General features: G+C 43.3%; 1 pseudogene; it reads right to left on the bottom strand.

The window, feature by feature from the left end:
- Positions 1-25,918: 25,918 nt before the first annotated feature.
- LOC144694725 (tubulin polyglutamylase complex subunit 1-like) lies at positions 25,919-26,484 on the bottom strand (annotated as a pseudogene).
- Positions 26,485-66,019: the final 39,535 nt, after the last annotated feature.

Genomic DNA, 66,019 nt, shown 5'->3' with positions numbered 1-66,019 from the left:
TCCTCCTCCATCCTCACAACTGCCACCCAACCCCCACTCCATCTATCCTAAGTACCATATTCTTTCATAATTTTAAACACCTTTTCCATATCCATTTTCTGGATTATTCTAATGAAGAATCCCCATTTTTTTCAAGCCCTTTTATATTTGTATTTCCTCACAACAGGTTGTAGCCCAGTAGAACTGTGTTTTACCCTCTTTGAAAGCCTCAATATCCTTTTAGAGTGTGGAGCCCAATAGTGCTCACAATATTCCAACTGAAGTTTTACGGATATGGACAGGGTTATCATTACCTCTTGAGTTTATACTCTATATCCCTTGTGATAAAACAATATTTCTTTATTGTTAAATAATTAACGGTAACTCCAATTTTGATGTCAACTAAAAATTTAGACTCTAGCCTATCACTGATAGAGGCAGTGGACAGAAGTTCCTCTACAGTTGAATCCTATGGGGAACTGCCAGCTTTCTGGAAAAACTACTATTAATTTCTACTGTTTTCTCCTTTTCAACCAACTATAATCCAGTTAGTTTGCTATCTTACTCCTGATTTTTGTCTGATGATGTCCCATTGGCTGTGTTGTCAAAGGCTTTCCTAAAGTTCATTTACTCCACACTGTTAATTGTCCATCTACTAATGTCACCAGAAGAGATATGTGGCCCTAGGTTTTAAAAGAAAAAAATGTCCACCTCATAATAGGTGCATGTTGACTATTATCCTCCTGATAAATCAATTTTTATGAAATAAATTTGATCAGCTAAATGGTCTTCCTGAATTATACCTGGTTTGTAAAGTTGCAAGTTATATCATACCAATAAGCAATTACTTTAGCCTGTTATGGAATCGTACCTAAAATCAATAAAAAGAATCAGTGGGCAGTTTCTAGCTTGAGTCAGAAACAAAACGTAATTTTAAAAAAATTCTCTGCAGAGACAATGCATTTCCATTAAACTGACTGATTCAAATGTTATTAAATCTAGCCACTTTTGTAACCTAGGTGTCTCTCAGAACTTCCATCTTGAAGGAGTGGTTTTTTTTTGGTGCATGGATCATATACTACATTTGTAATTTCTTAATAAGAGGATAACTGCTTGTTCATAAAGGGCTGTATTCCAAATGGTTGCCAAACCTATCTAGAGAATTGAATATAAGTTAATATCTCTAACTCATTTTTCCTAAGTTAATGTATTTAAAACTATTTTGAAGATGCCAAATTACCCAACACCGTACTTGAAGGGTGTGCAGATGCTGCTCAACCTTGCTCTGGTCATGAGCTAGTAACCTAACATGTTGATGCGCAGAACAATCACTGAGCAGAAGTTCAAAGAGCCAGAATGAGTGAGCAAAGTAAATGACCAATGTTGATAATACAAAACATCACCTGGTCTGTATAATGAAGAATAGAAAAATGGTGACAAGATGCACAGCAGTATCTAAATCTCAAAGTATGACTAATGTGCTCAATACTTATCAAATTTTGCTATTCAAATTTATTTAGTTAAAATCCACCAATCCAATTATTGTCTTACATTTGATTGCCATATTTTCTGCCCTAGCAAGAATCTCACTGTTTGGTGTCAAGAAGGGCTTTGTGCTCATTCTTGTTCATAACCCTGACATTGGTCAATCTTATGTCAGGTTTCTATTTCTGTGGGAGTGCCACAACCAGTATATGCACTGCTGCCAAGTCACTCAGCTTCTGTGGGGAGGGGAAACAACTGTGGCTGATTGCACTAAGTAAGGCAGGTCTTCCACTTTTAAAAGCCTCTTTCATTGTCTTGGACATGGTGGATGCCAGGAATGCATTGCCATTCTTGATGGACAATGTTGTTAAGGCTTCAATGGCATGATATCCATTGGAAAATGTATTGGAGGCCATGAGTGTTTAGTTTGGCTACATCTATCCTATGAGTGGATGTACTCACACCCATTATCACTTTTAATGGAAAATTCTAAAATTCTAGAAAGCCAGGGGAACAGCTTCCTGACCCATCTCTTCACCCCAACTATCTCACATTTGCTGTAAGATTAGACATTAATCATGTATAGTCAAAAGACTGAACCAATCAGAAAGCTCCAGTAGGACAGATTGAACAGCTTGACATCGTGGATGTAAAATAATTTATTAGATAGCTACATAACCAGTGTATTCCTAAACTATAACGAACCTAACCAACTGGGGTTTAGCTTATATGTGATTTGTTTTAGTATTTTAATGTAATAATGTATCTTTTAAACTGCAAAATGTTGTATTTTATCATAATTCTAATACCACTCAAGAATTAACCTGTAGGTTAAGTTAATCCCAACTCCTGTTCTCCACTGTACCTTCATCTGCCCCCTCCTATCTCATCTATAGTACCAAGCGTAAGAAGATCATAAATTTCTTTGCTTTCAAAATCAAGACTTTTTTTATCAACTGCCTCAGCTTCCTCCATTACTTTCCTCTGTTTTTATTTTCTATCATCAGCTCATCTCTAATCTACAGCTCTCTGAAAGTGATTTTTCTGCCTCTTGGCAGGCACTGAGTAATGGCAGGTTGGGAATAGTATCACTGCATTTCTTATCCCAGGTCAATGACAGATGTTAGGCACCATGTCTATGTGAATACCCCAATGCTAATTGAGTTAGTTTAATGCTAATGTTACTTTAAAGCCCACAAGGAAATTAGACTTTTCTGAGTGCCAGCTGTGGAGTCTGATGCCTTCCAGGAGGAGCAGGAGACCTACTCTTGGCTTAAACCCTCCTGGAGGCCTCTGCTGGTCAGTGATGGCCTCACCTTCATCCCTGCTCTCCTCCCCTCATTGACGAAGGATCTTTTTAAAATGGACGCATTGCCAGTGGAGGTGGAACATCTGCTAGCAGCTTAGTCAGATAATAGGCTCAATTGCAGGCATCCCAGTTGGGGGACCTCAAACACAAAAATGGGTCTAAATCTATCTTTATGCAAATATGTCCCCCCCCTTGTGTTTACTTTGGGCCTGGGAACTTAGTTCTGTTGGCATCACAGACTAACATCCATATTCCACAATATTAACAACGTGAAAATGACCAGGTTATCTGTTTTTTGTGATGTTGATTGAGGGATAAATATTGTCCAGGACCAATAACTCCCATGCTCTTCTTCGAAGAAGTGCCAGGGGATCTTTTACATCCACCTGAGCAGAGAGTCTCAGTTTAGCATCTCATCCAAAGACAACACCTTCGACATTGCAGTGCTCCCTCAGTATGGCACTGGAGAGTTTTATGCGCTCAAGCCCCGGGCCAAAATTTTCTTGCCCCGTTGGCGTCGGGCGTCATGGTGGGTGGGGTGGGGCCAATATGACGAAAAGGAAATACTTAAGCACATGCTGTGGGCGGGTGGGGGGGTAGGTAGGGGAGGGGGAGGCTGACGGAAGTGGCCACGCACTTGGATAAGCTTGTCAAAAGTGAGCATTCTTCTGCAGCTGAGATTGTTCAGTTGCAGCTCCATTGACATGCTTGGAGTCGAGCCTCTGAAGCTTTTCTGCCCACTCAAGCAACTCAAAAGCATGAAAGTGCCACCAAATGCTCCAGAACTTTCCACCCCTCGAGTGCAGACTGCAAATTAATGCACGTTTTGGGGGCAGCAGAGCAATTGGCCAGCTGGGCAATCCCTTTGCGATAGGTGGCCATGGCGCAGTCACTGGTGGAGGTGCTCCTTGCAATGTCTTTATTAAGGTTTAAGAACATAAGGAATAGGAGCAGGAATAGGTCATTCAAACCCTCGAACCTGCCCAGCCATTCAATAAGATCATGGCTAATCTGCCCCAGGCCTCAACCCCTCTTTCGTGTCAGTTCCTCATAGCCCTCAACTCCCCGATATTTCAAAAACCTATCTACCTCCTCTTTAAATACTTTCAGTAATCTAGCCTCCACAATTGTCTGATGTAGAGAATTCCAGTCATTCACTATCCTCTGAGAGATGAAATTCCTTTGCATCTCAGTTTTAAATGAGTGTCCCCTTATTCTGTAACTATGTTCCCTAGTTTGAGGTTCCCCCACTAGTGGAAACATCTTCTTAACATCTACCCTATCAAGCCCCCTCAGAATCTTGTGCGTTTCAATCAGATCACCCCTCATTCTTCTAAACTCTAATGAATAAAGGCCTAACATGTTTAGCCATTCTTGATAAGTCAACTCCTTCATCCCAGGAATCAGCCTAGTGAATCTCTTTTGAACTGCCCCCAATGTCAGTATATCCTTTCTTAAATGCGGGGACCAAAACTGTACACAGTACTCCAGCCTCATCAACACCCTGTACAGCTGTAACAAGACTTCCCTATTTTTAAACTCCAACCCCCTAGCCATACAGGCCAATATTCCATTTGCCTTCTTAATTACTTGCTGCACCTGCATGCCTATTCTCTGTGTTTCATGCATGAGAACACCCAGATCCCTCTGTGCTGTACTTTTTTGGAGTCTCTCTCCATTTAAATAATACTCTGCATTTTGATTTTTCATACCAAAGTGCATGACTTCACATTTTTCTACATTAAACTCCATCTGCCAAGTTTTTGCTCCCTCACTCAACCTATCTATATCCCCTTGCGGATTCCTTATGTCCCAATCACAACATACCCTCCCACCTATTTTTGTAACATCAGCAAATTTGGATACATTACACTCTGCCCCCTCCTCCAAGTCATTAATATAGTTAGTAAATAATTCAGGCCCTAGGACTGATCCTTGTGGTATTCCAATAGTTACGTCTCTCTAACCTGAAAAATACCCATTAACCCAGACTCTCTGTTTTCTGTTAACCAATCCTCAATCCATGCTAATACATTACCCCCAATATCGTGAGCTCCTATCTTGTGCAATAACCTTTTAAGTGGCACCTTATCAAATGCCTTCAGGAAATCCAAATACACTACATCTACCAGTTCCCCTTTATCAACTCTGGTTGTTATATCCTCAAAGAACTCTGGCAAATTTGTCAAACATGATTTCCCTTTCACAAAGCCATGTTGACTCTGTTTGATTGCGTTAAGCTTTTCTAAATGTCCTGCTATTTCTTCCTTAATAATGGTCTCTAGCATTTTCCCAATGGTAGATGTTAGGCTGACTGGCCTATAGTTTCCTGCTTTTTGTCTGCCTCCCTTTTTGAACAGGGGAGTCATATTAGTGGTTTTCCAATCTGCTGGGACCCTCCTGGAATCCAGTGGGTTCTGGAATATTTTGACCAATGCCTCCATTATCTCTGCAGCCACTTCCTTTAAAACCCTTGGATGCAGGCCATCAGGTCCTGGCGACTTGTCTGACTTTAGTCCCATTAGTTTGTCAAATACTTTGTCCCTTGTCATAGAGACTGTTACAAGATCTTTCCTTCCATTAGCTCCTTGCTTATCTGATATCTTTGGGATGTTTATAGTGTCCTTTACCATGAAGACCGATGCAAAATATTGGTTTAAATTATCTGCCAGTTCCCTGTTCCCCATTATCAATTCTCCAGTCGCATCCTCCAAGGGTCCCACGCTCACTTTAGCCACTCTCTTTCTTTTTATATACCCATTGAAGCTCTTGCTTTTTGTTTTTATATTTCTTGCCAATTTACTTTCAAAATCAATTTTCTCCCTCTTTATTAGCTTTTTAGTCATCTGGTTCCTAAAAAATTCCCAATCCTCTGGCCTACCACTAGTTTTTGCAGCTTTGTATGCCTTAGTTTTTGATTGGACACTCTCCTTGACCACCTTTGTTAACCACGGGTGGTTCATCCTTCTCATCGAGTCCTTTTTGATTGGGATAAATTTGCTGAGCATTATGAAATATCTGCTTAAATGTCTGACACTGCTTATCCACTGACCTTCCCCTTGGTTTATTTTCCCAGCCCACTTTAAACAACGCTTTCTTCATACCTCTGTAATTGCCCTTAAGTTGAAGTCGTAAGTTTGGACCAAGATCCATCCTGGTTCAAGCGAACAGTGCAGCCTTGTAGTGCAGGTTAAGAAAATGCCAGCGCCTGAGCTGAGAGCACAGCATGCAGTCCAGTGGGTGAAGCTGCAGCCAACTTGTCAAGAGGGTTGAGGTGGAGGTGGGTGGGGACCCGGACAGCCAATGAGCGCATTATACACTGGCCATCCAAGTGTTGGCCAGCACTCTCCTGCATGCGTGAAAGGGCCTTCAGACTTAACCAAGAGAGGTTCTTAGGACACCCACGTGTCTCTCTCTTTGATCCTGCAGGAGAATATCAAGGGCATGAAGCCTGGTGATTTAGTGGTATGCCTCATGGCTTACAGAGAGCAGAGAAGAAGAGGAAGAGTGCAGCATAGGTGCCTGGCTCGGCAAATGGAGGAGCACCTCCCTCAAGATGAAAGCGCATGCAGCTGAAGATCCACAGCGAGCCGTTGCTCGTAGGCACCTAGCTAGACTCAGGATCTATAGACGACCCCTGTGACTCCTGTAGATGACTGAGAACCAGTATTGCCGAAGGCTCCATATGTCTAGGTAACTGGTCGGTCACATATGCCACTTGCTGCAGGATTTGGCACCACGAAGACATGGAGGGCATCCACTGCCAGTGGCCATGAAAGTAATCGCAGTGCTCAATTTTTATGCCAGTGGCTCCTTCCAGGGTTTCACAGGTGACCTGTGGGGGACCTTGCAAGACTCCACGCACAAGTGTATCCAGGAGGTTACGGATGCCATTTTTGTGAAGGCACATTACTTTGTGCATTTCGACTGGGATCAGGAAAGCCAGGAAGAAAAAGCGTTGGGAGTTGCGTAGATCTCTGGTTTTCCACAGGTGCAGAGTGCCATCGACTGCACTCATGTGGTGCTTAGATCTCCGTGACAACAAGCTGTCAACTACATCAACTGCAAGGGCTTCAGCTTGCTGAATTTTGAGCTGATGTGTACTTCCACAAACACATCCTACAGGTCTGCCACGATTCCCAGTGAGTGTCCACGACTCTTACATCCTTAGCAGGTCTCAGATCCCTGACATCTTCCAGAGTCCAGAGAGACTGTAGTGTTGGCTCCTCGGGGACAAGGGCTACCCGCAGAGGATGTGGCTGATGCTGACCATCTGGCGGCCTGCAGCAGAGCGACGGTATAATGAGGCTCATGCAGCAACTCAGACTTTGGTGGAACAAATGATAGGCATTTTGAAAATGAGGTTCCAGTGCCTCGACAGGTCCGGCAGGGCACTGGAGTACAGCCCCCAGAGGGTGTCGCACATCATTGTCACTTGCTGCGCTCTGCACAACCTGACGCTGCAACAGGGGGAGTTCCTGGCTGAGGAGGAGATGGAGGAGCTGTATGTATCCTTTGATGAGGAGGGCGATGAAGGGGATGACGATGATAAGGTCCTTGAAGGTCAGGATGCCGGCGATGAGGTTATTGCACTGGCCAGATGAGGCAGGTGCGCTCAGGAGGCCCTCATAGCTGCAAGATTTGTGGAGGATGATGAGATGCAGTGAGGACAGGTTTCGGCCCTCCAGAGGACGGCCACCAGGTCATCACAGACAGGGTGTCACAGTCAGCAGGCTGCTCCCACCTCCACTGTGGATGTCAGGGGAGAACCAAGATGTAGCAGCAGGGTTAGGAAAGTTAAGAATATGTAGTTGCATAGCCTCGGCAAAAGTGTTAATCACTTGTACTTACTGTTCACTATTGTAAGATTGTCTCCCTGCTTATGGCTCCTTGTTCTGATGAGCAGTGTTTGTATCACTCAGATGTGAAACTTTGGTTCCTGCACAAGATAAAGGCAGGTGTCTCAGTCCAGGGCCTCTTCCCTGTGCAGTGTGTAACCTTCAGACCAAAGTGATGGTCCAGCCTCACACTCCCTGGACACGTTACTGATGCCTGCACCTCGACAGTGCTTGTCATTGCTGCCAGAATGTCGCGGGCAGGGGTCACAGAGTTCCGTCACTCTCTTTGTGTGCTCTCAGCACCTTTAAGGTGGGGCTGGCCCCCATCTCTTCAGCATCTGTGACCAGTGACGCTGTGCTCCTGAAGGGCTCAGGTGCTGAAGGCTGACAAAGGATCAGGAGCGTTTAAAGCTTCACGGCTGCATCTCTATGATATGAGCCTGATCACAGAGCGCAAGTGAGCTGTTCTCAGCCAGACAGGAGCCGGACATTCACAGAGGCAATGTGAAGATCTATGGAACATCCTCACTGCATGTAGTCACTGAATCTAGCTACTATTAGGGCCTCAACTGCATCACCATGATATGAGCCTGAGCACGGAGGTTATGTGCACCGCCATCAGCCACACAGGAGTCAAACGTTCACAGAAGGCAGCCTGCTGACTGCTATACCCTGTCTGTGATGATCTTGGCGGGTGTCTTCTGGAGGGCTGAGACCCGGAGGGCCCCGGTCTGCTTTTGGGGTCCTGCTATGTGGCAGTGGTACCCTCCTCAGCCTGTGGAGCTGAATTTGCTTGGGTCACGGGAAGAGGGGATTTGGATGGGTCATATTACCCTGGGGCCATCCACCCAGGTGACTCTGGGAGTGTCTGGCCCATCCGAATCCCCTCTCCCTGTAACCCCAGCAAATCCAGCTCCACAGGCCGAGGAGGGTGCCACTGCCACAAAGCAGGACCCCAAAAGCAGGCCGGGGACTTCCAGGTCTTGGCTTCAATTAGAGTGTCATCAGATTCTTCTTCTGAGGTGTCTTCGGGGCTTGAGTCGAGGACCTGGCTCATGGGCCCCCTTGGCTGTTTCCCAGATGTGCCTGCGAAAGCAAGGAGAGATAATTATTGCATGACAGGGGACTGTGGAACAGGGGAACACACTCACATGGTTGTCTGATGTATGTCGCACTGCTGGCTCTTCACTGGGTTGAGCACCGCCGACCTCACCGTCAGCACAAGACTGTCCAGATCATCGCCAGCCAGCTGGATGACTCGATTTTCAAAGTCTGTGAGGTCCTTGATATCAGTCATTCCTCCATCAGTCTGTGACCTCTTCCTTTTGATGTGCCAGCTTTCTCTGCATGAAGACAGATGGAGCAAGTGTAAGCAGGACGCTTGCCAGGCCAGATGAGAAGGATGCCTGGCATGTGTGGGTAATGAGTGGTGCCATGGATGGCATGAGGGCATGTTCCGCAGGCAGATGAAGGTGTGTGTGAGAGAATGAATGGTGATGTCCCTTGAACTGGCAGTGATTGAGATCCCTGTGGATGTTTGATGGGTTTAAGCGTGTGAGTTGAGAGTGACTTACCCTGGCGGAACGAAAGAGATCATTCATTCTCTTTCAGTATTGGCTGGCTGTCCTCTTTTGCAGGGCATTGGCACTGACAACCTCTGCCACCCCCTGCCATGCTGGATTGATGACCTTGCTTGCTGGTCTTCGCCCCGGGCTGGGGTAGAGGACTTCACGGCAGGCCTCCACTGTGTCCAGTAATCGCCCGAGGGAGGCATTGCTAAATTTGGGCAGCATGTTTCCTCCCTTTGCGGGTCATGGCTTTGCAGTGGCTTCTGATCCCTTAGACAGTGCTAGCTCTATGCAGGGGCAGCCTTTAAATAGGGTGCCGGATTACTGAAGGCCTGAGGTGATGGCGGGCAGGCAAATCAGAGGTCACCCCGTTAGCGGGTTTACGTTATAAATGAGGTGGAATGCACTGGGAATGGGATGATATGGTGTGTAAACCCACTATTGCGGCTGGCAGGCCCTTTTTCTGGCTCACTACTGCACTTTGTGCAAATCTGGGATGATTCCACCCCTAGAGTGGGACCTGAACCCAGAAACATGTGGCTCAGAGGTAAGAGTGCTGCCATCTGCGCCTCAGCTGATATACACAAGTTCATGTGTAATTCAAAAAGAGGATATAGATTCTGTGGCGCTTGTCCAATCTCCTAACCTAACTTTGGTGGAAACTTTGGAAAAACTGTGAAAATGGCAATTTAACCTTGGGGAAATATAGCCATCAAGCAATGCAAAAACTAAAACCACTGTCTGTCTAAGGAATTACACTAGGGGGTGCCAATGAACTATATTTGAATTACGTTTTGTTTCAGACACATGATGAGACTACTTGTATTTTTGAAAAACTTCCAAAATACGTACTTGAGAGATACAATGAGAACACTTTCATTCATATTATATACAATGACTGTACACTTATTGTTGTTGGTGGATATCCCTCGATTTGTGTATAATGTCTACTCAGGGTCATGAATTTCTGCCATGGGTCTTCATATGACTGAGCAGGCTGATTCTCGATCCACAGATCTTTCGGCACATGAGGCAGAACATCCTGTGAGGTAGTGAGATGCAGAGTGCAGGATTTGCTTCAACCAATCAACACTCTAGTATCGCTAAAACTTGGCCCACAGGTTAGCAAGGCCATAACAAAGCAAATCAAGCTCTAGGCTTTATTTCTAGAAGGATAGGATTGAAAAGTGAGTTATGGTAAACTTGTATTGAACCTTGCTTAGACCACACTTGGAGTACAGAATGCAGTTCTGGCCGACTAATTATAAAAAGAATATAGAGGCACTTGGAAAGGGTACAGAGGAGATTAACAAGGATGATACCAGAAATGCATGGGTATGCACATCAGGAAAGGGTTGACAGTCTGTCTCTCTTCTCTGTTGTAAAAAGAACACAGGCGCAACCTAATAGGTCTTAAAAAGTGATGAAACATTTTGACGGAGTGGATGCAGAGAGAATGGCCATAATATTGCTGTCGGTGGGCAGGGGCGGGCCCGACATGCTGACATGCAAAATGACGCGCGGTGACGTTGGGAGTGCTTCCCGAAATCATCGCACGTTATTTAGATATTTCGTTCAGCAGGCGCGCGTCTGAGGCAGCTGTGCACCCGCCGAACTGTCATTGGCCTATTAAGGTCATTAACAGACCAATTAAACTTGTTAGCAACACTGCCCGTCCAACCTTAAGGTTGGCGGGCAGATGAAGAGCTCAGGTGGCCTTCCGTTTTTCAGGACACCTCATCCACGGGCAGAATGAGGTTTCCTGAATGTTTAATAAAATAATTAAATAAATTTTCCGGGATGCAGAAACATGTCCCAGCTCATGTGATACTGTCACATGAGGGGACATGTTTAAATAATTTTTTAGATCCTTTATTCAAGATTTTCATTACCAACTTAATCTCCCTGAGGAAGCTCGGTGCCTCAGGGAGATTGCGGTGCTCTTCTGAGCACATGCGCGGCGTAAAATGGTGTAAAATGGCGGTGCACAGCCGATCGTGGGTGGCGATCGTCTCCATGCCCGCCCCTGCTCACTCCCGCCCAGCCCACCCGACATAGGTAAGATGCAGCCTAATATTTCCTCTTGTGAGAAAGAGCATAACTAGAGCCGGTAACATAAGATAGTCACCAAAAAATCCAATAGGGAATTCAGAAGAAACTCCTTCATCCAAAGCATGGGAAGAATGTGGAACTCGCTACCTCAGAGTGGTTGAAGCAGATAGTATAGCTGCAGTTAAGGGGAAACTAGGCAAGCACTTCAAAGAAGAAGGGATTAAATGGTTCTGATCGTAGACTTAGGTAAGAAAATGTGGGTGGGAGCTTGAATGGAGCATAAACACTGACATGGATTGGTTTGGCTAAAAGGCCTGTTTCTATGCCACATATGCTATCTAATCCTATGTAGTTGTGGTAATATGAGGTGCCCTGTCCCTTTAAGAGAATGCAAGTGTACTGATCATATGACAGCACTGACGAATCACTGTACAGTACAGGCAACTGAGAACTGTAAATCTAGTTCTGGAGGTTTTTGAGTGAGCCCTGCCCTATGTCTCAATAAAGCATCATTGTTTGTTCTCACATCAGTCTCTCCCCATTATTGATTGCAACCAGCAATTGAGGAGAACGTAGGAAGGTGTGCAGTTACAGTTCGGTTGGCCAACAAACTCATTTACTCAAGAAATAAAAATGGCGACGAGGATAAAGAACAAAAGAAAATAAATTTCAAGACAGGTGAAAAAAGCATTGGAAAGAGCATCTGTACTTACCTTGTGAAATAGGCGACAGCTGTCAATTGGAGCAGAAAGCAGTGCTGCAGTTTAAAATTTAAAAAAACCCTGTAGAATCACAATCGCGGAGATCCCGCCAAAACTCAAAAAGAGCGTGAAACCCAGCAGAGAAAAGCCGACAGTTGCAGAGACAGACTTAATAAAAGACAGTGACTGCTCTTAAAGTGGCAATACATTTAAAAGGGTAAATATATGAAAAATGGCTGTGGACAGAAAATTATGAGATCCCAGAGAGAGAGGGCGACTCTGTGGTAATCCAATCACTTAAATTCATCATTACCTGGAAGTGCAGTCCCCTTTCAGCCATTCACAATGCCGCAGTTCTGGAGTGTCGATCAATTCGACCCCATTTCAGATGCCTGGTCTCATAATATCGAATGCCTAGCGTTCTTTTTTACCGCTAACGGCATCACGGGGGAGGAGGAGAAGAGGGCGATTCTTTTGTTCTCACATGGGAGCAAAACGTATGGACTGATCCGCAGCCTTAAATCACCTAGCTCCCCAGGCTCATAGGCTTTTGACGAGTTAATAAAAATTGTACAGAGCCACCCGAGACCAAAGCCCTCAGTTACTATGCAGCCCTTCAAGTTCAGTTCAAGGAACAGGCTTCCGGAGGAGAAAATAGCTGACTATGTAGTCACTTTAAAGGCATTAACTGAGCATTGCAAATTCGGAACGAACATAAGTGATATGTTGAGAGACTGGTTGATATACGGGATTGGAGATGATACTATCCAAAGGCGATTGCTAGCTGAACCTAGTCCAGACTTCAAAAAAGCATTAGAATTAGCTATCACGATGGAGAGTGCTGTTGGAAATTCCAAAGTTATAAAAGTTACACAAAATGGCGCCGGCCATCTGGTCAAGCGGGCCAATCTGACAACAAAAGGCGCGAAAACTTTAGACTCCATGGAAAGATGAAAAATGTTCTCTAGCTCCAGACCATTGAAAAACAATGGTACTGCAGTGAAAACCTGCAAAATAAATGAGAGAAATACATCCAGGCCTCCAGTCAGCGAACGACAACTCAAACAAGCTGAGGCTTTTTCTGTCACCGTTATGGCTACATAATGCGGCACTGCAGAGAAAGGTTAAAACAACACTATAAAGGCAGAAGGAAAAGTTGTGAAATATGCCTCTTGGAAGAGCCAGAAGGAATAGAATCAGACATCCATTCATTTTATAACCTCAAAGTGGGTAGAACTGAGCCAATCCAAGTAGTCATTACAGTTAACAGACAACCCACTGAGATGAAAGTGGATATGGGAGCCGTCAATATCTGTCATTGGAGAGCATGCATTTAGATATCTGAGTAAAGGAACCCATCCTTTGAAGTTAGAAGTTTCGGACACAAAGCTGAGGACATACACGGGTGAAGAAATAAATGCGAAAGGGGTATGTCAAGTCAAGGTGCAGTATGAGGAACAGCCTGCAAAATTACCCTTATTTGTAATGTCAGGCAGGGGACCAAGTGTCCTCGGAAGGAACTGGCTGGGAGAGATAAATCTTGAGGGCCCGCTGAGTTCCCAATTCAAAACCATTGTATTGCCGCAAGAAAAAATGAGTACGCAAAGACTCAATGGGAGAAGCTCTTGGAAGTGTTACACCAGGACAGAGTTCAAGCTGAAATCAGCATCCTTTGAAAGAAAAAGGAAGATCTATTAAAGGACTTTTGTGCGCTACAAAATTCAATCAGCTCTCAATTTGTGCCACGAAAAAGATATGAAGAAGAAAAGGAAGAGTTAAGCCTGTCTCTGGCCGAGTTAATGAATAATTAGCTGAGGAGGGGAAACGAGATGCGATTCTCCAGGAAACTATTAATGAGAATAGGAAAAAATTGGAAGAGCTGAAGCAGCAGCTTTGTAAAAGCCCTGAAGTTTTAAAGCTAGAAGGCCCTGAATTCTCAGAAGAGCTGTTGGAAAACCCAACTACAGAGCTCATTCACGCTCGCACCCAAGCCTAGTTCAGTGAACAGCAAAATTAAAGAGAAGACAGGGATAGGGTCAGTGCTTCCAAGAAAAGGACACACAGGAAGAAAAAGAGAAAGTATTGACATTGCTCGGAAAGAAAAACAAAAATAATTTTTTTTCCCTTTTCCTCTTTCTCCTCACACGTCATGTGGCTCATCGCTGTATTGCCTTGTGCTTGTTGCCCTTTATCTGTTTCAGCTTGGAGGGGAGGGGCAGCAAGAGTGAACGTGACTGTACCCAGAAGATGGTGAAATCATCCACTGAGGGACATAGTGGGCAACTGCCCCTGAAAAGGAAGTCTCGGAAACACCAAACGAGGTTGTTGGGCTACAATGTTCAACCTGTCATAGAAGGTCTCCTGAGAGACTTGACCTGTAAATAGTTATTGTGTAAATAGTTATTGTGTAAATAGTTAATGTGTTTTCAGCTTGTTAGCTGTATTTTTAAATATAGGGGGAGGGATGTGGTAAAGTGAGGTACACTCTCCCTTTAAGAGAATGCAAACGGACTGATCATGCGACAGCACTGCACAGCGCAGGCAACTGGGAACTATAAGTCTAGTTCTGGAGGTTTCTGAGTGAGCACGTATGATCTGGTGCTCTGCCCTATCTTTCAATAAACCATCACTGTTTATTCTTACATCAGTCTCTCCCCATTATTGATCGCAAGCAGCATAGGAAGGCGTGCAGTTAGAGTTCGGTTGGCCAACGAACTCATTTACCCAAGACATAAAAGTAATCCTAGTATCTATATTAAGGTATAGGGTAGTTGACAGTATTCATGGATGCAGATATTTTCATTTTTCACATTTCTTAATGCATGAGACATGACTTAGTGAATGATGTGTGTGATGTGTTACTATATGCCTACTATTGAATGGAATATGGTACAATGGATTGTGAATCAACACCTATGATTTTTAGCGGCACTCTGCTTTAGTTTTCCATGAGTTTTAAAAGAACATTGAAAATTCACTAAAACACCGCTTCAGGAATTTTTTTAGGAAATGAGCTGTCGAAAAGGACTAAAGGCATTTTTTCAAATGAATAATGTTAATACTCACATATGGTATTGTGATTTAAGTAAAGTTAAAAAGACAGTTAGTCACATATTCACCTAATCATGTTTGTGAGCTCAAGTACATCTCATGTAAGTGTTTGTTCGCTATTTGTTCACTGATGTTGAGCATTATAGAGAAAGTTAAAAGTAGGAAGACTGAGAGCAGAAAAAATATCCTGGGAGGATACATGAAAGGATTAACTACTTTAATATTTTGAATTGAACGACGGAATGAGTATAGTATTAGGATTCAAATCCCATCAAGACAAGCTGTGAAATTAAATTCAACAAATCTGGTAAACTGCCAGAAGGCGGGAAAAGTCATTTGGGTGCAGCATTTAAAAGGCTGCAGCTGTAATGTGCCTGTAGAATCTTTTCAATGGCAGAATGAGTAGCAGCAGTGGATGCTTCCATGAATGTACTGTAGGAAGAGACAAGGACAAGGCGAGACTGGATTTTTGGTCTCCAAGACAGGAATCCCCAGAAATTGACAGTATAGGCAATATGGAGAAAGATGAGCTAGGCAGCCGGTGCCATGTTGACCATCCTCCGTACATAGTATGTGTGCTCGACCTTTGTAGTTGCAGATGACTATGACGTGAACTAGAATTCATTGAGTTAAGTTTCAGGTATGGCATATTCGAAGATGACTAATCAGTTCAATTTGAGCACAAAAGCATCTGTTGATTGTTGGACACACATGTATAATTGGTGTGGAAGAGTTGCCTGCAGCTCTTGACCTGCAAAGCTCATGTTTCCTGTTGGCCATAGGAGGTGGCGTGGTTGCTGATGAGACTGTGCCATGTAGAGTGATCCTGTACAAGGTTCTCCCATGTCTCAGGGGTGATGTTGAAACTCTTCAGTGAAATATTCAGGGTGTCCTTGAATCACTTTTTCTGGTCTTTATGTGATTGTTTCCCTCCAATTTGCCTGCCATAGGAGAACTTTGTCTGGTAAGCATCCATCAGACACTCTGGCAACATGTCCTGCTCATCCTATCTGAACTCTCTTCAGCAGAAGGTGGATGCTAGACATGTCGTTCAGGGAGAGAATCTCAGTATTAGAAACCTTGTCTTGCCACCTGATATTGAGTAGTCTCCACAGGTTTGTCAAGTGATTGTGGTGTAGCTTTTTGTGCGCCTGGAGTAAACTGTCCTTGTCTCACAAATATACAAGAAATTGGGAAGGGCATCTGCTCTGTATATCTTCACTTTTGTTGAGAGACTAATTCCTACACACAGTAACATGGTGTTGGCAACAGTGTAAAAATCTCACAAGGCTGAAAAGATAAATGAAGTAATGAACACCTATGCTTATTCTGAAGGGATAGTGAAAGCATGAGTCACCACCACAGCATATGCCCTCACGGTGTAAGTGACAAGATGGATGTAACAGGCCTGAAGTTAGTTAAGCAACTGCTTTGCTGGTAAGTTACGCTGTTTTCTAGCCTGTTTCACCTGGGTTTAATGAGATAACTAAATATTTTAGATGCAGCCTTGATTAACTTGAATGTGGAAACTATAAGCTGCTGCAACCACATCCTCTCTCTTGCTCATCCATCCCTCAGAACCTTCAATGCAACAATAGCAGGACTCTGTAAACACGCTCTGTGGATACCTGGGGCTGGATTTTTGTCTGGTGATTAAGGCGGTTATGAGGGTGGGAATGACAAGAACTTTGAATTTTTTGCACTAATTTCAAAGTTGTAGTGCCTTCCTGACCCTGTGCTATTTATTGAGTGGCATTTTTGTGGGCCATGAAGGCCTTGGATCATGACGTCGAATGCAGGTCTTCTGAGTCGGGCTCACCATTGTGAATCTATAGGAAATTTACATTTTCTCCCCCATGTTATTTTTGTGTGCTGATGCAGATTTTGGAAGCCCTAAAAACCTGCCTCATTGGAGAGTTCATGTCCACTGGGGGAAGCCTGCTGAGGTATTAGGAGCATTCTGACAGGTAAGTGTTAAATATTTTGAGATCTTCAAATGTCACTATTAGATGCTGTATTGTAATGTAGATGTGTGTTATCTGCAGAGTTTCATCATGGGGCTCTGGCCTGAAAAGGGAAGTTGGCTATTACATTGACCAGCCTTGTTTAGGTGTTGGAATGCATTAGAGTGCTTTTCCCATTCGGAAAAGTACACTTATGCATTCAAAACTGAAGAAAACACTGCTTGGGATCTCTATTGTAATAATCTGATGTGGGTTAAACGACCAAAGCCCTTTTAATTTGGAAATTAAATCCTACAGCAGCACTTAGAGAAAAAAAAAAATTGCTACCTGCTCCTGGACTGCTTTGATTGACAGGATATCTGTTGTAGCTTAGGAGAAAAAGGCCATCTGTTTTACAGTTTCAGTCAACTCCTTTGTTTATACTTCCGTTGACCCCATCGTGAATGCTTGGCTGAGTTTCAAAAGCTCAAGAGCCACTTATCTCAGCAGCAAGCTGTGTTCACAGTTTGACATTTTCAGAGGTTATTAAATGATTATCTATCTTTGGTGTGGTATGTGAATTAGTGTTTATTTGTTTTTGCAACAGATTGACTACTTGTGGGGATTTAAATCTCTGAGTGGCTTTTACCATCATCCATACTTCAGCTACATTTTTCCTTTCCATAGATTTTTGGAAACCGATAGAGCCTTGATTTTCTCCTCTTGCGCTTCCTTCAGGAGCATCAGGTATAAACTATCAGGTCTCAGGGACTTATCTACCTTAAGCATGAATAATTCCTTTAGCACAGCTTCTTATTTCATAATAACCACCACCCTCTTCAGGTGGTTCCACAGTTTAAAAACATTCCAACCGCTGAGCTTCCATTTTCTTTTTCAGTTCTAACAGTTTGTTCTCGATTATGTTCTGGTCACTATTCTGAAAAAACAGCCCTGTTTATATATCATGTAATTGCTCTGCCTCATTATGTAGTTAAAAAATTTTCCACTTGTGTCTGTTGATCCACAATGAACTCCATTCAATTAATTTGGGCTAGATCTTACCTCCTTAACAGCACTGTAGGTGTACCTACACCACATGGGCTGCAGCGATTCAAGCAGGCAGCTCATCACCACTTTCTCAAGGGCAATTAGGGATGGGCAACAAATGCTGGCCTAGCCAGCAAAGTCCACATTCCTTGAATGAATAAAAATGAAATCTTCATTCAACATTTGAAATGAGCTAATTTCTAGTCTAACATTTTGATCTTTGACTAATTTATTTACAGGGTCAATGGGTCACTATTTTTCAAGCATTCTCCTAAATTCAGGTCTTCTTATTGTCACACTTTAATATCTAGAATCAGAAATACTAGAAGCCTTCTGTGAACATCCTTTTGTTTTATTACAAGTTACCCTTGGGATGGTTTAAAATCCTGTAACTACTCTAAGCCTCTCCACATTACCTGCAAATCTTACTTTGATTGCTTTTCCATTATTCAATATTATGTGCAGTGCCAAGACAAGGAGCAGATCTCTTATTATTTTTCAATTAAATTCAATCTTCAAGCATTGCCATCAATAAAAACTTTCCTTTCAATGTTAAGTGTTGTTGATTAATAAAGTTATTCTCCTTTTTTCTTTTCTCTCCTTTTTTCTTTCCTTTTATTTTTGGAAATATTTGAGGTACAAAATTCAGATTGGTAGCACCTGTTGTTATGGGTGTCATTTGCCTTTCAAAGTATTGCCATATTGTTGAAAGTAGTATCGTGCATACAGTGAATGGCTGCCTCAACTATGAACAGAAGGATGATCATGTCACCTGTGTGCTGATTTGATATCAGCAATGCATGATGCATCTGGCTCCTTCTAAGCTGGATATACTTGCAACATCTTGCAGTTTGTCTATGCCATTGCTTTCAGTCTAAACCATGATTTCAGCCACCTGACCCTCCCAGACCAGAATATTTTCCATCTCCTTTGTAATGTCCTGTATTTTGGCATTTGATGCAACAGGCTAATAGAGGTTGATTGCACTTCTTTTCCCACATAATGATTAGCTCCATGGGGCCATGTTGTTGCTTATAAATTCCCTCCCTTGTGTCACCTCATAGTCTTCTTGATACCGCTCATGAAAACTTCAGCCTCCTGCATTGCCTCTATTTGATTTTACTTCTCCACTCCCCCTCCGACAATTGGTCTTTCACTTCCCTCCCTCTACCACTCTATTCCTTTCTGGCTGCCTTTGGGTGGAATTTCCTGATCCCACTGGGGTGGGTTTGAAGGTAGCATCAGGAGCAAAACTGGACAGGGTCATACCAGCAACAGCTGCCTGCCTGGCAGCCAACTAGTGGCAATTAAGTGGTCACTTGGAGCCAGATTGGGAACTCTGCTGGGATCTTACTGGCGGCAGACGAGCCGCCGGCTGAGGCCTAACCTGGCAGATGGCTGGAGGTGGCCCCCAGGCAGCAGGCCGGGGGCGAGGGATAGCAAGGCCTACTTCCCCTGGATCCAAAACTGGCAGAAGGCCACCCAGTGGACTTGAAGATGATGGCCTGACAGCTGGTTTCTGGCCCCAGCCAGTTTTGCTGAGGCAGGCTTGAGGGTGGTAGGAAGCTGATTAGGCTCATTAAGAGCTTTGTTAACTCCAATTAAAGGAGGCTGACTGGAATTTTCCAGTGAGCCTCCTGTTTCCTGCAGATGGGGGACAGTGGAAGGTGGGTACCCAGGGAAGGCCAGGTGCAGGGCGAGGGTGGGGCCAGGTGGGTTTGTGTGCGTGGTAGTGTTCCAGGCAGGCCTAGAGGCCTTTCCTGCCTGCCTGGGTGAGGGGGCAGCCACATGTCACCCTGTACAGGGGCTCTCCCAACACAATGCCCCCCGCCCCACCTACACCACCCCTTCCCCCCACTGGAAAGAACCATTTTTAATTTAAGTTTTAAAACTGCTAGTGAGAGGGTGCCTCCTTGTTGAAGTGCCCTGTCTGTTATTTACCTGCTATCACAGCCTGTTATTTCCCTCAAGCTGGAAGGCCTTTGATTGGCCCTCTAGCTTCAAGAGGCAACTCTGCCAAAATCCAAATGGGTGACTGTTTCCCCCAACCCCCCTGGGGCCAAGTTCGGGACATGAAAAAGTCCAGACCTCTGTTCCTGCCCTCGTCGGGAAAATCCAGCTCCAAGTTTGAACAAATCCGCCTTGAGACATTTCTTGCTCTTGTGGCTTTTCTTGATAATTTTAGTTTCTAGAAACTTCCGCATCATGCAAGTTTCACATCAAATTGACCTTGCCCATCCTGCCGTATTAATTATTCACCAGTTAAGTACCTCTTACTTTAGCTTAGTCTGATGGATCAGCTGAATGCTTGCTCAACATTGAATTGACATTCAAAGCCAAACTTCCTCTTTAAATCAGTTTCAATTTGTTGCTCATGTGACTGATCAGTTTTCGACTTACGCTGCATAATTTTTTACAAAATGCCTGAATGGTGTTTGTTAGCTAACACCTTACAACTGACAGCTATTACCTAGCAGGCAGTTAGTCCATCACAATTGTCAGTTTCTGTTAGTCACTTTCTGTTTCACAACAACCTAGTTATGACCTAAAAGTTAATCAATACTCACCATTAAACTTGTGTCTCACAGCTGCAGGTGAACCTCACTCTGGCAGTACAATCTGAGATTTGTCAAATTATATGCTCCATGTCCCATATATTCTCTGCCTTGTAGTCCTGCCTTATATACTATTTAATGTAGTTTGCAATGTATCATTATGTCAGTGCCAAAAATTGTTTCTTCCAAATAATTTTTCATAAGCATATTATACAAATGATGCTCATCCCTGTAAAGTGGTGATCTTTATGGATTGGGAAGTTTTACACGCCCAAATTCAACAATGTACAAACCCTAAAATTGTGCAACTCCAATCCCATTGCAGATCTTCACTTCTCAGCCTTACCTCATTTTTATCTCCCAATCCCAGAAGGGTTTCCTTTTTTAGGGATGTCCGGCAGTGGGCTCCAGGCTCTGCACCCTGCTTGAAGGATTGAAGAGGGACAGATAGCAAAGACTACAGGATCCGTGAAGTGTGTCTCTTTTACTTTCAGAGGCAGTGGATTGGGAATTGGAAGTTGCAGTCTACTGGATACTGTCTGCAAACAACGGTGAAGACCCTAGAGAGGCAGCCCTTACCACAGCTGCACCCCTTCCCAGGCACAAAGCCTTGCCATGTCTATGATTGGGGATTATCGGGCCTAGATAACGATCTGAGCCTGGAAGTAGGTTGTATTTTGGGGAGGGAAATTGGCCTCTGCCCTTAACCTAATAAGCATAACTTTTCACTAGCAATGTTTTCCATAAATGTTCCTTGTTGGTAAGCAGTAATGCTTTTATGTAGAAAACCTTTGCAATAGAATTCAGAAACAGGACAGATGCATGTCACTGAACTTATTTCTGATGGAGAAGAGACATAGCAAGGCCTACAGAAGAAAAGCAGAGGCAAGCACACTACTTCATGTACGCCATGAGTATAGAAGCATTGGAAATAATTATAACATTCACACACTTCAAGTGAATTTTGAAGATGCCATGTGGAGTTGGAGGGCATCCCTGCCAGTGGCTTTGAAGGTGACCGCAGTGCTCAATTTCTTGGCCTCTGCTCTTTCCAAGGATCAACTTGGTGACCTGTGTGACATCTCTCAGTCCGCAACACATCGATGCATAAAGGAGGTCACAGATGTCCTTTACAGGAAGGCCCATCATTATGTCAGGTTTGCTCTGGATGAAGTTAGCCAGGCTGCGAGATTCCCCAGCTTCACCGCCAACTCAGGCTTCCCAAAAGTGCAGGATGCAATAGACTGCACCCATGTGGCTATACGGGCTCCATGGCAGCAGCCCCTAATGTTTATAAACTGCAAGGGCTATCATTCCATCAATGTACGACTGGTGCGTGATTACTGGAAGCATATACTGCACTTTTGTGCATGGTACCCTGGGAGTTGCCATGACTGCTACATCCTGAGTCACTCCCAGGTGCCTGAGATTCCCGTGGGGCCATTATGTCTGCAGGGATGGCTGCTTGGGGCTAAGGGGCACCCACTGAAATGCTGGCTGATGACACCAGTGCATTGCCCTCAGAGTCGTTCTGAGGAGGTACAACGCTGCTCACAGCTCCACACGCTCCCTTATAGAGCAGACCATAGGGCTCCTGAAGGTGTGTTTCAGTTGCTTGGACCGCCCAGGTGGCTCACTCCAATACACTCCTGACAGGGTTTCCTGCATCATCGCAGTGTGTTCCGCTCTTCACAATCTGGCTATGCAAAGAGGTGACCCCCCTGCCAGAGGATGACATGGAGGAGGATGAAAGCTCATCGGTGGATGAAGATCCAGAGACCTGGGAACCTTAGGATCCTGCTGTCAGCCAGTGTGAGTGCGATCACATCATGGAGGAAGGAAGACGTGGGAGACTTACCTGTGATACGTTAATTGCTGACAGATTCTAGGAAGAGTAAAGTCAAGTGAGGGAATATGGCCACATTTCTCCTAGCCTTCAATGCCATCTTCTTTCAACACACGGGATGTCCATCCACTTGCAGCGAGAACAAATCCCGCATTCACACTTGCCTCTTAAGTGAGTTCACTCAAGACTTCACTTAGGAACAAGGGTGATGCAAGTGAAGACTTGAAGTCTTCGCCACTATCTAATGATACAAACACTGCTGCGACTGAGACGTGGACATCCCTAGGGATCTCCTCCTCCTGTAAATGTCTTTCCATCTGCCACTACCACTGAGGAGACACAAATGCTACTAGAATATCAATGCTGATGGGCTGCCCTCGCTCACTGGTGTTCTTTGAGGGAGAAGGGTTAGAAACACTAACATCACAAACTTCCAATAAAGATTTAAACACATCTCCCTGACATCGCACAAGGGTGCAGATATCAGTTCAACTGAGGTTGACATCACATGAATGTTAATCTCACAGTGGGACACCATCAATGAGCGGGAGGAAGGCTAAACCTTGAAATAAGAGGACTCCACAGTACAAAATCACAACGCCTTCAGTTGACAGGGACATTCACATAACCATAAAATGTATTAACAAAAGTGCAGTTTAGTTACATGTCTAGCACACCCGTGACCCACAAGTGACCCACAAGTGACATCAATTTTTCTTAACTTTCCTAACTCTAGCACTATGCCTGGGTGCAGCCCCGACACCCACAGCAGAGGTGGAGGCAGCCTGTTGACTGCTATGTCCTGATGTCTGTGATGACCTTGGCGGACGTCGTCTGATAGCTCCTGGCCTGGAGGGCCCAGACCTGATAAGGGTCACCTGCTCAGGGGCAGAAGCACCTTTGGTGGCCTGAGAAGCTGGAGTGGATGGAGTCACAGACAGAGGGGGCTGTGAGTGGCTGTACACACTTAGAGTGTCCTGAGTGGTGGCCCTCGGGATGTCCGGCTAACGCTCATCCTCCCTGTAGGAGCCTGAGGGCCCTGCCCTGCCTCCTGCAAGAGATGGTGCACCCGGAGGGAGGTCAAGGTGCCTCATCCCCATGTTGCCTACATCTTGATGGTGCCAACCAGGGCGTGTGGCCATGGAGTGCAGGGCCGAGTGCAAATCCGGCAAGGCTTGCTGGATCAAGGTGTCCATGGTGGTCACCAGCCTTCCCATAGTGACCCCGAGCTGCTTGCATATCAGAGCCTTGACATCAGACAGAACGTGGACGGACTCCTCTATCGTTCACTCTAATCTGCTGAGTGACTGCGGAATCTCTGCCTGATGTTCCACTGCCTGTCATTGCATTTCCAGCATTGATTTGGCAGCTGCTTCCAGAGGCTCATCATCTGACTTGGACTGAGCAGGTAGCCGGTCTCCAGCAGCCCTCCGAGTGCCAGAGTACTGGCCTGTCCCTGCCTCCGACTGCTGCGGGGATGTGTCAGTGAGGTGTTCCCCAGAAAGTGAGTCCGAGCCTAATCTACAGCTGTACCCCACTGACCTGTGTGTCTCTGTGGAGGGTGTGTGTGATCGCCGTGATGGTTCATCCAGAGCTTCCTCTTCAGATGACATCTGGGGGCTTGCTATGGTGATGCTGGACTGGCTTGGGGGCCTCGATCTGTTGGTGCCTAGAAAATAGAAAAGGGAGTTTCAGTTAATGAACATGAGTTAAATGAGACTGCACGTGACTCACTGTGATTGTCAGGATTTGAAGAGGTGATGGAGCTGTGATCCATACTAGGTGGGTGGGAGAGGCTAATCTCCCCTTCCCCATGGGAGCGGTCCCCAGCCAGCTTGGCTGCAGCCTCCTCGAATTCACTGAGGGTGAGGATGTCGGATGCCCCTCCCCCGGTCTGCGCTGTCTCGTGACAGCTTGGTCTGTATGAAGGAGAAAAAAAGGCATGTGATAAGAAGGGATGGAACAGAGGCTGTGTGAGATGCATGTCCCCTGTGTGTAGTGAGCCCTCCCCAGAAGGGCCAGAGGATGGAGTGTGAGCAACATGATAGATGGGGCGGTGGTGAGGTGAGCATCTCGGTGAGTGAATGAGTGTTGATATGTGTCCCCCTGATAATGGTTGCGTGAACCCCCTGAAGAGAGTGGCCTTTTAAGTGCATGATACCATGATGAGAGTTTGACACTGGAGGGTGTTGAAGGATGACTTACCCTGGAGGAGCGGATGAGATCATTCGCCCCCTTCCTGCACTGGGTGGCACTTCAGCCGCTGGTGTCAGCCATGCTGACCTGCTATGCTACAGTGTCCCAGGCCCGAGAGGTGAGGCTGCTGTTCTTCCTGCAGCCATGCATGGGGTAGAGCACATGCAGTTGTTTTTGCACCCATCTGACCAAGCCCCGGAGGGCCTGGTGGGTGAAGCCGGGTGCAGACTTTGTCCTGAGGCTCTTGGTCTTTCTCTTATGGGTTGCAGACATCTCTGGTGGGCTGGAGAGATCGCGATTGTGCGTTGGACTGGCATTTAAATATGGCGCCAGGGACCTTCGAACCCGCCAGCTGATGGCGGGCAGATGAATCAGCTCCTGACCCGCCAGGTGATTCGGAGCGAAATGCGCCTCTGCGTAATTAATGAGGCTCCAAGCGTAGAAACGGGTTGGAGTTGCCGCCATTACAGGTGACAGGCTGGGCACTGCCGAAACTGTCCGCCACCGCACTTAGTTTCATCTTGGGAAAATTCCGCCCAATGAGTTTCTTCCTTTTTTTCCAAACATAAACGAATATAGATTGACCAATTGGTTTATAAGCTTCATTGGTGGCTTCTTTAATCTGTAAGAGGTCAGAGCTCTTTACAAAAACTATAGTGAAAATGCTTTATGAAAGAACTTTAAAAAAATCCTACTTGTTATCAGTTTTGGATTCTCTCTCAACAAAGGGAGTTACGTTTATCAGCCTAGCATCTTTGGAAAAGTGAGACTTGAATTTATATAATGCCTTTCACAGCCACAGGACATCCCAAAGCACTTTATAACCAATGAAGTACTTTTGAAGTCTAGCTATTGTGGTAATGCAGCAGCCAATTTGCACACAGCAAGCTCTCACAAACAACAATGTGATGATAAACAGATAATCTATTTTTGTGATGTTGATTGAGGGATAAATTTGGGGAGGACTCTTGGGGGAGCTTCCCTGTTTTTCTTCAAAATAGTGAAGGGGACCCAGGACAGCAGACAAAGTCACATCCAAAAGGTGATACCTCCAACAGTGCAGCACTCACTCAATACAGCACTGGATTGTCAGTCTATGTTTTTGAGTTCAAGTTTCTGGGCTGTTAATTAAAGCCTAATCTTTTGACTCAAATGCTACCAAATGAACCATAGCTGACAAGCACTGAGGGACAGATACTGAGGAACTTAATATGGGGAAAGGTGGACTTCACCTCAATGCAGCAAACAGCAAGGCCCAGCGACAATACAGGTAGCAATGAGCCTGCATTATAGGCTGCGGGAGAAACATGCAAGGACCCAGTCAAATTGGGTGTGGGGTGTTATGTGATCAATGCCTAGTATTGTACAGTTGACAGATGGGCTTTGCTTTCTGAAAAAAGAGAGGAGCAGTGGACAGAATAAACTCTTCCTGTGTTATTGATGAGGTTGGTTTGTTTTTCTGGAACTTCGCTGCTTATTCCATTGCCATCTGGTCTGCCACCAACTTCGAATCAGCATCCAGGTACCCAGCAGCACTGGAGGAGATGCAAACTCTTAATGCATTCTTCGGGCCTTGGATACAATCTTGCAAACCATCCAATCAGTTCGCAGACTCTGCCACCGCCTCATAGGGCCTCTTGGAGTCTTCACAAACTCCAGGGAGATGAAGCATGTTAGCACGCCATGCCTGAAGACATGGAAAGAAATAACCTTGTGATCCCAGCACTACCGCTTCTGGATCAGTGAGCAGGGCAAGGAGTGCGAACCTCAACACATCTGTCTCAGGAGCTCAGTGTAGGCTCTACCTTTGAGGATGGTCTTCTTCCTCTTGCTGGTGGGGCAGCTGAGGATGTGGAAGACTGAAGCCGGGTTCCTGCTGAAGGCTGGTCTGCTGTAGAAAAATCCCGTGATCATGAGAGAAACATAAATTTACAGAGAAATCATGTCTCTCACAATGAATTTGTGAGATTTAGCACCTGTCTGTCCAGAAACTTATATCACAGAAAAGAGAGATTCACTCTTGGCCATTTTTAAAAACATTCTCAGTTACTCTGGCATGCTCTACACCCACACCAGACTCTAAAAGTTACAAAATTGAAATGATGTTTGAAAACATATTTATTTGTAACCATCTGACATGATTTGGAGGATTTATAAAATGTATATACAAATGAGTCATTATAGTTCTAAATATTGAGATTCCCAGCTTTCAAATAAAATTGTTTTGGAAAGATTATACAGATAAGTTAACCAAACGGATGATAAAAGGTGGTATTGATTGGAATAACTCAGTAATGGATTTAAATTTTAACTGAAGTTGGCCATATAATTATAACCTTCTCGAATGGGCTTCTGCAGAACTTAGGGTGTGACCTGAGCAGATTGGTGTTTTTGTATCATTTTGACTGTAATCCAGCAATACTCTTTTCCCCATTTAGCATGCTTTGTTTACTGCAGCAGAAAAACAATAAACATCACACAAACCTCAAACTGCAAATACCCAAGAGGACATTGAAGTCACGAGATGAAGTGAGTCTTTAAAGAAGTTATATTATTTAAAAAATTATTCTAACTTTTATTGGTGCGGTGATAGGACATCTGTTTCCTCACAGTTCTTCCAAACACAGAAATACTGGAGTACTTTAGTCTACTCACTTGTGCAATGTTAAAAATTTATGTGGCGTGCGCTTAAAAAAAAAACCTTTAAATAGTCCCTGTGAGAAATTTATTGCAAACTGGAGAACAGCAGTCCATTTGTCCTGCCTCCTTGGCTGGCTGAGATGGTACAGATGCTGAGTTGACATTTCCTATGCCTAACAGTGTGGGAGCTCAGCGAGTAGAAGCTTGCGAGACTCTGACAGCAGCACTGTTACAAGACAGTATAGCCTAGTAGGAGTACAACTCAAGAGGTTCACTCATACGCTGACTTACTCATTTAATTGCTTTTCATGTAATTGCTTATGCTTTTGGTTACATTGACTGGGATTTTCTGTGCTCACCAGCGTCGGGCCTGTTCGGTGGTGTGAGCGGACAATATGGCGAGAAGGCCAAAGATCGGTTTCACAATGTCATGAAACCAGTTTGCGATCGCCACTATCAGACGTCGGGAACTTCATTGTAATACATCAGCATATCATTATAAGGCCAGCCCGCCGGACTCATCGCTTCTGCTGGATCATCCGCCCATGCTGGCAGGAAAACACGCTGACGTGTTTCACAACAGCATATATAAGGTGTGCACTTGGCGGGCTGCACTTCGTTCAGGACTTCAAGGTTTGTTTGTCCACCTTGCTTATGTCAGCACTCGCAGTCATCAGCGCCAGGCTTCACAGACAGCACTTTTAGGGGGCTCACGGGTAGGTCTCTACCTACCAGAACAGCCATTTGTGGGAGGCTTTTCAACAGCTGCAGGGCAAGGTCTTGCTTGGGGAAGGGGGTGAAGTGGCCTCAGGCAAGGGAAGAAGCTGCAGGACGGGAGCTGTACTGGGGGAGAAGGGCATCCAGGGTGTGTGTGGGGGCAAATGTTGATTTGCGCAAGTGGCCTCAAAATGGTGAAGGCTGAGGAGGCAGTCTCCAGAGGAGATGAGGCCAGATGGACATGTGAAGGTATGTGTGTGAGAATGGGTGGTGATGTCCTTTGAGCTGGCAGTGAGTGAATTGGGCTTGAGTGTGTGAGTTTAGAGCGATGAGATGCTTGCCATACCTTGGCTGCATGGATGAGATCATTTATCCTCTATCTGCGATGGATGGCCAACGTCTTCTGTGCAACATTGGCACTGATCAGCACTGCCACCGCCTACCAAGCCAGAGTGCGGCTAGGGCAGGGGTAGAGGACATCACAGCTGGCCTCCATGGCATCCAAAAGGCACTTGAGGGCTGCAGTCTTCTTGCTATTTGGGGCCATTTCTTCTTTGCTGCAGTCCTGGGCTGGAAGCACTGAGCACGGCTGTGCTTTAAATGTGGTACCTGGCATGATGAAGTGGCGAAGTCATGGCGTGGCGAGCGAATGAAAGCCCGCCTGCCATGGAAATGGCGTGTTTCCCAGGAATGCACGCCGTTTCCATGACATTTGGGATGAGTTTGGGATGATTTGGCCTGAAAAGCCATCATGGCAGCTAGCGGGTAAAATGTCGTTTTACCCGCCCGCTACTGCACTTGGTGCAAATCTGGGACGATCCCACCCATTGTCTTTTTTTGTTTCCATACCATCCCCGATTGTCTTATTTATTCATTCACAGGATGTGGGTGCTGCTGGTGAGGTCATCATTGCCCTTGAAAAGCCTTCTTGAGCTGCTGCAGTCCTGTGGTGCAGGTAAACCCACAGTGCTGTTGGGCAGGGTCCAATACCGCCTCAAATTCAAAACACACACTGAAAATACACACTTTTCTGAACATTTCGGTTTAGCAGATAGTCCCAATGTCCTGCAGATTACATGCACTTCAATATAGTAGCAGATCAGCTTAAAAATATGACAAGGACAGAACAGTAATACTTAATTAGTAACCTGAATTTTAACTACTCAAGGCATTATTAGAATATTTTAGTATATACAGTGCTAGGATTATCAGGGGCTTTAGTAATATCCCAATGCAAGCTCTGCAGTAAGTGTGGCTGCTCTGGAGGTAACCTGTAAAAAGAATACTCCAGGTATAGTGGAAGTAATTTAAAAGAAGAATTTGCAAGTTAATTTGTTTCACAGAAGGATCATTTAAGTATAAACCTGTTGCTGCTTCCTGAATTCTTTGCTTGTTGCTGCATGTTTCATAACTTTATTGTTGAAAACGGACTATTGGTAAATGCCTTGGAAGACACCACAGAGATTGATGATGACTATTGATGTTGAGGAACAGGCCTATCAAAAATATAAAACAGCTACAGTGGTTACTGAGCTAGTGCTGAGATCCAAAATCACACCTTCACAGACCAAAACATTCTGAGGTCTCTGCCCATTAACGGAGTGTCCTTTCATTTACCTCGTTATGGTTGAGGTGAAACCCTTGCTCATCATAGCCAGTCGTTACATCACAATCAGAACACAATCATTTCCCCATTGAAACCAAGCAACCACTGCATGAATGACCAATAATTTATGAGAACTATTTACAAAAACATTTTGACGCAGTGGCAATATTTACTAGCTGGGATGGTGCCTAGCTTGGAGGAGAACCTGCAAGGCAGTAGCTGTAATATATTTGTATTTTCAAAAGGCCTTTGATAAAGTTCCCACATAATAAACTCAAGACTAAAGTCAAAGCATCTTTTGTCACAGGGCATGTAGCATAATGGATAGCAAGCTAGCTGTAAAATAAAACAGCAGAGAAAGTGGGTTAAGCGTAACTACTCTAACTGGCAGAAGGTGGGAAGTGGTGTTCCACAGGGATCAGTGTGGTGACCACTTATGTTCACCACTTAAGTTAACAATTTCAAATTCCTGGATGACACCAAACTGTGGGGATATAGTTACTACAAAGGAGGATTGTGAGAAAATAAAAGGCAGCTTTAGTAAACTTGCAGAATGGGTGTGTAACTGGCAAATGAATTTCAAAATATGAAAATGTGAGATGGTGCATTTTAGTGGGAAAATAAGACAGCCACATACTCCTTGGATAATAAGATGGGACAGAGTGGGATAGAGGAGCAAGGATGTCTAGGTACAGATATGCAAATCATTAAAAGTAGCAACGTGTTAACAAGGCCATTTAAAAAATGCAAACCAAGCACTAAAGGGATAGAATTGAAAAGCAGAGAAGTTATGTTAAACTTAGTAGATTGATGGGGTTGTAATTGGTCGGATTTGATATATTCCGCTTTTGTGGGGACATACCTGGGCAATTTTCCACACTGTTTTGTAGATGCCAGTGTTGCAGCTGTACTGAAATAACATGGTTAGAGGCACAGCTAATTCTGGAGCACAGGTCTTTTGCACTACAGTAGGGGAAGTTATCAGGGCCCATAGCCCTTGCTGTTTCAAGTGAACTCGGCTGTTTCTTGATATCACGTGGAGTGACTCGAACTGGCTGAAGACTGGCGTCTGTAATAGTGGAACCTTAGGAGGAGGCTCAGATAGATGATCCACTCTGTGGATGTGGCTGAAGATTGTTGCAAATGCTTCAGCCCAGTGTTTTGCACTGTTGTGTTGGGCTCTACCATCAATGAAGATAGGGATGCACATGGCCTCTCTCCTCCCATTAGTTGTTTAATTGTCCACTATTCATGAATAGATGTAGCAGAGCTTTGGTGTGATCCGTCTGTTGTGGGATTATTTACTTCTGTCTATTTATGCTGCTTTTACTGTTTTTAGCCCTTTGTAGCTTCATCAGGTTGGTACCTCATTTTTAGGTGTGTCTGGTGCTGCTCCTGATGAAAGGACCAAAATACCATGAGGTTATCCAAAGGACACTGCTTGAAGATCGGGGCTGAGAATGCCCACTTCGTCCACTAAATTCAATATATTTTCCTATGGTTTAATTGATAAGTTACTGAATTTTGCTGTCCTTGTAATATCATTAAACTTCTTCTGATAGTGTTAATTACCCCTTGTGATTATCCTATGCCACTGACTTCTCCAGCTGCTTCCTCCTACATGACCCATGTTCTTTTATTTGATACCTTCTTCCCAGGTATTCTAACATTGCATTCCTCCTTTGTCTTGTCTCTGAAAGTAACATCAACATCAGTCTCAGCAACCTTTTCCCATTTCTTGTAGCAGCCATTGTGTTTCCTCTTATCAGATACTCCCCAGCCCTTCAAACTGATTGAGGCCTTTCAGTTATTTAGTTGCTCCCTTGCTCCATCTCCTCTTTTCCAGTCCCCCCGCCTCAGAATTTCTGCCTTACTGCTGCTGGGATTCTTGGACTTTTTTAGCCAAGCATTTTCCAAAGCAGCTGACAGAGATTTCTGAAAGGGCCTGCAGCTGTGCTCCATGACTGAAAAGCTGGTCCTGCCAGTGCATCAGTCTTCAAGTGTTAAACTCTAGTAGTCATTTTAAAATGGTGATTTTTCTTTAACTTTGGAGGTATGTTTTACAGTAGTTCACTTGTGCTCAGGAATATGAATAATCACTGCCATTTTGAGTTGTTTATTGTGTGTTATACAGACTGAACGCTCCCAGAGGACTACCTCCTATACTCACCAGACCACCTCTCATAACTAAAATGGAAACTTGCTGCATTAGGTTTGTTTTTCATAGATTAGGCTGATTATTAATTTTTAAGTCAACTTTCCTTTCCTTGAAGCCTGATTTAAATTATTTGGTAAAATTTGCATTGGGCAACTAGAATTATTTTTACTGCATGTAGCCCTTGTTATCAACCAATACAGGTAAAATAGGCATGTACATGCGTGCTATGCCTTGTTTTGTTACATTAGTGTAACTGGTGACCAGGATATCTTACCAGGGAAGAAGTGCAGCATATTTATGGTAATTGCAGTTCGTGATGTTTGTGTTTAACATTTATGCTTTTTTGTAAAAGGACAATTTAGTTAAAAAGTGCTATATAAAAACCTACCAGTAGGGTGTGCTAAGTCCTGGATGTATTGCCCTCTGGTGTAGAGTAAGGAATAAAGGTACCTACCAGTTTTACACAGGAAGTTGGGGTTCAGAAGCCGATAACTCTGTGTGTGTGTCTTCTTAATTGTTGAGAAGTGGCAAAACACTTCAAATGGGGACAAGAGTGGGATCATCATTATTAGGGGCTTTAGAGGCTTTTGATCCAGTTACTATGGACTTTGTAGTTTATGTTGAGCAAATGGGACAATTTTTCATTGCGAATGAGATTGAAGAGGAAAAGCAGGCCTCAGTGTTTCTTACAGTCATTGGAATATAAATTTCACTTTACTGAGAAATCTCATTGCTCTTGACAAGCCAGCAGATAAAAGCTTTAAAGACCTTGTGGACGTTTTGAAAAAGCACTTCGATCCCAGACCAGCAATTACTGCCGAGAGATTCAAATTTCACTGAAAAGAACAGCATGAGAGTGAGTCAGTTTCCCAGTTCCTGGCTGAGTTGAACATTGTGATCATAAAGGCTACCTGGAAGAAGCGTTATGTGATCATTTGATTTGTGGACTAAGAAGATGAAACTAACAGCAATTATATTGCATTCAGTCTAATCTGAAACCTGATGAAGGAGTAAAAGTTGGCATTGCCTTAAATGATAAAATGGTTGAAATGGAGGTTGACACTGGAGCATCTGTTTCTATTGCTTCAGAGAAGACATGGGAGAAAATTTTCAAGAAATGCCCTTTGGAGAAAACCCTCCTCCAGCTTAGCACCTACACTGGTGAGCCTGTGAATATACTTGGAATAACATCCATTCAAGTGAAATATGGAGATCAAATAGTCAGGTTCCCACTTATCATTGTGAAAAGGGATCAGCCATTGCTTATGGGCAGAAACTGACTAAGAAATTCTGCTGGACTGGAATAAAATAAATAAGGTGCATTGCAACCCCATGTTGCAGTCCTTGTTAGACAAGCATACTGCTGTCTTCAAAGAAGGTCTTGGAGTTATTAAAGACATTGTAGCCAAACTTGCTGTGAAGGCCAGATTTTCTCCAAGGTTCTTCAAACTACGTTCAGTTCCCTATTCAATGCAACAGAAAATCTAACAGGAACTAGAAAACTTGACTTGAAAAACTTTCAGAAAATTGAGAAAGTTGATTATGCTGGGTGAGCTCCAATAGTCCCAGTAGTGAAGAATAATGGGTCTATCAGAACATGTGGTGACTATAAAATCACCCCTAATCCTTTCCTGGAAGCACATCTGTACCCGTTACCAAAAATTGAGGACCTGTTCGCTGCTCTGAATGGAGGTGAATTATTCACAAAGCTTGACCTATCACAGGCATTTTTGCAAATGCAGCTGAGTGAAGATTCCAGGAAGTATACAAACATCACCACACACAGAGGTCTATATTAATACAAATGACTACCGTTTGGAATTGCATCATCACCAGCCTTATTCCAGCAGGCCATGGACAAAATAGTGCAGGGCCTCCCTGGTGTAACCTGCTTCCAAGACGATATGCTCATCACGGGAAAAACCTCCCAACTCATTTAGAGAACCTAGGCAGGGTCCTGCGTCGACTGGAAAAATATGGCATCTGCTGTAAGGAATCCAAATGCTCGTTCCTGAAGCCCTCAGTGGAGGACCTGGGACATGTGACTGATGTGATCTGGCCTCTCAATCTCACCCAAAAAGGTGGAGGCAGTGGTGAATGCACCACAGCCTAAAAATTTTAAGGAGCTTCATTTGTTTTTGGGACTTGTGAATTACTACGGCAAGTTCATTTCCAGTTTGGCTACCGAGGCAGCACCACTGAATAATCTGCTGAAGAAGAATGCAAAATGGGATTAGTCAGAAGCCTGTTAGGAAAGTTTCAAGGAACTCAAGCAAGAGTCTGCTAAAGTCCTGGCACATTTCAATGAAAAGTTGCCTGTCAGCCTGGCTTGTGGTGCATCTGGATGTGGTGTAGGAGCTGTCATCTCCCACACATTTCCTGATGGCAGTGAAAGGCCCATTGCATATGCCTCACCCATATTGTATACGCAGAACAAAATTATGCCCAAATTGAGAAGGAAGCTCTTGGACTAATCTATGGAGTCAAGAATTTTCACCAATATTTGTATGGGCATAAATTCACATTAATTACAGACCACAAGCCTTTGACCTGGTTGCTTAGACTGAAGTCACAAACCCCAACATTTGCTGCTGCATGCCTACAAAGGTGGGCACTGATCTTATCTGCTTACCAGTACAAAATTACATTTCGCTCGACTGAGAATCATGGAAATGCAAACACACTTTCCAGATTTCCGTTACACTACAGTTCCAGAACCCCAAGTGAAGTAATTGCTTTCAATGTGAACTAGATAGACATGTTACCTGCTAAAGCAGATCAAATTCGACTTGAAATGCAGAGGGATGCTGTGCTGTCCAAAGTTTACCTGTACACGCAGAAGGGTTGGTGTGTACCTCAAGAAGTGACTACTGAGCTTAAATCTTATGACACGAGTAGATTTGAGCTGACTCTGCAATATTGTTGTTTGTTATGGGGAATTAGGGTTCTTGTTCCTCCAAAATTCCAAACACGAGAGTTAGAAGAACTTCACCTCAGTCACATGGGAATCGTCAAAATGAAATCATTAGCTCGTCTACATGTATGGTGGCCACACCTGGATAAAGATATTGAAGGCACGGTCAGTGATTGCCTTCCATGCCAAGAAATGAAGTCTTCTCCTGCACCTGCCCCATTACATCCGTGGGCTTGGCCTGACCACCCATGGCAGAGACTTCATGTGGACTTTGCCGGACAACTTCTTGTTCATACATTCCTGATTGTGGTGGATGCCCGCACACAGTGGCCTCATGTTGTTCCCATGAAGTCGACCACTTCAGCAAAGATCACTGATGCTCTCCGGAATGTGTTCACTACTTTTGGGTTGCCAGGGCAGATTGTGTCTGATAATGGCACACAGTCCACATCATGTGAACTTCAAACATTCCTGAAAAACAATGGGATCAAACAGATTCTCATCTCACCTTACCACCCATCCTTAAACGGTGAAGTGGAGCGCTTTGTCCAGACATTCAAAACGGCCATATGGAAGGGGAGGACACAAACGGATTGGAAGCTGAAGTTGAAGAACTTTTTGATGATGTTTCGTAGCACTCCACATTCAACAACAGGCGCATCTCCTGCTGAGCTGATGTTTGGAAGGTGATTGCTTACCAGAATGGATTTCTGGGTCTGGATTTGAAACGAAAGGTTGGTTCAAGGCAACTTGATCAGAAAAGGTCACATGACACAAGTAAACCAGCTCATGAGTTTAATCTGGATCAGTTTGTTTGGGTCTGAAATTGCTGTGGAACACCAAAGTTGGTCTTAGGAAGAATCAAAGCATCGAGGACCACTGACCTATGAAGTTGAATCTTCCTGTGGAACCTGGAAGAGACTCACTGACCAGATTAGAGAAGCAAAATGCAAGGAACCAAATTTCCACTGTGACTGGAGATCCCTGAAAGATTTCTGGGAAACATCTGCTGCAGTTGCTGAAAGCCAACTTGATTCAACTGACAAACCTGTAGCACCTGTAGCTGCAACTGTTGAGCCTGAATAGAGACAAGTGGAACAGCAGAATCTTCCATTTCTAAGCAAATAAACTGAGATACCTAAGCCAACACTCCTCTCCAGACCAAAGCAAATCTGTAAACCACCTGACCGATTTGTTCCTGGCTAAAGGGGGAGGAGATGTGATGTTTGTGTTTAACGTTCATGCTTTTTTGTAAAAGGATATTTTAGTTAAAAAGAAGTGCTAAGCCCTGGATGCATTGCCCTCTGATGTAGAATAAGGAATAAAGGTACCTTCCGATTTTACACAGGAAGCTGGGGTTCAGAAGCAGATAGGTGTGTGTGTGTATGTATTCTTAAGTGTTAAGAAGTGACAAAACACATCAAATGCTAAACACAGCTTTGATAGAATAGGCTAACATGGAACTCCCCAAATGAGTCAGCAAGCTTCTCCAGTGGATTGTTGAGTCTTACAGACTAGCAAGGTCTCAAGTTCAAGCTCTGATCTATATTTAGCTGATCTCAGAAATTTAATACAGAACTTGGGTAGAACAGAGTTGTCTAGAAGCAATACCACATTGAAGCCAGCTGAGGATAGGTTCAAGCATGGCTGTGATCTCTTGTAGTTGAACATCCTTCTCATATTCATGGTCAATGTTGAAAAAGTAGGCACTTGGTTGTGATTTCAAAGCATGAATGATGTATGTGCAACTGCACGCTAGCAAGAACTCAATGCTTTCAGTAGAAAATGGGAAGGAGTAACATTGGCACAGAAAATAAATGAAAGCAGTAAGTTGAATAAAGCACCATTTAAGGAAACTTGGAGGGTGTGACTCATTTGAGAAAAACACACCATTATTGTTTTGCTTATTTTGCACTGTTTAAAATGTTCTGCCTAAGTCAAATTGAAAGTAGGGTTTAATTAATCCCTCTTGACACAACTTAATGTTTCTGTATTGATATGAATCTGCTATGAGATTCATTAACACGCAAGACTAAAATTTTGATTGCCCCTGCAATTGGTATGGAAATCGCAATGTGTGATTGACCTGTCCCCATTCAATGTCACACAAGCTTCTGTTTCCTGTTAATTATAATTATAGTGGTATGCAGCCCAGCACTGAATGTGCTGCTAGAGTGACTGCACAAATCAGCAGGGAGACCAAGTTTGTATAAGGCTTACCACTTAAAGCTTTCACTTAAAACTAACCTATGCTACATAAAGCCAGACTGCACCCCTTAAAGGTGAGGTGCATTCAGGTGGCTGCGGGTGTTACAAGTCATTGGGGAATAGTTTATGAGCAGAAGAAGGAGTGTAAATGGCTCCCCAGTCCAGAGAGAGTGACTCAAGGTTCTCTGGGCCAGCACTAGGAGGCCTTGGTGCAAGAGGTGGACAGGAGGGGAAAGGCCCTCTTCCCTTAAGGAGCCAGGAGGCTCTCCCATACAGACATTACAAAGACAGTATGAGCAGATAGCGAATAGCCATCAAGTCTAGTCCTGAGGACCTGTATGCTGGTGAAGCAAAGGTAAATGACCTCACATGAGTGGTCAAGGTCAGTGAATGCATCTTCATATTCCATATCCTTACAGTGAACCACTAGCCTCATACATTGCTTATTTACCACACTCCACATGAATCGCTCTCAACAATCTCTATCATGCATGACTCAAACTCAACTTTCATAACCTCACCTCACCCTCCCACACTTAGCACTGTTGTGAGCCTCACACTCATATCTCACAGCTTATGCACACTGCCGTATATTCAACTTTGGCTGGTACATCACCCAAACACATTACACCTCATTCACGGACACACTCCCCTCTCCTGCAGGACAACGGGGTCCATAATTTGAACCAAAGCACCTGGCTGAGGCACGGCTGCATGTCCTCACCTTGGTGAAGAGGACAGTGCTGGCAATCATTGGTGCAGCTACAACTGAGGCCTTGGCCTGCGCTGGGGCTGAAACTAATGAAAATGATGGTATGTTCCTACCTAATCTAACTTCAGCCCCTTTTCCACATATATGAACATATGAATTAGGAGCAGGAGTAGGCTGCTCGGCCCCTCGAGCGTGCTCCGCTATTCAATTAGATTATGGCTGATCTGAATGTAACCTCAACCTCACATTTCTGCCTACCCCGATAACATTCCACCCTCCTTGTTAATCAAGAATCTATCCAGCTCTGCCTTAAAAATATTCAAAGACTCTGCTTCCACCACCTTTTGAGGAAGAGAGTTAATATTACTCACAACCCTCTGAGAGAAAAAAATTCTCATCTTTGACTTAAATGAACGACCGCTTATTTTTAAACAGTGACCTCTAGTTCTAGATTCTCCCACAAGAGGAAACATCTTCTCCACATCCACCCTGTTAAAACCCCTCAGGACCTTAAATGTGTCAATTAAGTTGCCTCTTACTCTTCTAAATTCCAGTGGATACAAGCCTAACCTGTCCAGCCTTTCCTCATAGGACAACCCGTCCATCCCTAGTATTAGTCCAGTAAACCTTCTCTGAACTGCTTCTAACACATTTACATCTTTCTTTAAATAAAGAGACTAATACTGTACACAGTACTCGAGATGTGGTCTCACCAATGCCCTGTACAACTGAAAAATAACATCCCTACTTTTGTAATCAATTCCCCTCACGATAAATGATAATATTCTATTAGCTTTCCTAATTACCAACTGTACCTGCATACTAATCTTTTGTGATTCATGCACTAGTTCACCCAGATCCCTCTGAATTTCGCAGCTCCTCAATCTCTTACCATTTAGATAATAAGCTTCTTTTTTATTCTTCCTGCCAAAATGAATGATTTCACATTTGCCCACATTATACTCCATTTGCCAGATTTTTGACCACTCACTTAACCTCTCTGTGTCACTTTGTAGTCTCCTTATGTCCTCTTCCCAATTAACTTTCCTACCTATCTTTGTATTGTCACCAAATTTAGCAACCATTCCTTCGGTCCCTTCATCCAAGTCATTTATATAAATTGTGAAAAGTTGAGACCCCAGCATTGATCACACCACTCATCACATCCTGCCAACCAGAAAAAGACCCATTTATGTCAACTCTCTGTTTCCTGTTAGCTAGCCAATCTTCTAACGATACCAATATGTTACCCCCTACACCAAGAGCTTTTATTTTCTTTGAAATAGTACTTTATCAAATACCTTCTGCAAATCTAAGTACAGTACATGCACTGGTTCCCCTTTATTCACAGTACATGTGAGTCCTTCAAAGAACTCCAATAAATTGGTAAAACATGATTTTCCTTTTACAAAACCATGTTGACTCTGCCTGATTGCCTTGAATTTTTCTAAGTGCCCTACTATAACATCTTTAATTATAGCTTCTAACATTTTCCCTATGACAGATGTTAGACTAACTGGCCTAAAGTTTCCTGCTTTCTGTCTCTCTCCCTTTTTGAATAAAGGAGTTATATTTGCTATTTTCCAATCAAATGGAACCATCCCTGAACCTAGGGAATTTTGGAAAGTTAAAATCAATGCATCAACTATCTCACTAGCCATTTTTTTCAAGACCTTAGGGTGAAGTCCATCCGGACCTGGGGATTTGTCAACCCGCAGCCCCAACAATTTGCCCAATACCACTTCCCTGGTGATTGTCATTTTCCCGAGTTCCTCCCTCCCTTCAATTTCCTGATTTACAGCTATTTCTGGATGTTTCTTGTGTCCTCTATAGTGAAGACCAAAGCAAAATTCGCCATCTCCCTACTTTCCATTATCAACTCCCCAGACACATTGTCTATAGGACCAACGCTCACTTTGTTAACTCTTTTCTTATTTAAATATCTATAGCAACTCTTACTATCTGTCTTTATATCACTAGCTAGCTTTCTCTCATGCTCTAATTTTTCCCTCCTTATTAAGCTTTTTGTCATTCTTTCCTGTTCTTTGTATTCTTTCCAATTTTCTGACCTGCCACCCGCCTTTGCATAATTATATGTTTTTTCTTTAAGTTTGACACTGTCTTTAACTTTTTTAGTTAACCACGGCTGGTGGGGCCTCCCATTGGAATTTTCCTTTCTCATTGGAATGTATATATTCTATGTATTATGAAATATCCTTTTAAATGTCTGCCAGTGAACTTCTATTGACATATTCCTTAACCTCATTTGCCAGTTCACTTTAGTGAGCACTGCTTCCATGCCCTCATAATTGCCCTTATTTAAGTTTAAAATGCTAGTCTTGGACGCACTTGCCTTTATCATTCCTCATCTCAACCCAAACTGCTTCTATATCCTGGTTTCCTGAACGTAGGTCATTCCTCTCTGATGTGCTGATACTATCATTAATTAACAGGGCCACTCCTCCACCTTTTCCTAACTTCCCGTCCTTTCTTAGTGTCACATACCCTTCAATATTTGTTTAAATTCATTTATGGGATGTGGGCTTCACTGGCTGGGCCAGCATTTATTGCCCATCCCTAGTTGCCCTTGAGAAGGTGGTGGTGAGCTGCCTTCTTGAACCGCTGCAGTCCCTGTGGTGTAGGATACACCCATTGTGCTGTTAGGGAATGAGTTCCAGGATATTGACCCAGCAACAGTGAAGGGACAGTGATATATTTCCAAGTCAGGATGGTGTGTGGCTTGGAGGGGGAACTTGCAGGTGGTGGTGTTCCCATCTATCTGCTACCCTTGTCCATCTAGATGACAGTGGTCGTGGGTTTGGAAGGTGCAGTCAAAGGCACCTTGGTGAATTCCTGCAGTGCATCTTGTAGATGGTACATACTGCTGCTACTGTGTGTCGGTGGTGGAGAGAATGAATGTTTGTGGAAAGGGTGCCAATCAAGCGGGCTGATTTGTCCAGGCTGGTGTCAAGCTCCTTGAGGGTTGTGGGAGCTGCATGCATCCAGGCAAGTGGAGAGTATTCCATCACATTCCTGACTTGTGCCTTTTAGATGGTGGACAGGCTTTGTGGAGTCAGGAGGTGAGTTATTTGTCACACGATTCCTAGCCTCTGACCTGCTCTTGTAGCCACAGTATTTACATGGCTAGTCCAATTCAGTTTCTGCTCAATGGTAATACGCAGGATGTTTTTAAATGGGGGGATTCAGTGATGATAATGCCATTGAACATCAAGGAGCGATAGTTTGGTTCTCTCTTGTTGAAGATGGTCATTGCCTGACACTTGTGTCGTGCAAATGTTACTTGCTACTTGTCAGCCCAAGCCTGGATATTGTCCAGGTCTTGCTGCATTTGGACATGGACTGCTTCAGTATCTGAGGAATTGCAAATGGCACTGTACATTGTGCAAACATCAGTGAACATCCCCACTTCTGACCTTTTGATGGAAGGAAGGTCATTGATGAAACAGCTGAAGGACACTACCCTGAGGAACTCCTGCAATGATGTCCTGGAGCTGAGATGACTAACCTCAAATAACTACAACCATCTTCCTTTGTGCTAGGTATGACTCCAACCAGCGCAGAGTTTTCCCCCTGATTCCCATTGACTCCAGTTTTGCTAGGGCTACTTGATACCACACTTGGTCAAATGCTGCCTTGATGTCAATGGAAGTTACCAGGTTATTGCTAAGCAAGTGCTGTTTGAGACCATTGTTGATAACCCCTTCCATTGCTTTACTGATGATCGAGAGCAGACTGGTGGGGCAGTAATTGGCCGGGTTGGATTTGTCCTGCTTTATCTGTACATGACATACCTGGGCAATTTTCCACATAGCTGGGTTGATGCACTGGAACAGCTTGGCTAGGGGTGTGGCAAGTCCTGGAGCACAAGTCTTCAGTACTATTGCTGGAATGTTGTCAGGGCCCTTAGCCTTTGCAGTTTCCAGTGCCTTCAGCCATTGCTTGATATCACATGTAGTGAATTGAATTGGCTGAAGGCTGGCAAAAGTGTTGCTGGGGACCTCTGGAGGAGACTGAGATGGATCATCCACTTGGTACTTCTGGCTGAAGATTGTAGCAAGTGCTTCAGTCTTATCTTTTGACTGATGTGCTGGACTCCTCCATCATTGAGGATGGGGATATTTGTGGAGCCTCCTCCTCCAGTGAGCTGTTTAATTGTCCACCACCATTCACAACTGGATGTGGCAGGACTGCAGAGCTTAGATCTGATCCGTTGGTTGTGGGATCACTTAGCCCTGTCTATCACTTGCTGCTTATGCTGTTTGGCACACAAGTAGTCCTGTGTTGTAGCTTCACCAGGTTGACAGCTCATTTTTAGGTATGCCTGGTGCTGCTCCTGGTTTGCCCTCCTGCACTCTTCATTGAGGTCCCAATGTATGTCATCCTGTAGATATGTCTCTGTATTGGCTGTCAGATCATACTTATTGATTTCTATTTGCGCTATCAGTTCATCTGCTTTGTTTTGAATACTACGTGCGTTTAGATACAGAGCCTTTAGTTTTGTCCTATTATTAGTTTTGTAGTGTCTAGCCATATCTACTGATTTACTCTTAGATTTGTACTTTCTGTCCCTTCCCTATCACAGTCTGTTTGTAATTTCTCTTTTTAATACCTATATCTCTTGCCTCGCCTCAACTCTTTGGTTTACCACATCTTCCCAAATTTGATCCCTTGCCCCCACTATTCAGTTTAAACTCTCTCTACTTCCCTAGTTAGGTGGCTCACAAGGACTCCACCCCCAGCACTGTTCAGGCGTAGACCGTCCCAATGGTATGGATCCCACTTTCCTCAATACTGGTGCCAGTGCCCCACAAACCGGAACCCACTTCTCTCACACCAGCCTTTGAGCCACACATTCATTTCTCTAATCTTATTTGTCCTATATCAATTTGCATGTGGCTCAGGTAATAATCCAGAAATTATTACCTTTGAGGTTCTGCTTCTTAATTTGGTGTGTAGCTCCTCATACTGACTATGCAGAGCCTCCTTCCTCATCCTGCCTATGTTGTTGGCACCTACATGGACCATGACCACTGGATTCCACCCCCCGCCCCCCCCCACTGCAGGTTCCTCTCCAGCCCTGAGCAGATGTCCCAAACCCTGGCACCAGGCAAGCAACAAAGCTCGCTCCTTGCTGCAGAGAACAGTGTCAATCCCCCTTACTATATTGTCCCCTAATACCACTACATTCCTTTTTGCTTCCCCCGACTTGGATGGCTTCCTGTACCACAGTGCCATAGTCAGTTTGCTCATCCACCCTGCAGCCCTCACTTTCATCCAAACAAGCTGAGAGAACCTCAAACGTATTGGACAATTGCAGAGGCTCACACTCCTGCCCTCCTGTCCTCTGTGTCCCCTTACCTGCCTCACTCGCAGTCACACCCTCCTGTCCCTGGCCATTGAACAAATCAGAAAACACTATCCTAAGTGGTATGACTGCCTGCCGGTATAAAGCATCCAGGCAACTTTCCCCCTCCCTGATGTGTCGCAGAGTCTGCAGCTCAGCCTCCAGCTCAATGACTCAGCCAAAGTTCCTCAAGCCACAAACACTTACTGCAGAGCATTTGCCCTGGATCACAATGTTACCCAGGAGCTCCCACATGCTGCAGCCAAGACACATCACCTGTCCTGCCATCCTTAATGTGTTTTAAATGATTACTTAATTATATTAATTACTTGTTTATCTTGCTTCCTTATTTGTTTGATTAACTTTACCACCAAATTATGTACTATTTTAAACTTTAGAGATAGAATAGAACTTACCAACCTACCAGATACTTCCCAAACAGCTAGTTCCTTTCCCTGTAGTAGAGCAAGAACCAATTTCTGAGAAATATAGAAAGAGGAAACAAGCAACTACTTCTCTCCCTTCACCAAACTCCAATTCTTCATTCTTTAGCTGCACTAAAGAACCCTGAGTTTGTAGTAAACTGAATTGGAGCTACAGTAACCAGATTCAACCAGTTAGCTAATTAACTACGCAGATCCTACAGCTGAGAGTGAGTTTACCCAGTACTTTCCAGTTACTGCAATTGCAAACTAGGTTAGATTTTAAGGGCAAAATTTAAGAACAAAGTTAATACTTAAAATTCTCCTCTCGCCAAACTCCAAGTGTTTACTCAGTTAGTCGTCTGCATTCCGTTTATCCCACAATCTTTTCTGATTTACAGGCTGAAGATGGTGTAAGCATGCACCTCTTGCTTCCCCTCTTCCCTTAGCCCAACCCTACCCTCGTGTTTATAACATACCTAAGAACTGCCACCTCCCTGACCAACAACTGGTGCAGAGTCTGAAATGCAAAAGGAACAGCAGACTGATGGAAGAAGCAACACCTTCACTTGATCTCACAATTGCAGCTCAAACACTGACACGGCATGAACTTTAGAGAGTAAAATAGAGACAGGATCCACATATTGTGAGTCACCAGGCATGGGTGACCTGCAGCCAGGGCAGAAGCCAAGGATAACATGATTCTAGCTCCCTGGAGGGTGAGGTCACACATGCATTCTGCTGAAGTGGACTCAGATGAGGAAGTTGATGGGCTGACATACAGAGAAAGGCTGCTGGACATGCACGATAAAATGTTTAGTGATTTGACAGGTCTGTTGGAAAGTCTGCTGTCACTGTCAAGGTGCAAGGAGGATACCTGAGTTTGAAGCCCCTCATTTTCAGTCTGGAAGTGGTGGCCAACCCCATGAGAACCTGTGTGGAACCAACTATGACACAGTGTCTAATGGCTGATGTCTAGGTTTCCATTGCAGCAAAAGCAGAAGCCACCCAACATCTGCGTGCTTCCTGGAAGGTCAGGTTGAGGTCATGAAATCTTAGATTGCTGCCATCATGGCTGTGGATTACAGTGTTCAAAATGGCTTGTAGGGTCTCACAACAGTCCAGCCACCTGTCCTCCAACAGATTATGAGGATTACTGAGGCGCTGCCCCAGGCAAGTGGCAGGAGCTGTATGGAGCACAAACCTGCTATTGTCTCTCAATATGGCAGCATTCATCCTCCTACTCTGCCACTCTGGTAGTGACTTTGATGTTGATTGTCAGCCAGTCAGCCCAGACTGCTTCTGCCCATGCCAAGATGGTGCAGTCCTCAGCCGAGCCTCAAGCCAGAACTGCTTGAAGTCATCCTGCAAGGTTATCTGCAGTCTCCCTCACTGAGAGCCAACAACCTTCCACCAGCCATGCTGCTGCCACTGAGGTAACACTGTGTAGAACTGGCAAAGGCACACAGAAACCAGACATTAAGGAAATGCTAAATGTTGATTAGTTGGCTTTTGTATGAAAATTGGATGGTTTGTCTATTAAAGTTGGTATGGGATGGCTTTTATTTCAGGATTGTAACTAAGAAGACTATGATGGTCCATCACAGAGGGACGGTAAGGTGGGGGACTATTGTACAATGGGGATTCGAAGTTGTGTTCATGGTAACCATTGTTGAATGAAGTAATCCTGGACAGGCATTGGGATGTACCAGCTGCCTCCTTCTCTGTTTCTCATCCTCTTTCTTCTTCTTCCTATTCTTCCTTAGTGGAAAGGGCTGTACTTCAAGGATACAGCAGACCACCACAAATCAGGACACCTCTCTGGTGAGGACTGGAGGATACCTCCAGAGTAGCTTACATAGTGGAATCATTGCTTCAGCATGATGGCCCATTCTGTGATGTTTTGTGTAGCAGAATCGCTCTCTTCGTACACATGCTGGCCACGTGTAGTTTGGTTACAGAGTGGAGTCATAAGCCAAGTGTAGGAGCTCTTGTCATCCAGCAGCCACACTCTGGTGACTCAAACACTGAGGGAACAGCAGTTTGGCACAGAATGAAAGCATCATGCCTGCTGCTAGGACAGCGGACATTCACCTGCATGATGTGCTTAGTGTGGTCACGAATCAGTGAGACACCTTTGTGGTGTCTGAAAAAAATCACCTGTTTGCTGCGTATGACACTCTGCACCATGAGGAAACTCACAATCTCACAATCCTGACAAAGCCACATGTATGTTCTGCCTGGCAAACTTCCTTCCCCTGGAATAAAGAGCCTTGGTCAGTCTATCACGCAGCAATGGACCGTGAACTGGGAGATGTTACATATGTTGTCTGCTCCAGCATGAAGCGGAGGCACACAAACACTGCTCCTGAAAGGTGCTAAGTGGTAAGGCCTCCTGCTGACAGCCACTCTCACCCTCCTCCTTCTCTCTCTTGAGCAGCTTATCCACCAGCATTACTTCCTGGGATCATCAACTACTTGCGACTAAGTTTCTGATTAACCTCTATAGGCCCTGTCTGAGTTTGTGGAAGTGCCTGGTGTTTTGAGGAGTTGGTTACAGTTGGTGAAGTCGACAGGGACTGGTGCTGCATGTGGAGAAGGCATTGATTATGACTCAAGGGCTCCAGTCAGGCTACTTGCTCCCAGAAATGGGTGCAATAGCTGTAGCTCCCCTTGAGTTGCTGCCCCTGCTCCATCTCTCTCTCCCTCCCTGTCATGCTACGTTCCCATGAAACATGCTGGTGGGTGGGGTCCTAGTTGCTGCTGAATACATTTTCAGATCTGCAGTATTAAGAAAGGATAAGTGAAGTCAGAAATAGTAGCACACGTGCCAAATAAATCTTACATGCCGACTGATGTCACCATCTGCCTCCTTTGCATATGCACATAATGCCCATGCTAATACCCTCACCAAGATGGCACCTGGGTGGGACTGCACTTAGAAGAGTGCACACTGGGGGTTGGATGGCATTTTGGTTCCAAAACAGCACCAGCAATGTTGTCTGTTGGTCAGCATTGAACAGACAGCATAATGGCTTCACTGATGCCTGATGAAATGTATGTGGGCTGTTACCTTGGCATTCCCAAGTGGGTGTTTCCAAGTTTATACACACAGCTATATGAATAAGAAAAATTGGCTTCTGCAACCTGTGTAGCTCCTATCTTTTCACCTTCATATAATAAAAGAAGACGATAATTCTGCCTAAAATTTCCATTTGCAGGTTAAATGTTTCAGGCAGCAATCTAGTGTAAAACCTTACAAAAATAAACAAAATACTAATTCTCCAAAGATTGGAAAAAATGTCTGTTACAAGCCCAAAGTGAAGAAATTGTCAGGTGACTCAGGAGCCTCCAAAATAAGAAGTGGAAAGAAGACAAAAAACAATGTAAAGTAAAGCTATGAATCTCTATCTAACAGTAAAATGAAACACTGCAATTCACTTTAAATTCCCAGCACATCCTTCCTTAACTGCTGTTCAAAGATTACCACAGTTTTATTTTATAGCGGCATAAATTTGATCAGCATTAATGCTGTTTAGGGCTGTTATGGTCACGTCATATGCCCATAAAATTATTAGAAAGATGGACACTTAATTTTTAAAAGACAGCATGGACACAATATACTGTGACAAAATGAACTCCAGAGGGTCTGGTGGCTTCTTTTTGTGCTTTCTGTACAGACAGGGCCTAAAGCATGTCTAGACATGCCTCTGTAAAGTCATTAAAATGTAAATGTCTTTTGGAGGTCCTTCCATTGACGAGGCATCATGATAAAACAGATCACGTATGGAATTAACAGTTACTATTTTTTGGATATTTACAAAAACTCAGAAACAATGGTCACCCCAGGTTTGATGTCTGCAAATGTGAAATCCAACAAAGAGGATCACAAGAATGTCTGATCATTCAGTCCCCAGTAGTGCGCTGATGGTTTATGGGAGTATAGGATAATGGGGGTATTGATTTTGTAGTTACATGACGGAAACTGGCTTGAGATAGTAAAGACCTTCTTATGCCATGAGCAGCCCAGAGAAGACAGTTTGCGACCAACACCACAGAGGGAAAGATCTCACCCAGCCCAAGGAAGAACTCTGTCTAGAAGATCCACCACAGGCAGAGAAGAATCTGGCTAATTCTTTTTTACCTGCAAGATATATCTTCACTACAGGAGCTCACCTAAGTTCATCAACAGAAACTCCCAACCTCATCTTTTCTTCAATGAACCAGGAGAGGATTTTCAAGTCTGCAAAGATTTGAATGATCACCTTGAAGAAACAGTGTAATAATGACTCCTGAACTCTGCTTAAAGATATCAGTGCATGTGACCTTTAGTCTGTAATCATATTTTCCTCCGCGTGTGTGTGGATCTTGTTTGAATGAGGAGTGGGTGTTTATGGCCATTACATTTTGGATGTTGTGCAAAATAAATGTTTATCCTTTCTTTTGATTTAAACTTACAAGAAAGCCTATTTTGTGTCTGCTCTTAAACGTCAACAGCACTCAAGGGATTAAAACATTCCTTCTCAAAAATGCATCTTGTTGTGGTCAGCTGGGAAAAAAAGGAAATTATCCCATATCCCTCCCCAGTCAGTTACAGGGAATATGACTTGAATTCTCTTTTCATGTTCTTCCCAAAATCAGGAAGTAAACTGGAATGATCTGACCTTCTATCTTGACCTCAATTTTCTTTACCCTGCTCCCATTGCTGTTCAGAGACATGTAGGTGCAGTAGAGGGCTGAAGTGCAGAGCACAGAGCTACAGAAGGACAAGGCGAAGAATTTAGAGCCTTCTTGGATGATTTGGGTGGGTAGGGGGAGGAGAGGAAGAAGGAAGATAAGATGAGGAAGGTAATGAGGGTAATGCACCCAAATCTGCTCACAATTCTATCAGGGATGCCCATATTAATGCAAGGTTCATTTAGTGGGTCCGTAATACAAGCACATGCAATGACTACTCTTCCTGTACCCCCACTGCTACTAACACAAAATATCCCTGCAAGAAACCAACTTCTGCTTGAACATTCTGCATTGGTCCCTAACAATTCATGTCTTCCCATTCTACTTTCAGAAATGGAGGGACCACTAGCAGAAAAAAGAGAAAAAAACAGTACAACAGTTCACTTTGAATCACTGCAAAGTCTAAGAACCAATAGCCAATCAATTATTCATCTTCTTTACTCCACTGTTAACTGAATATTTTGGTGCCCAAAGTTATGTCTGATGAAAAACACCATGGGGCTGAAGTTCTCCCAATTGTCTGCCCTAACATTGATGGAAGATTTGCAGAAATCCTGGAGAAACATTCTAAACATTGGTTATGCTGTTTCCCCTGGGTTTCTGCACTTTTTCTGCCATATGTACACTAGATAGTCAGGAGAAGCTCCACAGAAATTCAACCTTTGTGCTCTATTTGCATATTGTCAAAGATTCTGTTCTTGGGCACAATATGTTGCCTAATTTGATGTGCATTAATCCTTTGCTGTATTTAGAAACCTGCATGTGATATTTAGAATAACCATTATATAAAAACTGGGTATCTGCTTTGAATAAATAAGTTAACCTCAGTAAATATCTGACTATTCTGCTTGTTTCCTCTGTTATTTTTTTACTACAATAGGCTATTTTTCTTATTCTTTCACATGATTTGGGTGTCACTGGCTAGGTCAGTATTATTGACCATCCCTATTTGCCCTTGAGAAGGTGGTGGTGAGCTGCATTCTTGAACTGCTGTCGCCCATGTGGTGTAGGTACACCCACAGTGTTGTTAGGGAGGGAGTTCCTGGATTTTGACCCAGTGACAGTGAAGGAACAGCGATATATTTCCAAGTCAGGATGGTGTGTGGCTTGGAGGAGAACTTGCAGGTGGTGGTGTTGCCATGCATCTGTTGCCCTTGTCCTTCTAGGTAGTAGAGGTCGTGGGTTTGGAAGGCGTTGTCGAAGGCGCCTTAGTGAGTTGCTGCAGTACACCTTGTGGATGTTACACTGCTGCCATTGTGTGTCGGTGTTGGAGGGAGTTGAAGGTGGTGCATGGTGGCACCAATCAAGCAGGCTGCTTTGTCCTGGATGATGTTGAGCTTCCTGAGTGTTGTTGGAGCTGTACTCATCCAGGAAAATGGAGAGTATTCCATCACACTCCTGACTTGTGCCTTGTAGATGGTGGACAAGCTTTGGGGAATGAGGAGGTGAGTTACTTGCGCAGAATTCCCAGCCTTTGACCTGCAATATTTATGTGGCAGTTCCAGTTCAATTTCTGGTCAATGTTAACCCCCAGGGTGTTGATAGTGGGGATTCAGCAGTAGCAATGGCATTGAATGTCAAGGGGAGATGGTGAAATTCTGTCTAGTTGGAGATATCCATTGCCTGGCACTTGTGTGGCATGAATGTTGCTTTCTGCTTATTAACCCAAGCCTGAATGTTGTCCAAACCTTGCTGCATATGGGCACTTCAGTATCTGAGGAGTTGCGAATGGTGCTGAACATTGTGAATCATCAGTGAACAACCCCACTACTGACCTTATGATGGAGGGAAGGTCATTGATGAAGCAGCTGAAGATGGTTGGGCCTAGACACTACCCTGAGGTACTCCTGCAGTGATGTCCTGCAGACTGAGATGATTGACCTCCAACAACCACAGTCATCTTCCTTTGTGTTAGGTATGACTCCAGCCAGTGCCGAGTTTTCTCCTTGGTTCTCATTAACTTCAGTTTTGTGAGGGCTCCTTGGTACCACACTCGGTCAAATGCTGCCTTGATGTCAAGAGGAGTCAGTCTCACCTTACCTGTCACCTATTAAGGGTGGTTAACCAGGATCAAAACTGATGAACATATTTTCATGTTTCATTTGTCCATGAAAACCCAAGCAAAACACCTCCAAATGTAATATCAACCTTTCTAGTGCTAATATCTTAGTGTCCCAACTAAAAAAATGTTAGAATTATTTCTTCAATCTTAATGTTTAATTTTGTTATTACATTTTGTGATCTGGCAGAGATGCTTAGTTCCAGTACCTCTGGTGGTAGAATGTCTCTTCAATCCCTCGAGAGCATGTTTTTGAAATAATTTTTTTTCTTTTCTCAGTCCAATTGACATAGGTAGTTATTGAGTGAGTAAAGTCAGGGCCAGGTAGAAGGCCAGAGCTGAAGGAGAGTAGAGTTCTTGGGGGGGGGGGCTTGTATGGCCGGGGAAAGTTACCAAAATAGGGAGGAGCAAGTCCAGTTTACGACAGAGATTTTGCTGGAACAGGAGTTAATGTAGGTCAGCGAGGACAAGGCTGATGGGTGAATGGAACTTGGTGCGAGTTGAGAAAAGAGCAGCAGAATTTTGAATGAGCTCAAGCTAACTACATAAAGAAAGGATAAAATGAAAATGATTGAAGTTACACGTAGCCTGTTTCTGTTGGCTGCCAAGGCCTTGTATGAAATAGCCTTGATGGTGTCTCTACCCCAGATTTTAGTGTTGACAAGATTACAGCACAATGTTTTGGGACACATTTGTAGTGAATCGGCACTCTCACTCAGGGAGCCATCAAGAATAACTGATACTCTGACCTAGGCATGTAGAAAATGCATTGGAATATGCTAAGGGAAGTATCTTACAGTACATTTGTTCAACTGGAATGGGATCCAATTTCATATTTTTATAGTCTGTTCAAGAATTTAATTGCACCTTTTGTTGGCACATCCCTATTGCCTTACTCAATTTTCAATGCAACACTTTTTTAGGGCAGATCTAATATCCCAAACTGCAATTGCCCTAGTGGCTTGTATTCCATTAGAAGATGCCTACTTCAGTTTTTCTATTAGTGATAGACCTTCTGTGTTTGCATTTTACATTGAACTGTACATACACTCACTAAGAACAGTTGAATGAAAGATGAATTTTGGCACTTTTTAATAGCTTGGCTGTTAATGAATAATGGATTGGATCTTACAGGTAAAATAATGTCGTGCGTTGTTAGTACACCCGTTATTAATGTACAAATCAATCAACAAGTTGAAGGAATGAATGGATATGCCTTGGGTTGCTTTGCACAAACAACATCTCACTCTTAACCTCCTTGGTATTTTTAAGAACTTTCTGTATTTGCACATTTATTGATCATTAAACTCGTCATAGAAAATTAGGGCTAGAATTTTCAACATTATGATAATTGTTAATGCAATGCTAATTAAACTTTAGGGCCCAGATTGGGAATAATTTAAATAGTTCAATTTTTGTTTCTCTTTCTGTATCTGCTCTGACTGCCCTTGTTATAGCTTTATTAGCTGGTGCTTCCAGTACGTTGTGGCACAAACCTTTGAGCTGAGAGAAATCCAGCAAAATCCAATTAAAGGGGCATGGAATACAAGCCTCACACCAGCAAGATCTGGATCAATGACTCACATATTGCAAAATATTAGCTATATATCTAGTTTATACAATCAAGTACCATGTAATTTTATTTATATTTTCAATTTACAGAGATATAGGAGTCTATTTTCATAGGGTATATAGTGTTATAGAGAAGTACTGATGAGGAATGCCTGTAGTTCCATAAATATACAGGAAAGTGCGTCATTCTCACATATGTATGATTTCTTTGTCTGCATAAAGTGCTGAGGTATAAATATTTAATTTGGAGAGAAAGCAAAGTTTTGTCAAAGTTTTGTTAATGCTTTTTGACATTGAGATTTTGCTTGTTGAAGTCAGTTGGGTGGAAACATTTGGAGATTTTCCGCAAGGAAAAATCAGTTTGAAACAGGAGATAGTTTTATTTGGTCAAACATACCAATAGCAGCAAAACATGATGTTATGGAGGACCAACTGAAGGCAATTGCAGCAAGACAGCACTAAGGGGATAGAAGGTTCAGCACTGCTCCAGTGACCAACCCTGGGGGGATGCAGTAAGTACAAACAACTGGAACTGACCATAGCTAAAGAGCACTGTGAGCAAAGAAGTAACCCTTGAGCCCTTGAGTTATGCTGCTTGATGCAAGATGGTCTGCAGCCAAAATCAGCCAAGACTATTGGTGGACCTATAAGCATCAACCACTCTGAACTCATATTCCACTGGCACCTAAGCACTTATAAGAGATTTGACTGGAATCAGTTGTTCTGTTGCAAACTGCTTGATTTGGGTTGTGATAATTGCCTGTTACAGGAAAGCATACTGCCTCATGCAGTTCAGCCTTAACTACAAGTAGCAGGAGTAAAAGCATTTTTTTTATTAAAAGCAGTAGGCTAACTTCTTCAAAGTAAAATTATGTATCCAGTTGTGTGCCTGGATATAACGCTGGACCACACATGGATGGGAATGTCTGTGCAGATGCGCTCACCACTTGAGGATCATGCATGCAAATATATGGCTCCCAGTGGTATTGTCATATATTTTTCATGCTGAGAAATACAGAATGATTCAATATTTTGAAGGGAAGAGTAGATGGAATTCTGGCTTCTGGGGCACAGAGCCAGTCTGTCATTGATGAAATTACTGTTTCACTCCTGTACTCGAACTCAGCTTACATAATGACGCCCATGCCAGAACCAGAGCAATCAACTAGTCAGATTTTACTGCACTGAAACAATTATTCCAATGCCTGGATTGCATTTAAGGCATGGAAACAACCATTTTTTTTAATGCTGACAAAATCAATGCTGTGTGCATATTTCATAGCACTGCTAATGAGAAAGGGCTCTCTGCAATTTCTTCCATAAACCCCTCCACCTTTCTCTCCTCTTTGAAAAACCTCCTCAGAACCCATCTTTTGGACCAACCTTTGATGACCCTTCCTAATTTCTCCTCCTCTGGCTCAACATCATACGTGTATCTACAAAGCATCTTAGAACACCCTTTATATTAAAGATGCTATGTTCATGCAAGTTGTTGATGCCAAATGATTGAATAGCCTAAGGGGGAGAATGAATGGAAAGAAGGTTCTGAATGGTCACACGCAAGGAGAAAAGCACTGCATAATTTTGGCTTTTTGAATTTTTGCCCTAGACATTTTTCACCTTCATAAATAGTTGAATTCAATTTTATTTTCAGTAAAAAGACATAATACATTTACACTGAAAGTGAAGTGTTTCTATTCATTTTCTCTCTATGTGGGACTGGGTTTTCATCTGGTGATGGAGGGGGGAATGGGGTCGGCAATGACCAAAGTTTTGAATTTTTTGCACTAATTTCAAATTTACACTGCCTTCCTGACCCCGGGCTATTTTTGTGTGGCCTTTTCGTGGGTTTGGGAAGGCTTTGAGTCGTGATCCCACGTGCACATCTTCTGAGGTTGAGACCGCCATTCTTAGCCCTATAGAAAATTTGAATTTCCTCCCCCACCCCCGACTATTTTCAGGTACAGGTTTTGGAAGCACTAAAATACTCACCTCATTTGAAAGTTTGCTACCAGAGGGGGAAGCCTGCTGAGGAGTTGGGAACATTCTGACAAGTAAATATTAAAGGTTTTGACAACTTCAAATATTGTTATTAGATGCTGTATTGTGATGTAGATATGTTTTAGCTGCAGTGATTCCTTATAGGGCTATGCCCTGAAAAGGCAGGTTTACATTTACCTTGACCAGCATTGTTTAAGTGTTAAGATACATTAAAGTACTTTTCCCATTCAGAAAAGTATTCTTATGCATTCAAAGCTGAAGTAAACACTGCTTGAAATCTCTAGTGTAATAATATGAAGATATTTAAATGCCCAGATAGCTTTTAAATAAAAAAAAACATCAGTAGGTTTTACTTAGAGAAGAAAAATGGCCACCTGCTTCTGGATTGCTTTGATTGACAGGACATCTGGTGTAACTTAGAAAAAAAGTCCTTCTGGTCTTCTGTTTCAATGGATTCAATTGTTTACATTTCCTAAGATTTTTTGACCTATTTTGAATGCTTGGCTGAGTTTCAAATACTCCAGACCCATTTATCTCAGCAAGGGATTGTGTTCACAGTTTGAGTAACAGTTTTAAGAGGGTATTAAAGGATAACCTGCCTTTGATGTGGTAAGTGAATAAATGTTTTTACAATAGATTGACTGCCTGAAGGGAATTAATTTTTTTGAATGACCTTTATGAATGAGAGATTTTTTTCAATATGAAGTGTGTTTGAATGACAACTCTATTAGAATTTCAGTAGTTTATTTTTATAAAATATCAATTTTAGAGACATAGCTCCTGAGGTCTCCCCATAGTGGATACTGTGTGAGTGGATATTGAGGATACATGGGGGGAGGGTGCATGAATAGGGCATGGAGAGGCATGAGGGGACATGGAAGGGGCATGGAGAGGCATGAGGGGGCACAGGGTAGGCAGGAGGGTGTGTGGCGTTGAGGAGATGAGGGTTGAGATTTAGGGGGCGTAAGAATGATGATGAGAGCTGGGCTGCTGCCCCCAAGGACTGAGGCGGGCCTTCTAACCAGCTTGCCTCCGCACCCACACTCCTCCTGCAGTGGATCATGGCTCACAAAACGTAACTCCTCCCATCCCATGTCTCTCAGAGACAGAAATACAGTGGGAATGGAGTTCAGGGGTGGGCTTGGATTTTGGAAGTTGGGTAACAGGTCCAACACTTTCCAAAGCTCAAGACAAAAATTCAGTCTATGGTGCCTTCAGTATGCATTTTCTGCATGTGTAGTGTCTAAGTGCATATGTTTTCTCTGGTCGGGGTGTTTACCTACTGTCTTTACCAATAATTGAGTCAATCACATCTATGTACATAAGGAGACTTTGCTGCTTCTGCAGCTCCCAGCTCAAAGGTTTGTGCCTGCTGTTTTTCGGTGGATATATTGTTCCTTACAGCTGTTAATAGTGAAAATTGTGATATACTTTATTGTGTTACATTTGTTCCAACTGCTGTAAGCCACTTGTGCAGGGCTGGTCCTTGTATCTCTGTCAATTACATGTCCCGTTAATCCACATACATGCTACATTTAGGGCTGGATTTTCATGGAAGAGTGGGAAGGTCGAGTTGGGAAACTCCCTGACTTGGCAGACCTGTCTCCTTTAAAAAGGTGCCCATCTGCCAAATTTTCATTCTGGGGAAGTGGGAGTGAGATGAAATAAGACCCACTGCCTCCAGAGACAGGCCTGAGGCAGCAAGGGTGGATGGCATGACTGGCAGGAGGAGCCCCCCGCCTCCATTTACTGGGACATCAGCTCAGTTGTAATGATGATTGCCATTCCCTCAAACCCCCCACCTCCACTCACCCCTTCCGCTCACCACCCACCCCTCACCCCGCAGGCCCCCGCCTACCCTCAAAAGACCCCTCCATGTCCCATAATTCCCCATGCTCCCTCATATCTCCCATGCCTCCTCTATGCTGCCTCATAACCACCATTCTCCCTCTATACCCTGATACCCCCAACCCACTCTATGCAATGTCATATTCCAAATGCCTGCTCCATGCCCTCTTATATCTTCCATGCCCCTTCCATGCCCCCATGCATCCTCCATACCCACTCTCCCAGATTCCAATGTGTACAGAACACCTGAGCCATTAGTGAATCTGACAAGTCTGAACTAATCACAAAACTGACACAATATGCAGAGGCTTTGAAAAGACCCTTTGAAAAAAATGGCTCAGCTTACAACATCTTATACGTGTCGCCCGACCACAGTCATTTATAGAATTAATGTAAGTTCCAAGATTATACAGCTGCAGAGAGGATAGAAAGCTTTGTCTGATCGACATCATTATTACCTTGTAATGACCTGCTGTTTCTTTGAAGGGGTTTTCACTGCCTCTGTGTTTGTTTACACAAGATTGAGAGATGTGAAGCGAAGAAATGCTTCTGACATTGATAATATGAATAGCTGTGATTGATTAAAAGCTTTATGAGAAGGTAAGAGGGCCAGTTTATTGCAACAGGAATGTTGAATGACTGCTTTTTTGGTTGATGACTTCCCCATAGTTCATGACTCCTCGGAGAGGCCATGAATCATGTCTACCTAAGGGGCCCAACTCCACTAAAATTGCGAGGGGGTAGTGGCATGGTTTGAACTGCCCCGGTAATGGAGCTGGCAAGGTGATGCGTGTGGGATTTCTATCTGTACCGTTATCCCATGCTGGTAAAAATTGCCAGAAACAGGAATGGGGCAGGAAACCTGAAAGTGGGTCCCACCCGCCATTTTTAAAAGGCTCCCAAGTCGGCCCATCTCAGTGAAAATCCAGTACCTCCTTTGGATTTCTTCTCATCTGTAAGAGGGCAGGTGAGTGTGGATCTGAGATGCTCCAGAACCCCTCCCAGGTTAATGCTTGTAACCATTCTGTGACGGCTTCCATTCTGTGATTCCGTTCACTGCATTGATAATCGGTGCTAGATTGTCACCACAGTGCCTCCATTTAATCTTATAGTATCATACAGGTCATATGGAAGGGTAATTAATAAGCCTGTATTAAATATGGGAAGGCTCAGTGCTCCAGCACAAGGGTCCAAGCTGGGCCAGTCATCAGGATAGGCCTCCTCCTTGGCCTTGCTGACCCCCTAACAGCCCTTACCTTTTCTGTGTATGACACCGTTCATTTCACTCAGTCTCTGTAGATACCAACTGCAAATGTCAGCTAGCAATCAGTGTGAGAGTGATACTGGATTTTCTGATATTCTAAATCACTGTGGTTCCCTCTGCAGATCAATATTTCATCATCACTTGTGAAAATAGCAGAGAGTACATTTATGAAGAAATCAGCATATTTTACCAATTCACTGTTGCTTTTAGATGTAATGAGCTGCAAAGCTATTCTATCCCAGCCTAACAGCATAGAAGCAATGTTATTGTTTGTATTGCAGATTAGGAGAATATAGCATAAACTTTATATACAGCAACTGTTCCATCCCTCCATTTCCTCTCCTCAATAGGCTTTAGATCGTTGGGCCCTTCCGGTGACACTCCAGACTCTCATTAAATAATTATTTTTTTCTGGAAATGTGACATTGTTGTGGCAGACCCAGTCTAAGATCCTGTACTGCCATGCCAAGCATGATGTAAATGTGATGAGTTCCCTTTTAATAATCTTCACCTTCACTGAATATATCCTTTGCCTGCACTTAACACTTTTAATGCATATGTTTACAGAACTTTAAGTTACATTTGAAGTGTGACTTTACAGTTGATCTCAAAAACTGCAGTTCAATTCTGCATTGCCTTCGTAACTATCTTCAAATGATGGTACTTCTTCAGCCTGTATTGACACACTCCTCATTCCATGTCCAGGCAGCCTGGCAATGAAGTTGATTAGTGTGCCATTCTCCAAACCCAGTGATCGCCACTGAACCAATGAAGATGGATGGTCAGGCCATGGTCAAAAATAAACATGATTTGCGAATAGTACTTGCACCCATTGCCTAAACATTTTAATTTCCTCATTGTGCAACTGTATTCTGGGCCATTTACAGGACAAAATTATGAAGCAAATTATTGGCTGTTATTCATCACTGCAGCTATCGACTGGTTGGCTAGTTTCTCTCAGAGAGATTAATGAATTTCTGAGGTACAAAATCCATTGCAAGAAAACTCATAAACCCATAACTTTGATTTAACAGGAGCATTCCAGGAACAGAAATGGGTGATTGTGCTAATTTCTAAATTAGGAAACTAATACTCCTTACTAAAAGTAATTTATTATATCACAGAATTGATTCAGCTCAGCTCAGAAGGAGGCCATTCAGCCCATCATTTCTGCACCAGCTCCCTGAATGAAAACTTCATCCAATGCCATTTTCCTGACTTCTCCCCCATAGCTGAATATTTTTCCTTTTTAAATAATAATCTAATTCCCTCTTGAATGCCTCGACTGAATCTGCCTTCACTATACTCCCAGGCAGTGCATTCCAGACCATAACCACACGCTCAGTGATCTTGCTTTCCCCCTCTGAGGGGCACCAATTGGAAGCCATAGAGGCTTCTCTACAAAATCGAGACTTGTGGTATCAGTGGTTATTTGCTGAGTGGATCACAAATTGGCTGAATGCCCATGAGCATAATATTGTGGTCAATGGGTGTAAATCTGCTTGGAGATTGTCACTGGTGGTGTCTCACAGGGACTGGTGTTAGGACCTTTGGTTTCTTCTAATTTCATTAATGACAGAGATGTAAGCATTGGGAAAATGATCTACAAAGTGAGGCTATAGACGACAGCTAGAAATGGACTCAATATAATCATTTCCTCAGAGATCAATAGAAATTTCAAGGAATTTCAGACCCCTTGTTTTTGTCTCTGTTTTGTCATTTGAATCTGACCCAGCTCTGTACCGTCAGAGAGGCACAAATGTGACTTACACAACCCAGTCCATCGTACATGATAGGAGAAGGGAAGGTTTATTCATCTGCAAGCAAATGTTTTCACTAAAAGACAATTTTACATCTTGAGGAGCAATTTGATATGGTAGGAGCAATGCTATGATAGTGATTTAAAGATTAATTAATAGAATCATAGAATCTTAGAAATTTACAACATTTGGTTTATTGTGCTTGTCTCTTTGAAAGAACAGCCATGCCTAGACAATCATTGGTGATTCTTTTTATGTGAGTATTGTCTTGACAATAGATCACATTTGATCCATTGACCAAAATGTTGGGGTAAATTTTATACATTTGCTTCATCAGTTGGAAACTTAGCCCAATGGGAAGACATATTGGGAAATTAGCCTTGAAGGTTAGTGGACACTTCAGAATGTTCTGCTGCTGGAAGTGTGAATTTGTAAAATGCAGTTTTTTTATTTTAGTTTCTTGAAAGAATATATTCCTTGTTTACTCATTTTTGTGAAGTAAAACAGGGCACGTTCTCTGTACAACTGGTTACGATTGCACCATAAATAGAGATCAGAGAAGGTCTTCCTCATCTCCCTGTTCATCAATGCATAAGGCATTTTCTATTGATCCTTTCAAGGTCACAAAGACTTCCAACCCATTTATCTTCAAAGGTAAAATATTATGAGCACTGAACTGTTTAATTGACAAGCTATTCTGGCTGCTTCCCTGAGACTTGCTTTGATACTATGCAGAAGCTGAGTTAACCATTTGCTTACTACTGTTACGGTGAAATAATCCTGTTGATTTCTACTATTTTGAAATGTGTCAAAAATTTCTGATGTGAAAGGTCAAAAGCCAATTAAACAGTTCAGTGCTCATAATATTTTACCTTTGCTTACTACTGTTATGAAATGGTGAGGAGGAGGGAACTGGCTCCCCTTTTATTCAGCCCCTGGGTTGGTTGCAACAAAGGTTTCTTTAAATTTCTTTTCCCCTTGAATGCCTTTTCCAATCCAAATGTATTTACTTTTTAATAAGGAGCCAATCAAACAAGGTTTTCTTGAGTCAAAGAAGAATAAGTTTATCAGTTACTAAACCCAAGAAAAAATAATAAAAGACATGACAACATACACACACGCGCACACACACACACACACACACACAGATCTCAGAAGAAAAGTTAGAGTCCAAAATAGTTAAAAGAATATACAATTAAGTCCTTTGCTTGTCCTTGAGGTGTAGATTGTTGAATGTTGCGGGAGTTTGAAGTTAGCTGGTTTCCTTTAAAATCCTGGAATTGAATTAAAGTTCAGGTAACTGCACTTTGCTGGAGACAATTTTAGCCTCAGGGAGAGAGAGGGAAAGAGAGAGGAGAGAGAGAAAGAAAGAGAGAGAGAGATTCCTTACATCTTCCTTCAGCAGTGTTTCTAGATGACACTGATTTTTCTCTCTCTCTATGGCTTGGCAAAAATCAGTTCTTAAAACTCCTGCCTGTTTATTCCCAGAAAGGAATGCAACTAACATGTCTTGCAGTCATTATTGTAGAACAAGTAATCACATTTTTGATCTTTCATCTCAGAAACTTTTGACACATTTCAAGATAGTGGAAACCAACAGGAGATGGGTTTATTTCATCCTCCACAGGAGGTTGGGTATCTGGCTGTTTAACAGTTTCTATTCTCTTGACAGAGTTACAGTTGATTAAATACAGCACTTTGCATTTTTAATGCCTTCATTTCAAGAGTCCTTTTTGAAATGGGCCTTGACACCTTCAGGTGTGGAATTCCATGAGCGACAGGCCTGCAGCGCAATCCATGTAGTAACTTTCCAGAAAAGGTCACCCTACAAACAGTCATCAGGAGACTTGTGGCAGCCATTTTTGATCAGTGTTTTTTCTTGTTTTCTTTAAAAAACAGGTCCTCTTTAAACAATTCAATGTGCCTTTGGTTTGCTTGTGAAGTTATAGGTAGATCTTACTCAGTGATAATTTCCTGTTGTTGTGACACTACATGCAAAACGTGTGAATAACCACATAATAAGAAGTAACCTTTCTTATTGTTATTTCATGACCTAAGATTTACTTTCAGTTTCTGTTGCTTCAAAAGAATAAAGTAAGAATAAACAATGTTTATTCAACTGCAAAATAGTTATTATCTGCAATACCACATTCACATGACAAACCTGCCAATAGGTCTCAGCTTGCCCAGCTGTGCTGTAATGTGAAATGAGTGATTCCTTTGCCTGTGGTACCATGGACAAATACCAAAATAAGTTATTTTTTCCCTCATGTTGCCGGAGGCACAGCATTGTCAACGGCAAAGAAGTGGCTACCACTGGTCCTATTGAAAGCTACAGGCTTGTGAATGTGAATGGTTAGTGCTTAGTCCTATGAAAGCCAAGGTCAGAAAATGAGAGTCACGCTTCATAAATGTTTTGTACAGCTGCAAGATTAAGTGTGCCCAGTTGTGTGTGTGTTGCTGCTATTGCTCTTGTAAACCAGATTTATTTCAGAGTGTGGGCAGCCAAGAGAAACAGAATCACTTCTGTATAATATAAATAAGCCAGAAGACTGAAACAGGGGTTGGCAAGCAAAACTTAGTAAGATCAATGAAGCGGTGTATTAAATACAAATATACTTCTTAGATTCTGTACAGCATTTGTTAGGTAGTATAGTTATGTTGCCACTTTAGCTCCTGTGAGAAGCCATTTTGGGTTCACATTGACATGAAAATGACAGAGTATTAAGCTAATTTTCCTAAATGAATCCTAAACAGGGGCTGCACATATGTCTCATCATGGGACTGTCCTGACTCCCTGTCCTTGGCTATATATAGCCCTGTAAAAGCCCCTTATAAATTGGGCCTAGCACTGGTAAGGACTGGAAATCCTATCCTCTCTGGGCTGTCTGATCATGACCTTCTAGCACAGATGAGCATAAACTCCTGGAAAAAGAAGGGGGAATGTTATAAATTGTGGCTTACCTGTAGATCTTTGGCCCGGCCTGAGACTCCTGAGGACCTTCTAGTCAGTAGGGTTTCAGGGTTAGGCCACAATGCCAGCTTTATCTGTGTGCTTCTGTGTTTGTATGTCCAACAATGGCTACAAATGGAAACAGAGTCAGGATGCTGAGAATGCAGCCATCCCAGATCATTCGCATTGCTCTGTTTTGCCTATGTTCTCTTCAGGCACAGGCTAGTCTCTGCCCTAAAGCCTTGAGAATTCCAGGACAGTTTTAAGAGGCGAAGATCCACTGATTCAGGCCTTCAATACTTTTTCCTAGTTCCTACGCTCACAGATACCTTAGAAAAGCAGCTTTTATAACTTAGGAATTAGGGCCAGATTTGACCACTCACTGTGCTAATAGCCTTCCAGTGGGCAGTCCTACAACGCTTTGAGTTTACATCAAGTGCATTGTAACGCCAGCTTTAATGGGCTGTAGAATATCCATTTCTAATATAAAATAAAGCAGAATATGCTGGAAAAACTCAGCAGGTCTGGCAGCATCTGTGGAGAGAGAAACAGAGGTAATGTTTCAAGTCCATCTGACTCTTCTTCAGAGCTATTCCATAATCCATTCCTATCTAGTTTTCTGTTTTACATGCTTTAGTAAAGTCTTTTTGAGTCAATCGGTGTTCAAGTACACCCACCTTGGAACGTGCTTTAGAGATAGGTCTTCAGTACTGTAGCCCCAGTTCCCTGATGCATTCTTAATGCAGCTTCTCACATTGAGAGTGTAGGAGGACTGAATTTCCCTTTCTCTTACTTACAGTTTGAAAATTATTTTGTTACTAATTTTTAAAATGAGGTTCTAAACTCTGGGTGTAAGATCTGTATATAGACGTTGTCAGGAAGATATAATAATTTTCATAATGTTATTGGAATTTATTGTAAAGTAGAGTAATAGAGGGGTGTGTTTGTTTGTATGTGTGTGACTTAATTGAATTAAAGGCAGCTGGTCTGAAGGCTTTGGTGTATCAGGATATAACCTAGGTTTGAAATGTTAAGTAGAATGTAAGAGGTAAAGAGAAAATTTGCATTTTAAATAAACCAGACTAGCTTGAAATGAAAGGAGGGGTGAAATGCTTCACCTAGCCAAAAGAAGTTAAGAAACAGTATATTTATTTTTACCGAAGATTACTGGTAAAATTGATACTATGAGAGATTTTTATCCATAGGGAGGTAAAGTCCAAATAAATAGTGAAACAATGGGAATTTGCATTCAAAGGGGAAAATATGGATAAAGGAGAGAAAACTGTGTGCAAGGGAAGGCATTGCAACATCTAATAAGTGTGAAAAGCCATCAGCATCTAAGCCTCAAGCTGCTGTCTACAAAGAACTGAAGTTAAGAAAACTCACTTTGAATTTGACTGTTTCAGGGTATTTTGTGTTACTTTGCCTGGGTCTTTTTTAAATCTATGCGCCTTACTGTTACTTTAATGCAAGTGTAACTAGGGAGTTAGATTACTTAGGGAGTTAGAAGTTGTTACAGTAGTAATTTGTAGATCTATATGTGTACTTAAAATCATTTCTTCTATTAATAAAACTTTAATTTAATTTTAAGAAACCTATAAACTGGTCTTTAAATTTCAGTGGAAGGTATAGAAATTCCACTCGTTCCACCCTTTCCAAGGCCTCAGCAGAACAAACTAAGAGCCAAGAAGAGTCCTCAGAAGCCCCAGTGTTAATATCAATAGTTTAATATAAATTCACGGGCCTTTAGTGTAGTCTTGCAAATGAGTGCAGTTTGGAACTGAGTGTATATCTGGGAGTTTGGTAAGTGGGAGTGTTTGGTGAGGAGGGAAAGGAGGTATTCCTTTTTTTTGCCTTTTCTAACGTTTTCACCTTGTAGGAATGGTTCTTACTACACTACAGGGAAAGAAGCTAGCTGTTTGGTGAGTATCTGCTAAGTGGTTAAGGTTTATTCTATCCATTAGGTTTAAAATATTACAGAAACTGGTGGTAAGTTTAATAAAATATATGTTAAAAGAAAATAAATAATTGAATAATATAATTAAGTAGTTAATTAAAGAACATTAAAGATGGCAGGACAGGTGATGTGTCATGGTTGCTGCATGTGGGAGATCCTGGATGCCAATGTGATCCAGGGCAAACACATCTGCAATAGGTGTTTGTAGCTCCAGGAACTTTGGCTCAGAGTCATTGAGCTGGAGGCCGAGCTGCAGATGCTGCGACACATCAGGGAGGGGAAGGTTACCTGGATGCTTTGTACCAGGAGGCAGTCACACCCTTGAGGATAGGGCCTTCTGATTTGGTCAGTTGTTAGGGACAGGAGGGTGTGACTGTGAGGTGAGGCAGGTAAGGGGACCCAGAGGGCAGGAATGCAAGAGCCTCAGCCTCTGCAATTGTCCAATTGATTTGAGGTTCCCTCAGCTTGTTTGGACAGTGGGGGCTGCAGGCTGGATGACCTGACCGACCATGGCACTATGGGTGGTGAGAGGGGTTGGACCTGTGCGGGAGCACATTCTGGGGCTGTGAACAAAGAGAGGCAGAGGCTTGGGGCCTTTTACTTACCTTCCGGGGGCAACAGGAGTTGGAGCTGCGTGGGAGCACACTTCCCGAGCTGCTCAGTTTGAAAAAAAAGTGTGAGAGTGACATCACAGGAAAGTCGTGAGTTGATTGGTTCTTGAGCAGCTGCTGTTAGGGACTATGTTTCAACCCCAGTCATTTTGAAAAACGTAAATTTCTAAACTAGCACAGGAAAGTAAGAATTTATCGGCACAGGAGAGGGAGCTTCTTTGTGAGCAAGGGCGAAGAATTTCTACTTTCTACTAATCTCCAGTTTATAGTTAATAGTACAAGAGTGTGGTTAAAGTAAGTTAATGTAAGTAAGAGTAACTAAAGTTAAAGCAAATAAAGTGGTTTAAAAGTTTAAAGTTAAGGCATGGCAGGACACCTCAGCCAAAAAGAATGCCCATGCTGTGACATGTGGGGAGTCATGGATACTTCTTGTGACTCAGATGAGCCCATGTGCAGAAAGTGTCACTGACTGCAAAAGCTTGAGCTCAGCATTTCAGAGCTTGAGCAGCAGCAGTATTCAGTGAGGTGCATCTATGAGGCAGAGAACTATGTGAATAGCATGCTCAGAGAGATGGTCACACCGCAAGTTAGGGGCAAGCAGGCAGATAGGGAATGGGTGACTGCCAGGCAGTCCAAGAGAAACAAGCAGCTATTGCAGGAGTCCCCAGAGGTCCCACTCACTAACCAGTTTTTCATTCTGGATATTGGTGAGGGCGATGGATCCTTGGAGGAGGGCAGCAAGGGCCAAGCCCATGGTACCACAGATGGCCCAGTTGTACAGGGTGGGGAGGATGAAGAGTTGAAGGGCAGTACTGATAGGAGATTCTTTAGTTAGGGGAACAGACAGGTGTTTCTGCGGCTGTCGACGTGACTCCAGGGTGGATTATTGCCTCCCTGGTGCTAGGGTCAAGGATGTCACAGAACAGATGCAGGACATTCTTGTGGGGGAGGGCGAACAGCTAGAGGTCATGGCCCACATTGGTACTAACGACAAAGGTAGGAAAGGGGATGTGGTCCTGCAATTGGAATTTAGGGAGCTATGTAGAAAATTAACAATTAGGACCTCTAAAGTAGTAATCTCCAGATTACCCCCAGTGCCAAGTGCAAGTGAGTACAGAAATAGGAAGATAAGGCAGATGAATGCATGGCTGGAAAAATGGCGTAGGAGGGAGGGCTTTAGATTCCTGGGACAGTGGGACTGGCTGTGGGTGAGATGGTACCTGTACAAGCTGGACGGGTTGTATCTGAACAGAGCCAGGACTGAGTTCCTTGCGGGATGTTTTGCTAATGCTGTTGGGGAGGATTTAACCTAACTCAGCAGGGTTGTGGGAGCTAGGATAGAATATTAGAAAGTAATACCAGGGTGCACAAAATGCTGGCAGAGGCAGATAGCACTAAAATAGAGAATAGTAAATTAATAGATGGAATTGGAGTAAGGGAGCAAGTAATGAAGTCTAAATCGGGGTTACACTGCATGTATGTGAATGGAGTATAGTATAAAATTGGGGAGTTACAGGCACAGATTGCCTTGTTGGGTTATGATATTGTGGTGATAACGGAGATCTGGCTTAAGGAAGGGCAGATCTGGGTGTTAAATATTCCTGGTTCAAAGGCGTTCAGAAAAGATAGGAAAGGGAGAAAAGGAGGAGGGGTGATGTTTTTGGTTGAGGAAAGTATTGCAGTACTGGAGAAAGAGAATGTGTCAGAGGATTTAAGGACAGAATCGATTTGGCTAGAGCTAAGGGATAAGAAGGGTGCAATTACATTGCTCTGTGTAACATATAGACCACCAGCTAATGGGAAGGATATAGAGGAACAAATCTGACAGGAAATTACAGAGAGGTGTAAACATCATAGAGTAGTTATAATGGGAGACTCTAATTACCCTTGTATAGACTGGGATAGTGATAGTGTAAGGGACAGCGAGGGACAAACATTCCTAGAT

This window comes from Cetorhinus maximus, chromosome 20 (genome assembly GCF_964194155.1).
Source record: "Cetorhinus maximus chromosome 20, sCetMax3.hap1.1, whole genome shotgun sequence".
In the NCBI taxonomy this organism is placed as follows: Eukaryota; Metazoa; Chordata; class Chondrichthyes; order Lamniformes; family Cetorhinidae; genus Cetorhinus; species Cetorhinus maximus.
Note: the sequence above shows the minus strand (reverse complement) of the source record. Positions and strands in the feature narration are given on the sequence as shown.